We start from the raw sequence: 62,122 nt of genomic DNA, 5'->3' as shown, positions 1-62,122 counted from the left end.
GGAAAAAGGAATAACGAAAATACATTAGAATGATCGGTATATGTTGAGAGAGACGAGGGTGGTGTTGCCATTTATTATATATCAAAAAGAATATAGTCAACATGAAAAGTTAGTGGCAAGGTTAATAGTGACCAAATTCGTGACCAAGAGTGTGAGAGATTCGTTTATAATAATTGGGGTCGCTTATCGTACGCCAAAGTACAATAACATTCCTCATGTTCGATCGTTTTTAAAATCAACTCAGAAAATTCTAAAAAAAATTAACTAAAAAGTTTTTTTTTTTTTTCGATCATACGGTATTGGTGAAATATAAATATCGACTATAAGTTTCAAAGAAAAATAAAGTAAAGTTGCTAAGTTAAAGAGAAAAATTAAGCCTTATAAGCTGAAGCAAATAATTAAAGAATCGACAAAAAATGATTCGATAAATGGGGAAAAGGGGAACTATGCAATAATTGATCATATATATGTGAACTTTCCAACAGAACCACCTCGAGTTTTAGACGCAAGAAATGTGGCAGATCATAAGCTGCTCTCCGTCGAATTTGATTGGCCAAAAGTTGACTCTACAAATCTTTAAGAAGTATGAAATAATTAATTTTTTTTAGAAAGATATTTTTTACTTTTAAGGAGAATAGACAAACCTCTTCGGCTCATACGAATTCTACCGCGAGCAATTCATAATCTGTTATATTTTTTGTTTTTAAAGTTAATGTTTGTACATGAACTTTGATTTAGTGTTTTGTTTATAGTAGAAAATTAATTTTTGTTACCTTGGTCGACTCAGCCTTACAATGAGTAGGCTGAGGCAATACTAGGTGGATGAAGTTTAGTGCTAGCCGCATTACCTTTCTTGTCTACCGAACGGATCTGGTATAGCAAGTATATGGGTCGGACTGGGCCAGAGGGGCCCGGGTGGCATTGTCACTTTAAGGAATTTCCTCAAGCCTGGGATAAAGATAAATGGGAAACTATAGGTTGATAATATTAATTAATAATTTGCAATTATTTATATTAGAAGATAAATATAGTTCCAATCTCTTGAATTCTATGAAGCTAACCAATCCACAATTTTCATAATGAGAGTAAATGAAATCAATAAGTTGAACATTAAAGTTGCTATTTCTCTAGTAGATTCTTATCATTACGAAGGGACAGCAGCAGTATTCTTTCTTAATGATAAGAATCTACTCGGCGTCGCACGATGATAAATAAATTTATATTGTTTAAACTAATAGCGAGCAGTGGAAATTTTATTTCGAAATATTAAACTTAAAAACAGTGCATGTTTCTAAAAAAACAAAAATTTTTTTTTCGAGGAGTCATTAAACTTTAAAATATACGTAACGGTTTTTTTAATAAATTTCTGAACTAAAAGTGTTAATTAAAAAACTAATTTTAAACTAAAAAAACTAAAATTTCATTATAGAAAAATTGTTGTTAAAGTGCTAATTTAAAAACTGTCTAAGGGTTTCATTACTAGTAGTGACTATTTACCATTAGTATATATTAAATAGAATTCCATAACCAAGTGGGAAAAGAGGAGCCCACTTGACGTAATCTTGAGGTTTGCGCGCATTTAAGGCCCTTGCGCGAACCGACCAAAACGCGTTTTTTGGCTAAACCGTAAGAGAAAACTATGCGCACATAGCGGAAAAAGTGGCTTTGCCACCATTGCTGATAGCGATCTTCACATATATTGGGGTAAAAGCACTTTGGCCCTTTTGGCACTTACCACCCGAAATGTATGTTTCACCTGGTACGCTCGTACCCAATACTTTGGTGCGACAATCCTACTACACGATTGAAAATTATGGCAGCCAGATCAATGAATACGCTCTTTTACCGATCAAACTACTTTAGGATAGCACAGGAAAATTATATTCTATCTATAAGACGTAAAATATTCTCGATCTGTTATACATACATGGAAATTGGAAACTCCAGATAGCATGCTAAGGTGTAGGAACTTGACTGGTAGCCGTTCAAATACAAATATGACATGAAACTTTAACAATTTAATAAAATATAATATATGTAAAAGGTACCCGCGTGAAAGCTGTAAATGCTGTATGCGAGAGACTATTATAATCAATGTGTAAATATACTTAGTATATATTTACTTATTTTGTAGAACAGTAGAAATACTATATCACAAAACTCGCATAAAATGTATCAATTTGAGTTGATTTGTCAGCTAATACACAAATTTTAGCTGTTTTGTAATAAATTGCATTAAAATTTTGCAACGAAAAATTTCGATTTAGACATTATCATTTAAGTAGGCATCAAAACCTATATTCCAATTTCTTGAATTCTAAGATGCTAACCAATCCACATTTATTATAAAGAGAGTAACTGTAATCAATAATTCGATCGTTAAAGTTTCGTTAAAAATAAGGTAAATATCAGCTTTTTTGAATCTGTGTTTGCGATATACAATACAAATATGTACGATATATAATACAAATATGTACAATGAAATAATATTTCTATTTTGAGAGTATTATTTCAGTAGGTTTTAAAACCCGTAATTCAAAGCAACATGAATCGTCTAAAAATTGGGCATATAAACGCTAGATCGTGGCCTAAACATAAAAGGGAAATATCTGAATATATACATAACGAAAATTTCGATGTTTTCTGTATTAGCGAAACCTTTTTAAATAAATCAGTTAAATCTGAACTGTTTCTCGGTGAACTGTTAGGATACGAAATACATAGATGCGATCGGTATAATGGTTCAAAACGAGGTGGTGTTGCCATTATATTAAAAAGAATTATACAACATGAAGTAGTGGCAACTTATAGCGACCAATTCTCTGACCAACTATGGTTGAAAATTTCGAACGATGAAGATAGTTCGTCTATAATAATTGGGGTCGCTTATCGTACGTCAACAAACAATAACATTCCTCATGTTCGATCGTTTTTAAAATCAACTCAGAAAATTCTAAAAAAATTAACTAAAAAGTTCCAATGTGCAAAGATATTTCTTACGGGTGATATAAATATCGACTATAGTTCAAAGAAAAATAAAAGTAAAGTTTCTAAGTTAAAGAGAAAAATTAAGCCTTATAAGCTGAAGCAAATAATTAAAGAATCGACAAAAAATGATTCGATAAATGGGGAAAAGGGGAACTATGCAATAATTGATCATATATATGTGAACTTTCCAACAGAACCACCTCGAGTTTTAGACGCAAGAAATGTAGCAGATCATAAGCTGCTCTCCGTCGAATTTGATTGGCCAAAAGTTGACTCTACAAATCTTTAGAAGTATGAAATTTTAATTTTTTTAGAAAGATATTTTTTACTTTTAAGGAGAATAGACAAACCTCTTCGGCTCATACGAATTCTACCGCGAGCAATTCATAATCTGTTATATTTTTTGTTTTTAAAGTTAATGTTTGTACATGAACTTTGATTTAGTGTTTTGTTTGTAGTAGAAAATTAATTTTTGTTACCTTGGTCGACTCAGCCTTACAATGAGTAGGCTGAGGCAATACTAGGTGGATGAAGTTTAGTGCTAGCCGCATTACCTTTCTTGTCTACCGAACGGATCTGGTATAGCAAGTATATGGGTCGGACTGGGCCAGACGAGCCCGGGTGGCGTTATCACTTTAAGGAATTTCCTCAAGCCTGGGATAAAGATAAATGGGAAACTATGGGTTGATAATAATATTAATTAATAATTTGCAATTATTTATATTAGAAGATAAATATAGTTCCAATCTCTTGAATTCTATTAAGCTAATCAATCCACAATTTTCATAAAGAGAGTAAATGAAATCAATAAGTTGATCAATAAAGTTGATATTTCTCTAGTAGATTCTTATCATTCCAAAGGGGTAGCAGCAGTATTCCTTCTTAATGATAAGAATCTACTCGGCGTCGCACGGTGATAAATAAATTTATATTGCTTAAACTAATAGCGAGCGGTGGAAATTTTATTGTTAAATTTGATTTTGATGTCAATGTGACTCATATTTTTATGGGGCGCCACCTACATGTGTTTTACCTGTTTTGAAGAGTAATAACTTTTCGTCTGTACCTGTATAAAACTACTGTGAAAAATGCCACTTGGTAAAAATCGGTACGGGCAACCGTTCTCCAGATATTTCGAATGGAAATAGTCAATACATGTCATTATTGACAAAAAATAAACATGTTGAGTAGATAGTTTTGATTTTAGTCTAATAACTATTTAGTCGACATGTTTAATCTATGTCGATGACAGGTATTGGATAATTTCGATTCCAAATATCTTGAGAACCATAACTCGTAGCGAATTTTTCCAAGAGACATTTTTTTCACATGATTAACGTCATAAATGTATATTTTTTTACTTAGTAGTTTTATACAAATACGAACGAAAAGTTATTACTCTTCAAACCAATTAAAAAATATGTAGGTGGTGCTCTCTAGAAGTATTCTAGAGAATTCCATCATATTGACATCAAAATCAAATTTCTTATATCAAAAAACTCGTAGATACCAATTTTCATCCAAATGTTGACGGTACTTCAGAAATAATTTGGAAAAAATCGAAATAAAAATAAACTTCTACACCCTGTATCTCCGAAACTAAGCATTTGAGGACATACATTTATACGAACTTTTTCACTTATTTTTATAGTACTTCCGAAGTTTTAGGCCTGATATTTTATTTGAAACGTTTGGCGTAATTTTTACGTTCTCTGTTCAACAATCCTACTATCGTTTCACTGCTCTGTGGAGGCGCTGTCAACATCGCTCAGGGTGCAGCCACACTATCCTAAAAACGGCGTATCGGCGTAACGGCGTAACGACCTTGAATCGATTTCCAGTAATTCTATTGGCTGAAATTTTTGACAGATGAATTTGACAGATAAAATTTCTGACAGATGAATGTTTCAGCCAATAGAATTACTGGAAATCTATTCAAGGTCATTACGCCGTTACGCCGATACGCCGTTTTTAGGATAGTGTGGCTGCACCCTCAAAGCTCCAAGGTTTCGCTCTCTGCGTTTAACCTCACTTTTGGTTTTGGCCGGTTTGCGGCGTTTGCGACCGACTTTTAGAAATGGTAATTTAAATTTTGCTGCATAATTTGAATCAGCTGCCGTTTGGAAGCTACAGGTAAAGATGAGTTATTATCTTTTTTAGATTCGATATTATTATTGAGTATTTTTAGGGTAGAGTTTTGGATTGGCCCACCTTAACTCGTATTTGTATTTTGCTTATGAGGTATTTGCTGGAAGAAAGGACAGTGCCTTTGTTTGTTATAGAGCCCTCGGAAGTATTTCGAGGATCTTATGGACGGATATCCAAGTTACTGACATTTTCTTATGGATGGATGTCCAAGTTACGGACATTATCTTATGGTTGGATGTCCGAGATACGGACAGTATCTAAGGTAGGGTAGTGTCCCCATATTGCCACAGTATGGATGTAGCGTAAGCCCCATGCTGCTTCGTTCCCATTTGTAAGCCTAGTCAGTAGTTACGGCTGTATTGATTCATGGCGTCCTCATTCTGGCTCCTTTTGTTGTATTGGCCAACAGGATAGCCGAGAGAAAGTACAGAGATATGAGCCCACCTCACGCTGTTACTGTTTGAATCATGATTACATAAAGAACACAGCTAAGTGTAGATTTAAGTTCTAGTTTTACATTTTACATTTAAAACATTTTCAGTCTTAACATCATAACGTACATCTTAAATAATATCGTACAGACTATGTTTAGTGGTTAGATCGTTAAAAACATTCACGTCGATTCAGTATTTAAAATATGATTTAGATCTTAGGTTTCATTACATTACGTCTTGTAATAGTATTACTTTCATAGATATTATTATTGCGCTATTTTAACAGATGAATAACCAAACATAGATTCTAGAATCTACGGGTTGCAACATCTTCGATTTAACACATCATATAAAATATATCAAATTAATTAAAGTAATGCTACCTTTTATACATTTTCTATAGCTTTACATGTATGGTATTTTTTTATAGTCTTTTCATTGAATATATTTAATATTACTTCTAACATAGCTTTTTACTCGACATATAACCACTATAATATTTTTTTTTGTGGGGGAAAATCTGCAAACCAGAGACCGTAAATGGTACTGTCGGGGTGGTTGAGGTACCTTACTGACTAAAAAACCTCCACAAACCTGAGTATGATTTGAGTATCTCCCCAAGGAACTACCTTTTGGCATTACTTCTGGGGGAGGCAGTTTTATTGTGATGTTGCAGGTAATTGAGCACTTCAGTCAAAATTGGACACTAGCGAGTGTGGTAAGTACAAAGCAGTACTAGAGCAGTATGGTAAGTAAACTCAAATTATTCTTCTTTTTTCTTACTTTCCAAACCTTTTGGCTTCGTTTTCCTTTGCAGATATCAGCGCCTCCATATATTCCCGAACTGCTTTCCAGTTCTCATTTGACTTAAGCATCGTTGGAACCAAGTTAGTGTAAGTTAGTTTCTCTGTATTTAGACTCTCCATTAATTTATTTCTTTCAGAGGTTTACCTTTTGCACTCCAGGATTGTGTGCTCTGCTGTGTCGTTATCGTGGTCACAGAAGATGCGTTTTGGACTATCGGTAAGTTTCATTTTATATAAATAATTCTTGAAGCATCCGTGTCCTGATAAACATTGTGTCATAGCGTAGGTAACTTCTACATGGCTTCGATCTATCCAGTTTCTTATACCTTATGTGGTATAAGTTGTCTTGTCCACTGCGCTTTCCCGTCTATATTGTGTTTCCATTTGTCGCTCCATGTGTTCAGTATTTTTTCCCGGTTATACTCTCGCGATCTATCCGGACACGCCTTTCTCTGCATCCTCTCTAGTATTAGAAGATCTATCGGTATCATGCAACTAATTACTTCTGCCGCATCTGCTGATATAGTGCGGTACCCTTGATATATTTGCAGCGCCAATCGTCTTTGAACTGCCCTTAACCTTTCCCTATTCTTCTTCACTTTAACGGCCCTTCCCCAGACCTTTATGCATACAGAATGGTAGACATCTGAACGGCGGCCAACATTCTGCCAGTTAATAATTATTAAAATTGCCTATAATAATTATTAAAATTGTACAATGCTATTTACCATCAGAATACATCATGAATGAATATAGTCACTAGTTTTAAGTAATAAACAACTGTGTTTTCTTTCTCTGTTCATGCCTCGCGCCCAATATTTGTATTTTTGATTTATTATTATTAATTAATTTTCTTTCCAGTGAAATAAATACCTTATCTACGACTGCTCTCCGATGAAAAGCTGCCGTTCGCAGTGGTACTTGTTTAAAAAACGCTACAGAATGCTTGAAGTATATAGTAGTACGGTTTTGTAGCTCCATTAGATAAAGCATGGGGTTTTGCGGCAGAATTCTCTTTGCTTATCTACTACCGTCATTATACCGAAAATGCGCGTTATCTCACCAGGGATATCGAAATCGACAAACTATCAAGACACAACATTTCGATAATTTATAACAAAAGATATATATTTATATTAATAATTATATGACGATAATGACGTCAAGATTTGTTTTATCTAGGTATTAAGTAGGATTAAATAAAGCAAAATATATATCGACATAAATACAAAACATGATAGAAAAATTAACCAATGGCTTGAGGTCTGACAAGTTGAACAACCAATCAACAAGGGCGATTTCAGCGATGCTTTTTTAAGAAAACATGATAAGAGTAATCACTCATTATATTTTGGAACCACTTCCGCATAGACCACCATGTAGTTGCGCATCTGGCGCGGAACGGACACTATGTTTACAGAAATCAAAGAAATTTTGCTCACTCAGGACCTCCGCCACTGAAGTACGCTCATTATGCTTTCTAGTCCGGAACGGTACAGGTCGCGTCGCGTCCTCATGCCCGCCCATAGAGTGCGTACCCCAAAGCGGGAGAAATTAAAAGCAAAAATGTACAAATTCATGGAACTAGTGAATGATATATCAAGTAAGTACAAACATTCAAATTTATTTCTCCTTTAGGTAAGAAGCAAAAATGTCATTGAATTCAATCAAACATAAATAGTGAAATCAGATTATGTGCAATTCTACCGCACCAGAAAGTAACTAAGGGACACTATGTATAACTTTACCATACTAGTGTCTAGTTACGTACTAGCTACCTACGTAAAGATTGTGATTTAATTTGGCAATTATACGGCAAAAAATTTCATAATATTTCTTCAGGCTAATTGAATTTGTTTTTTAAAATTCTGCATCGAATCGAGTTCCGAACTTTTATCGGAGCGTTTTGAGCGTTTGAGCGTTTTTACCAACTGTTTACTTTTGGTCTGTTGCCGATGCAGCACCGATAGGAAAAACAATACCCATCGGGCTGTTTGAAGATAAATTATGAAGACTGCTAAAATTGTTATAATATAGGCAGTGGCGTTTCTATTAATTTTAATAGAATATTATTCTTCTAATATAAAGATATTTTTTAAATTTTATTTATTTATTTAGCTACAGTTTTACATTAATATCATTATAATACAAACAGAAATATCTTCTTCATAAGCTAAATATACGGTTAATATTATGTTAATTATACATATAATTCAGATTTGACTTTAAGCCTGAAGGTTATTTTATTTTTTCCCCTATCAGGTAGCGGTGAATCGTCTTCATCGTCTGCTAGTACGGAAGCTGGCCCATCACAGAAGCGTTCCAGATCGCTAGAAAGGAACCTACGTCCTAAACGTCGTCGTATATTATCATCTTCTTCCTCCTCCTGCAGCGAAGGAGCTGAGAGGGCTGGTATAAGGTCGCCAGATTCCGGCGGCGATCTTCCTATAGTAATTCAAAATCAAAATTTCCTTGGTGATGATCCTTCGGCCATAGTGGATCCTGGAGTTTCCTTAGAGGATGCCATAGTATCTCGGTGGTCCTCTTACCTAACAAAAGGCTTAGAAAGCAAACTTCGTGAAAAATTGATGGAAAAATGGACGATTCCAGCTAATTGTACAGGATTAAATCCTCCAAAATTAAATCCCGACCTTGTTGGCATGATATCAGCGAGTGGAATTAAGAAAGATAATTATCTGGGAAATGTTCAAGAAAAAATGGGGAAGGGTCTCAGTGCATTAGGGACGATCCTGAACGACCTAGTAGCTGACAAGTTTCCTGCAGACGTGAAGGAGAAGATTACACCGGCGTTGGCGGAAGCAGCGCAGTATTTTTGCGAGACTCATTTTTTACTTTCAAAACATCGCAAACATGAAATTTTGCCAAATTTCAATCCACTCGTAAGAAAAGTTGCTGAGGAGAGTACTCATGACTCTCTTCTGTTTGGTTCAGGTTTTACCGAACATTTTAAGGCTGCCCAAGCGGCAGAAAAATCGAGTAAACAAATGAAAGCTCCAACGAAGAACTTTAGGAAGGGTATCTTTGTGCTGAAAGAACCTCTTCCACCTAGCCATTATCCCAAAACCAAATGGAAGGACCACGCTCGAGGCCATCAAGCGACATACAGCAGGAGGTCTCAAGGATCAAGAGGGCAGCAGTCATCCAGGAGGAGATATTAGAGGTAAACGACATTCAATATGCTGGGAGGATAAAAAAGTTTTATAATCAATGGGCTGTTTTAACCCAAAATGAAACAGTTTTACAATGGGTTAAAGGATATTCAATTCCTTCCATGAAAAAAACCAAGGCAGGCTCATAATTATGATGAGCGTCAAAAATATTCTAATTGTATTTCACAGTAACAATCTATTGGGGCTGTCAAACAATGCAGACCACATAAAAATCAATTATTTGTCTCTTCCTACTTTTTAATTTTGAAACCGAATGGGAGTCATAGATTTGTTTTAAATTTGAAACAATTAAATAAGTTTGTGTATCCCATTTTAAAATAGAAAATTTTAAGTCGATCAAGAATATTATTTCAAGGGATGTTTATATGTGTTCTTTAGATTTACAGGAAGCATATTTTTTAATTCCAGTAATCAAGAAGCACAGAACGTATCTTAGATTTGTATTTGAGGGCCTCACATTTGAGTTTACTTGCTCCATTTGGTTTATGTTCTGCGCCTTATGTTTTTACGAAACTGTGTAAACCTATTTACTTATTATTAAATCATTTACGGTCGATAGGCATAGTTTTAGTGATGTATTTAGATGACTCGTTAATTATGAGCAAGTCAAATAAAACAATGTGTTTATGATACCAATATAGTTATTAAAACCTTTCAGGCCTTAGGCTTTTTGACAAAGTTTGGAAAAAGTATGCTAAATCCGGCACATTCATGTAAATTTCTAGGATTTCTATTCGATAGCAAAACATTTATGTTATTGTTGCCTAAAGATAAAGAAAAAATAACTATTCAAAAGATATTAAAGATTTTAGATGGTAAACATTGTACAATTCGTCAATTAGCTTAAGTTTTGGGATACCTCGTATCAATAAGCCCAACTTTTGTTTATGCTTGGTATGCTTGGTTATATACCAAATCTCTTTAAAGGTTGAAATATACTTCATTAAAAGATAATCAAAATAATTATAATAGTAGAATTTGATTTTTTCCGTCTGAAGTCCGTAATGATCTTCATTGGTTGCTCAATAATATCACAAAGTCGGGAGTAAATCTAGGTTCCCCCATCTTTGACTGTGAAATTTTTTTCAGATGCTTCTACTAAAGGTTGGGGAGCGGTTTGTGGTATAGAAAAATCGCATGGGTTCTGGACAGAAACTGAGGCTAATCATCATATTAACTATTTGGAACTCCTTGCAGTTTTTTTCGCATTAAAATGTTTCGCAAGAAACAAGAAAAATTGTAATATTTTGGTGCGGATTGATAATACAACTGCAGTTAGCTATATTAACAGAATGGGGGAGGTAATGTACAAAAAGCTACATAAGCTTTTAAAACAAATTTGGCAATGGTGCAAGAAAAAGAACCTGTGGATTTTCGCGTCATACGTCTCTTCAAAAGACAATGTAGAGGCGGATCTCGAATCACGTTCTTTAGCTATTGAAACAGAATATTCGTTACACTCTTCTAGTTTTCAACAAATAGTAGCTACCTTTGGCAAACCAGAAGTAGATTTATTCGTTTCTAAAGCGAATGCTAAGTGTAAAAAATATGTGTCGTGGAAAAAAGATCCAGATTCTATTTTTGTCTATGCATTTACTCAGAAGTGAACCTTTTTCTTTTATGCTTTTCCCCCAATTCCAATTATTTCTAAAATTCTCAATAAGATCATTACTGATAAGGCGCAAGGCATATTAGTAGTTCCTGATTGGCGTACTCAGCCCTGGTACCCAGTCTTTACAAGACTACTAATTACAGAACCTTTGTATTTTAACCCCAGTCCTAATTTAATTGTTTCTCCTTTTAGGGAGAGCCACCCCTTATGGGACAAGATTATCCTGGTAGTGGGGCTCTTATCAGGGAACAGTACCGGGTGTCCCACTATGAACAGCTCTCGGCTGTATCTCGGAAAGTTTTAGCCGTAGAGCTTACGAAAAAAAATATTTATAACTAAAGGGGCTACGAGAAATTGCTGGAAATTATTTTCAAGTTTGTAAAACGGCCGCTAGGGGGCGCAACTGCTATGGAAAATAAGAAAATAGAATTTTTACAGAATTTTGCCTAGATAATGGGTACTATAAATAATAGCTTCAGAATCTTCAGTAAATTTTGGATTTTCTTTGTTAGAACCATTTTCCCCTATCTGCTAAAATAAAGTGGTGGGGGAAGGTTAGATTTTTTTTTAGTTTTTATTTTGGTAGATAGGGGAAAATGGCTCTAAAAAAAATATTTAAAATTTAGTGAAGATTATGAAGCTATTACTTATAGTACACCTTATCTAAGCAAAGTTGTGTAAAAACTCCAGCGGTGGTTTTACAAACTTGAAAATAATTTCCAGTAATTTCTCATAGCTTCTTTAGTTATAAATATTTTTTCCGAGAGCCAGGAGCTATTCTTAGTGGGACACCCTGTACATCCAAAAACATGTCCCAGAAGCTGCAATTAAAATGCTAATAGCATCGTTAAGTCCTAGTTCGCTAAAACAATTTGATAGTTCTCTAAAGCGTTGGTGGAAATTTGTTAGTTCAAAAAATGTATCTTTAAGTAATCCTTCTATGCAGGATATAAGTAGTTTCTTTACTTTAGAATTTGAAAAAGGTAGTAGTTATTCAACACTCAATTCTCATCGTTTGGCGCTGAAGCTTTTGTACGAAAAATTTGAAGATGAAGGTGTTATTAGTAGATTTCTTAAAGATGTATTTAAATTAAAACCAGTTTTTTCCGAGATATTCCACTACTTGGGATCCAAGTATTGTTTTAAGATATCTATCTACTTTTTTCCCCTTAGAATCTTTATCACTAGAAAAGTTAACGTTAAAGTTGGCAGCTTTAATAGCTTTAGCTTCTTCTCAGAGGATGCAGACCTTGTCCACAATTAGCATTGCAAATGTATACAACTTAGATGACCGTATTGAAATTGAAATTACCGATTTGATTAAAACTTCGGGGCCTAATATAGTCCAGCCTATAATAAATTTACCCTTTTTTGAAAAACCTGAGCTATGCGTAGCTAACACTTTGCAAACCTATATTCGTAGGACTAAAGATATTAGGGAGAATATATCTTATCTTTTTCTTACGCATAAAAAGCCTTACCGTCGAGCTTCGGTTCAAACAATTTCTAGGTGGGTAAAGAAAGTTATGGCTGACAGTGGAATAGATACGAATAAATTTAAAGGACACAGTACCAGACATGCTTCCACTTCAGCTGCGGTTAGAGCGGGGGTAGATATAGAGACTATACGAAATGCAGCTGGTTGGTCAAAAAACTCCAACGTTTTTGCAAAATTCTACAAAAAACCTATTTTAAATTCTTCAGATTTTGCAGAAACCCTCCTTTCTCTAAAATAATACTGAACATTTTAGTTATACCCAATAATAAAATGGAGCTCTTGTTATTACATGGTTAAGTTGTTCAATTATTGTAATATACTTAAGTATTACCTATAGGTAGTTTATACAATGTTTGCTATAGTATTATATAGTATCTAATCGTTATTGTTGGAAATTTCAAACTTATATTATAGGAATTTCATATTATTATAAAATTTCACTATAATTAAATATATAAATTATAGTTGTTATGTATTTTTCTCTATTTTTTCTTTCTCCTTTTCTATGGTCTCGATCTAGATCGCAGTTAGTCTTTAAACATCTACATGGTGGTCTATAAGGAAGTGGTTCCGAAATATAATCGTAGATTAAACGACTTACCTGTAAGGAAGTTCGATCTTGATTATATGAGGAACCACTTCCGCATAGACCAAACCCATCCCTGCATTTTTTATATCATGTTGTCTATACCCACCCTATATATTCTGCGATCTAGGCACTAGAAACCATAATGAGCGTACTTCAGTGGCGGAGGTCCTGAGTGAGTAAAATTTCTTTGATTTCTGTAAACATAGTGTCCGTTCCGCGCCAGAGGCGTAACTACATGGTGGTCTATGCGGAAGTGGTTCCTCATATAATCAAGATCGAACTTCCTTACAGGTAAGTCGTTTAATCTATGATTATGTTCTATTATTACATTTTGGTATATTTTAGTATTTGTCTTTTTAAAATTAAATAATTATATTTACGCTCTCAATCCATTAGCAATTTTCTTTTTTTTTAATTGGTATTTGTCATGCCATTTAGTTTCTTTACACATATATGCATGAAATATTTGGCAACGTCGCTCCATCTATCGCTGTTTCCAGTAATTTACATCCTAAAATTGGGATGCGTAATTCGTACTCGTCGACTCCGTGTTTTAACACCTATGGCTGCCTAATTCAATTCGATGCCAGCCATATAATCGCTGTAATCCCATGCTCCGAAATCAGCCAAGAAGAAAAAGAATTGGCTATAACTTGTAATTTTTCGAAAAAAACATATTATACCTATATCGCTGAAAAGCTTAAAAAATGGCGCTTTTTATGAAGTCATGGCCAACTATGGTTTCCATTTAAAAAACATAATGTTTGTGTCATATGTCAAAAATGACAGGCTTTAGAAAAAAAACAGAAAACACAAACTTATTAGGTATGTGATTATCTACAACTTTTATCTGAAAACTTTTTGTCTAAAATACCGCATGATCGAATAAAAACGGCGTCAGCGATGGCTATGAAATGACGATCGATGATATTTCCCATATAATTTTACGTATAAAATGACAGCGGTCTTCATTTCATAGCCATCGTTGACGCCGTTTTTATTCGATCATACGGTAGATTATAATGGAATTAGAGACAAGTTTTAAAATACCCAAAATTTGTTTTTTTCGAAATATTTAGTAAGCCTTGAACTTCTCCGAAAAATCCGAAAGGCGCATATTTATGACCCCACAAAACTGCAATTCTTTTCCCATTTAACCGACCCTCTATCTCCAGTAGTTTCCGATATACCCATAGAGAACATCGTAGGAAACTCACCCTGTATAGTATTTAGAAACTAACTATTATTATTATTTGACTAGATTAATTTGATTAATAAGACTCGATTAATTTAATTTAAAATAAATTTGATCAGATTTTTTTTTCGAATATTCTACTACCAGAAAACCAAAATTATATGATAACGCACTTTTCAACGAATTTGAAGGAAGATATAGTGTATCTATCACAATACTTAATAGAAATACTACAATTAGAAGAAAAACAAAAAGAAAAGATACCCAAATACCTTCACCTACTACTAATCTACAAAATAAACTAATATAATCTCTTGTAAAAACACTACACAACTACTTCTTGTATTCTACACTGAAAAAATTATCAAACTTACTAATTAATCAAACAAAAAGAAAAAATAACAAAATTATCCCTTCACCTACTACTTAACTACAAAATAATAAACTATAAAAACACTACTAAACTATTTCTGGTATTAGTAGCATTATAATTAAACTGGTATTACACTGAACATTATAATTAAACTTAATAAAATTAATCTAATTTTACATTACAACCACTACAACTACAAAGAAATAAGAACATTTTTTAAAACTAGAAGAAACAGAACTTCGATACGTGCGACCAGTATAATAGATCAGGGGACAAAGAATATAAAATACTTTAAAAATGTGCATTCAGAAAGAAAAAATATCTCGAAAATGATCTAAAGAAACATGTTTTTTTCTTATCAGTGAAAAGCATCGGCCTCGTTGGTTGCGGAATTTGTCGGGTATTTACAATGGTCGAATTGTATAATTAGCAGCTTTTAATAGCATATCTAATAGACAAAAAGTATCTGGTCGATTAGTAACCAATTGGCACAGTCCGAAAAATATCGATTTTTATTTTCTCTGTTTTTATCGGTCGCTTCAAAATTCAGAGTAACAAAAAATATTTTTCCGTAGTAAAAGACCGTGAAATACGCCACGCCATCTGGTGCTTTACATCCATAAACCTCTTGAGCTACTTTAAAAATTCATATACAATGGTATTACATATAGGTAGTTTATACAATGTTTGCTATAGTATTATATAGAATCTAATCGTTATTGTTGAAAATTTCAAACTTATATTATAGGAATTTCATATTATTATAAAAATTCACTATAATTAAAGGTTATAGTTGTTATGTATTTTTCTCTATTTTTTCTTTTTCCTCTTCTATGGTCTCGATCTAGATCGCAGTTAGTCTTTAAACATCTACATGGTGGTCTATAAGGAAGTGGTTCCAAAATATAATCATAGATTAAAAGACTTACCTGTAAGGAAGTTCGATCTTGATTATATGAGGAACCACTTCCGCATAGACCAAACCCATCCCTGAACATAATATTATATCAGGTTGTCTATACCCACCCTATATGTTCTGCGATCTAGGCACTAGAAACCATAATGAGCGTACTTCAGTGGCGGAGGTCTCGAGTGAGAAAAATTTCTATGATTTCTGTAAACATAGTATCCGTTCTGCGCCAGAGGCGTAACTACATGGTGGTCTATGCGGAAGTGGTTCCTCATATAATCAAGATCGAACTTCCTTACAGGTAATCGTTTAATCTATGACTATTATTGCAACACAAACATATTAATATTGTGTAAGTGTCTTTTCGTGTTCTATTGGTAAGTATTCATGTCTCTTAATTGTTTAAATGTTAGCAACAAATCGATTTTCTAATAGAAAAAAGCATATCTTTAACCAGAGGTAGTTTATTCTATTTTCTTTTCTCCGTTATTAGTTTAAAAGATAAACCGTATTCGGAATACATAATCGTACATAAAAATAGTTACCTTAATGAATTAAATAAAACAACAACGTACGAAAATCCTTAGCCTCATCTTATTGCTTTATAATAGGTAAGTATTATTTATAGAACCTGATTCAGTTTGCTTTAATATTTTTAACCTGTTATCTCCTTAGATAATCTTTTATCTTAATTAATTACAAAAATATGAAATACTTATTCAGACATTAGCTTTATATCTCATAACTCATATAAAAAATAAATTTTACGATTTCTTTTGTATAATCGGTCTGAATTTGTATGTGTTTTGTAGCTTTTTTGACTGATGGTGGGGTACCTCGAAGCTAGTTGCATTTTAACAGTTGAAGATTTTAAAAGTTGGACTCCATCCTTAACCTGGAATGGGAATCCTCCAACGGTCTAAGACGAAAAAATTTCTTAGAACTTACGACCGAAAAGATTTAAGTAAGAACAAACTTCGGATTGTCACGGGGCTTCTAACAAGACACTGTCTCCTCAACGAACATCTCAACGGATTGAAGCTGAGAAACAACGGCGAATAGGTAAAATGGGGAAACACCAGAACACCTTATCACTGAGTGCGCCGAGACGACAACCGTTCGTACCATACACTTTGGTACGGCTGATGTCGAAGATGAAGGATGGAGAGCTGGCCTCTATGGAGCCGTCTTAGATACCTGCTATATATTATAGTTATAACCTGCTATAACTGAAGAAAGGGGAACACACAAAAGATTTGTAAGGTCGCGGTGATTAAGCCTCCTGCTAAACATTCTACATTCTACAGCAGTTGAAAATAAAACAAGTTTGTGAATTTAACAACTTTCTTAGTTGCTTTATTTAAAACGGATTTGGATTGAATTTACCATAGTTTCTTTGTTATATTATTGATTAAAGATACAATTATTCATGTTTGCATTATTTTTGGTTTAAGAGTTTATTTATTATACCATACGGCCGAAAAAAAAACGTCGGCTGGGGATAGTGCAATCTTTGATAATTTTGGCGAGGTCAGGCCTTAGACATTAATTACTTGGCTAATACTTTTGTGTTGTTTATAATTCGAGAAAAAATATTTTTTTAGAGATAGATTTGTGTGTCTGTAAACATTCTATCCTTTTTTACCTTTCTATAATTAGTGTTAATTTTTGACAAGTTTTATGTCAATTTTTTTTTAAATGACGTTCTAGAGATTGACCTCGCCAAAATTATCATTGATCGCCTTTCCAGCCGTCTTTGACGCCGTTTTTTTTTCGATCATACGGTATGTGACGATTGTTGTTTTCTTTTTCAATATTATTGGATAAAAACAAATAGTATTACTTCTTAAAGTTGTTTATTTCAATAAAAATAAAAAAGTATATTACATTTTCTTAATAATTAATTCTAATCGACCTAAATTTTTGCTTGAATACTAACTATAAAAGTGCGTATTTGCATTGGGTTCATAGTTACAATTAAGTTATCTAGGTCGTCATCACTAACAGGTTTTTGGCTTGTTTCTGGCTGATCGGTAGAGCTAAATTTCAGCCTGTCGTTTTCACTGAGTAGCTGATTGGCTCCTAGAGTCGTTTCTTCCAGAGATATAATGTCGAACGTTGTAAACAAATCCTGAAAAAATGAGCTTTTTAATGCTGAAATTAAATAAGTGCAAATATTTTCAGGGTTGGTAGATCTCGATAAAAGAAACATATTTTCTCTTTACCGTTTCTCAAATAAGTTCAAAATAACCGAGTTATTCAAGTTTGAAAATTGAAAAAATTATTTATTTTTAAAGAAATTTGAAAACCACCGAATTTTTTTTTTATTTGCATCAATTTTAGTGCTGTAATCATGGTAGTATTAGAGATTATTAATTTATTTTAACAGAACGTCAACGGTTTCTTGTAGACGTATTTGTTTTAAAAAAGTAAAGTGTTCTCGAATAGTTGAATTTAAATATTTTAAATACTTTTTTTCTTATTCTTTGTATTTTTTTTGCTTCCAACGACGGAAAGAGATAAATTTTCCGAAACGTTAAGCATTTTTTTCTTTGTTAGGAAAATTTATATAACTGTAAACATAACTTCTGACAAGCAGTGTCCGTTTAGGTTTAACGCAGAAGTGTTTACAAAAAGTAACTATTTTATTTTGTAGATTTTCTTGCAGTGCAGTGGCAAAATACCCATAAAGGATTTTTTTGGAGAGATGAATCCGCCACATAGGTATAGACATTTTTATAGAGATTTAGAAATTATGCATAAAATTATTATACTGTATACATAACTTCTGACAAGCAGTGTCCGTTTAGGTTTAACGCAGAAGTGTTTACAAAAAATAACTATTTTATTTTGTAGATTTTCTTGCAGTACAGTGGCGAAATGCCCATAAAGGATTTTTTTTTGGATATTTGAATAGATTAATACAAACCTTTAAATTGACTTCAACTGGTAGCGATAGAGTAGGGTCTTCGTTTTTTTCGAAAGTATGCTCTAATCTGAGTAAATAACTGGATTCTTTCCATGGTTCCAGGGTCATAATATGCACATTATCAGGCAATGAGTTTTGCAAACCTGAGAACTGAAACATAAATTCTTATTTAATCAGGTACTGATTATTTCATTTCACACAAACAAAATATAAAAAGCTTCTAAAAGTTTAGTTATATTTTAATAAAAGTTAGAATAAAAAAATCTTAAAAATAGTCTTATTGGTTTACAAAAATAAATGTGTGTTTTTTGTAAACACCATTGCATTGAACCCAAACAGAAACCAGTTTGTCAGAGGCTTTGTGCTAGTGAAATAAAGGGCTCAACTAAAAAAGGTTGTAAAGTTGTAATCAGTTATGTAAGAAACATTTCCTTATTTAGTATTTGAAAGTCTTTTCGAAAATTAAGTCACAAAAACGTTTCTGCGGAAATGCACCATTTTCAGTTTTTCAACCTAAGAATTGCTGAAATCAGGATTACTTTAGTTTAGCTGAATCAGTTATTTAAGAAATATTTGTTTATTTAGTATTTTTCGAAAAGCCTTTTCAAAAATTATGCCACAAAAATTTTTCTGGGAAAATGCATACTTTGTGAGTTTTTCAACTTGAGAATAGCTGAAATCAGGGCTACTTTCATTGAGCTGAAATCAGTTATGTAAAAAATATTTGTTTATTTAATATTTAGAAGCCTTTTTGAATAGTATGTCACAAATGTTTCTGCGGAAATGTATAATTTTCAATTTTTTAACTTACATGAAAACATGTTTCTGTTTTTCATTCCAAAAATTTTACTTAACATAAACACTCAAAAAACTTCCTGCGGAAGTGTACCATTTTCATTTATTGATGAAATATTGTAAAATATAGCAATATTTGAATTTGATTTTTTTGGTTTGGATGATGGAAGGAGATATTGCTCCTGAAACTTTAAATATTTATTGTGGATTATTTTTTTTTACTTTTAAATAGCCACCGACAAGCTGGTTTCCGTTTGGAGCCAATGTAGAGGTATTTACAAAAAACAACTGTTTTATATTGTAGATTTCTCTTCCAGGGGCAAAAAAAACTATTTAAAAAATAATATAACACAAAAATCAAGGTAAACGATATGGTGTATAGATATTCTTAGAAATTAATAACACGTCAAAGAACAGAGTTACACTTTAACAAAAAACTGTAAGTATTGGAACTCACACTGGGAATTTAACATTTTTTGAGGATATAATATATCACAGTTACTTCGTTATTTTCGTTTTCAGAAGAAGTGCTCTCAGATGGGAATACCTATTAATGACAACCTTCCTCTGTATACTCTCCATTTCGGCGATGACCAGATAGTAATGGCTCAAGACAAAGAAGACCTAGAATACATGACCAGAAAACTGAGAGAAGAGTACGAGAAATGGGGACTGGAGCTAAACAAGAAGAAGACAAGATATACATATGTGTGTTAGTGGCGAGTTGGAAGACGTATTAAATAACAATATAAAGATTGAAGCTTGCGAAAAATATATGTATTTAGGGGTAAAAATCGCAAGCAAAGGGAGATGCGAAAAGGTAATCGAAGAACGGATTAGTAAAGGCAGAAGGGAGATAGGAGCGCTGAACTCGGTGCTTTGGTCTAGGGATATCTCGGATCACAGAAAAAACTGATTTATAACGCGATTCTGAAAAGCGTAATGTTATATGATTCTGAGGTATGGCAGTTAAGCGAAAAACGTAAAAAGAAGTTGTTGTCGACCGAAATGGACTTCTGGCGAAGATCAGCCCGAATCTCCCGTTTAAACAGAATTAGGAACAAAAGAATACGTGAAAAAATTAAGGTGGAGGGTAACATTGTACAAGATATATAGTCTGTGAAACGAATAACTTTGAATTTGACAGTTCCCGCGGGTTTTTCTAGTGTTAATTTTATTAGGTTAGCAACTTGCGGCCATGCTGACGCAATGCCGTCTCTAATAGAACAGCCTCCGAGCGAGATTTATGACGTCACGCTAGTTAAAATACTACGGATTAATAAATATGTTGTGCAGAATACATGGAAAACAAATAATTCCTCGTATTTTTGGTTTGTATTTTAAAAATGATAGGGTTTACATGAAATATACATAATATACAGTTAATAAATATAATATATTAACCTATTTATAGTAATAAATACTTTCGCAAATAAACTATGAACCATACAAATGCAAATGTTTTACAATATACAAATAATAAATAGGTACATAAGATAATGGGTAAAATATAAAATATATTTTAAATTTTGGAGTTTGAAAATCGATCTAATTTAACAAACAACACATTCAATGTCTACTACTTACTATGATTGAAATCGTACTCCATAGTCAATGTAGATAGTTTTAGTGTTAAGAATAATAATTTAAAAAAATACGTGGTCATCTTTTGACAAGTTTATATTAGTTTATTAATTGCAGTAAACATTATATGGTGTGTGGTGATTTTATATGTAATTTTTTGGATTATATTCGATATTATTTTTTTTCATATGACAACACTGATAAGGCTATGATGTTTTTTTAAACCACGTTTTTTTTAAACCAAAAAAAATAATGAAAAAACAATTGAATATTTAATCAGCGTTTTTCCCGAACCTAAATCCCAAGAAAATCAAAAATTTTAGAATTATTTTACATATAAAATGACTGCGATCTTTATTTCATAGCCATCGCTGACGCCTTTTTTTCTATGATATTGTATTATTTGCAAATATAATATTTCGAACATTGATACTTGCAAAATATGCATATACATTTTGTGAATGCAAATAATAATACATCACTGTTAGTAGATATTGAATGTTTTTTTGTTAAATTAGATCGATTTTCAAAGCCTAAAATTTAAAATATATTTTACATTTTACCCATTATCTTATGTACCTATTCATTATTTGTATATTGTAAAACATTTGCTGCATTTGTATGGTTCATAGTTAATTTGCCAAAGTATTTATTACAATAAATAGGTATATATATATATTGTATTAATTAACTGTATATTATGTATATTTCATGTAAACTGTATCATTTTTAAAATACACAACAAAAACACGAGGAATTATTATGTTTTCCATGTATTCTACAACATATTTATTAATCCGTAGTATCTCACTAGCGTGACGTCATAAATCTCGCTCCGAGGCTGTTCTATTAGAGACGACATTGGTCTGATATTTCGAAATGTCAAAAGCTGATGACATTTTACTTTTGACAATTGTGTTGATTTTTGCAAGAAGAGGAAGAACTGTCACTTGTTTTATTATTTTCCTTTTCTATTTCACGAAAGTAAAAAGAGTTACCTATCTGATTCGTTCAGGCACTCAATTTAAAGAATATCAGTAACTTTTTTGATAGAGGGATTTTATATTTGCCCTGTTGGTAAAAAATAACGGTCAAAATTCAAAGTTATTCATTTTATAGACTATACAAGAAAAACAACTGCAGTGGTACGGCCGTAGCTCCAGCGTTAGTGTGTCGATCTGCGGAGCGGAAGGTACTGGGTTCCATCCCCAGCCAGTACGGTCGCTTTATTTATTTAAATAAAAATATTTATTTATCTAAATAGAGCGACCAACGTGCCGCCACCTCAAGGAAAGCAACGGCAAACCACCTTGAGGATATTTGCTTTGTACAGCCTCTCAAATATGCCTTTCGGATTCGGTAATAAACTGTAGGTCCCGTGTACTTTTGTGAAACACTGATGACACACATTACAAGTACATGCGAGAGGTAGCCGACGCTCTATATAGAGTATGGCACTGTAAGAAGTGGTACGGCCATGTACAACGAATGGCTGATGATAGAATACCAAAGCAAGTGTTGCAGTGGACACCTACAGACAGACGTAAACGAGGCCGACCTAAACTCTCCTGGAATCAAGGAATCGACAGAGCCATGTCGGAAAGGAACCTACTACTAGGAGACTGGGACAATAGACGGAAGTGGCGCATGGAGACCGGAAGGCGACGAAGGACGCTGTAAAACCGGACATACATACATACTTCGTTATTTACTTACTTCCATGTTGTGTTCTTTTTGGTATTCTTCGAATGACTTCTCTTTAGCTATCGAAATAAATACCCAAGAATCTAGAAGCTTTTCATCGGCAATTTTGTGTTCCAAGGCTGCTATTGTTTCCTCTGAAAATTTTGAAATTTAAGTGATTTAAGTGAAACTTTAAAAAGTCATAGAGTATACAAATTTTAGAAATTTTTCAAGAGCGATTGGGACATTTTTAAGTCATGTAATTCTGGATTAATTAACATATAATAAAAAACTCAAAAAATCTGTACGTATGTGTCAACCTCAATATATGTCAACTGCTATACGAGCCCTAACAACTATATGTTGGGACAAGGTCATATTTTGGAATTATTGCCCTGGTTTTTCAAAATGACTGAAAAATATATGTTTAATTTTTTAAATATAAACATAGCCATATATTCTAAACAACTTAACAATATTTTTATGAATTTGTAAATCAATCCATATTTACAGTAGCGGATTTTGTTCATGAAAGGACAAATTTGCTGACAACTAAATGTTGGGACAAGTATTTTTAAATAATTAATATCATAGGCGGCATTGCTATAAACGTCACAAATGTCGCAAACTGTTTACTTCAGCATTGACAGCTTGTAAGTGACTCGATACTTTGAGTAGTGAGATTTACTATAAGAAATTTTAATTTTTTTAATTTTCAATTTTGTTAATTTAATCCAAAGTAATGGTCCATGGAAAAGCTACAAATCAAAAACTACGCGAAATTATCAATCGTCAATACAGTACGGGAAAAACAATTCGAAAAATTTCTGATGATTTTAGTATTCCAAAAACCACGGTCTTTAATATAATAAAAAAATACGGCGAATCTGCCAATGTAGACGTTAGAGGTAAAAGTTCGGGAAGGCCAAAAGTTGTATCTCAGAGAGATTTACGAAATTTAGTTAAAATTTGCAAGTCTGTGAGAAGAAGTACTCTTCGCGAAGTAACAATTAAATTGAATACTGTAACTGGTTTAAATATATCAAGAGAATGTTGCTGAAAATGTATCCGTAAATGCGGTCTAAGGTTTTACAAGGTAAACTTTATTTTGTGTGGATAATCAATTATCTGAAGATTATTGATACAAATTCTTATTTAGGCCAAAGAAAAACCGACAGAAAACAATAAACCGAGAAAAAAACAGAAATTCAAAAGAAAAATCGGTACAATTGGGCAAAATCTAAATTATCGTGGATACACAATGATTGGAATAAGGTCATATTTAGCGATGAGTCTAAATTTGATGTTTGCGTTGGAGATCATCGAAAACGAATAATAAGAAATAAAGCAGAAGCCTTTCATAAAGATTGCTTAAAGAGGGTTGTTAAATTTCCTAAGGGGATTATGGTTTGGGATTGCATGTCAGCAAGAGGTTTGGGCAAAAAAAAATTATAGATGGCACTGTTAACGCCCAAAAATATCAACATATACTTGAGACCTTAGTTTTGCCTAGTGCTCAAGAATTGTTTCCAAACGAAGACTATATTTTCCAACAAGATGGAGCATCGTGCCATTCAGCAAAATCAACTAAAAATTGGTGCGGTAATAATAATATAAAAGTTCTACCCCATCCTGCAAGTAGTCCGGACCTCAATGTTATAGAAACTGTGTGGCATAAAATTATCAATATTTAAGAAACCACACTCAACGAACAATTTTTGATTTGCGGACAAAACTGCAGGAAATTTGGGATAATTTTTCTCCTCAAATGTGCCAATCTTTGGTAAATACAATGCCATTAGGAATTCAGGCAGTTGTTAAGGCGAAAGGTGATGTAACTCCGTATTAAACAAATTTCTTGTTGTGCTGTCCCAATATATAGTTGTCAGCAAATTTGGCTTGATTTTGGCAAAATAAGCTATTATCAAAAGTGATTTGTTTGCAAAGTTATAAAAATATAGTAAAATTGTCTAGATAATATAAATTAAAATAATATAATGTAATGTTTGAATTTAGAATAATAAACAAAATAAATTGAGTCGTTTTAACAAATTACTATTTTTATTGCAAAAAAGATCTTGTCCCAACATATAGTTGTTAGGGCTCGTATATGCGGTTTTTAGACAGTTTGAAGATACTTACCCGATTCAGAAGTGCCAGTAATTTTACCAGCAACGACATAATGCGATCCTCTAACCACAATCGGTCTGCTGTAGGCCAACTCGATTAAGGCTTCACCTACACCCAGACGGTCATCAGCTAGAGTATTTCTATGTACCTAAAAATAATAATAAATAATGAAATGTGAAATAAGGCAATTCAGAATCAAACATAATTTAATTGGTCTTGATCACCCATTTGTCTTTAAACATTTTATAGTATAGAATTCTTGTAACTTTGCCATAGATAAGTTTTGTTATGGTAATTCCGTAACGTTTAATATTGATATTAAATAGATCTTATGCTTGAAAAGAAAACGCCATCAAATTGTCTTGGAATTGACGATCGCACCATATGCGTATATATGCTATTCACCATACAATTTTACAGACAATTTTTACAAATATTTTCAGAGCTGGTAGGTCTCGATAAAGGAAACGATTTTATATGTATATTCAGTAGGTCTGAGAATAGGTTTATTTTTATTTTTTATGATGTGGCATTAAAAAATACATATAACACTAAATTTTCACCCCTCTACCATCAACCCCTATTTTTTAATAGCAATATTAGTAATTCAATAATTTCAATTTAACAACAAATTTTTTTAAAAAATTGTTAGAATACCTGAAATTAAATACGTGGGTATGATTGGGTATATACAAGGTATAATGTTATTTACCCAAATTCAATATACCATTTATTAACCCCTTGGGTATATTTGCACCATAACCGGGTGCAAAAACTTGAGTATTTACCCAAATTTCAATATACCGGGTACTTGCCCATCACTGACCTCAGCCACAGCAACGCGTGGCCGGGTCTGCTAATTTTGTATAAAAAGAGATACACACATATGGCCAAAATTATTGCATATATCGTTTAAAAATATACGGAAAGGAATTTAAAGAATTTTTTTGATACATAGCTTTGATAAATAATCTGTAATAAACATTTTTTTGTTAAAATGGATATGCTAAACAACGTTTATCGTTCAGACCCAATATTATTACAAATTCTTGCACGTTTCGATTTGTGGTCTCTTGGGTTTCAGAAGAAATTTGACTATTGTTTTGGCCTTAAAATGCCTAGAAACATTATTTCACAGCTTAATAGAATAGTAACACTGTCTTAACAGGGCTACCGGTAAGTTGCAATAGCTGAAATTGTAGAAGTTAACCAAAGCGATGTTTCGCGAATATTAAAAAAAATCAGGGAGACAAACGATGTTACAGACCTGCTTGGAAGAGGTAGAAAGAGAGTTACTACTGCTGTGCAACACAATATCCCTAATTGCACGACGCAATCCCCTGCTTTCTAGTACTGCTATCAAAATTGAGTTAGCTCGCCTTGAAGGAGTAAATGTTTCAAGAAAGACCATAGCAAAAAGACTCCATGACAGAGGATTACATTTAAGCAGGCCTCAATGTGTTCCGAAGCTTAATTTACAGCATAAAATGACGCGACTACAATGGGCTGAGGAGATGAGAGCAAATGGACCTAATTGGAATTTCGTCATGTTTAGTGATGAAACAAGAATAGGCCTAGTGTCAGACTCGCGACGAACTTTGATCTGGAGAGCATCTGGAAGAGGAGCACGCTTGAATGCAGCTCAACCCCGTGTCCCGTTTCAAGGGGGAAGCATTATGATATGGGCAGGTATAATGCACGGAGCTCGAACTCCTCTTGTTTTTATTGATGGCATAATGACAGGTGCCTCATATCTTAGAGACGTTTTAGAGCCTATTGTGCGTCCATTTCGAGGGACAGTGGGGGATGAATTTGTTTACATGGACGATAATGCTCCTCCCCATCACACTTTAGCGGTTCGAGAATTTTGTGAGGATAAGGTATAAGGGGAAAACTGTGGTGGCAACCGATGTCTCCAGATATGAATGTGATCAAGCATGCTTGGGACATGCTAAAACGCCATAGTGCCAAAAGGAATGATCCCCCCCTTAAATGAATTGAAAATTGCTGCGCGCGAAACATGGGAAGCCATTCCTCAACATCTTCTGGACAACTTAATTGCGAGCATGCCACGTTGGCGTCGTCTCACAGCTTGCACTGAGGCTCAAGGAGGCAATACAGACTATAAGTTGCGAGAAATAATTAAAATTGTTTTCAATGTTTTCTGTTTAAAATGAAATTTGTTTTTATTGATTTTCACTAATTACATATATATGAAATAAAATTATAATCCAAACCAAACAGCCTAGTTGCACTTAGATTTGTAATTTTATATTAGTTAGTCGTGTAGTAAGCCAATATGTGCAAAAATATAAAAAGAATCATATTAGGTCCAAAATAAAATAAAAATATCATTATATGCAATAATTTTGGCTATGTGTGTATGTTTAAAAACTAAAATATAGTTTTCTGTTTTTATATACGTAGCCAATTTTTTTGAAGACGCTCTATATTTACCATCAGTTCGATGTCTCCATCTTTCAAGCTTGATCCTCCTTCAGCCCTGTCAGTTAAAACCGTAAAACCAACATTTCTTTTCTCATCTCGAATAGATATTTTCGATGTTATGGGGTAATAGTTTGATGATTCTTTCTCCGTAACATTTATATTCCAGGTGGGTCTAAAGTTGCGTATTCTCTTTAAGTATTCGCGTCCATTAGAGTCTGTATAAAAAGTTTTTTCAGATTCAAGGTCGGTCGAATATCTGGTGATGATTTCTTTTCCATGTATACTGTGAAAAAATAAATAAAACGAATTAGAGAAAAAGGTTTATATGAAGTTTCCGGTTTTCACGAAAGGTTTTCACGAAAACGTAGAGTTGCTGTACGATCACAAAATTTATATATTTTTTTTGTAATTTACTATTTTTTGTAAATTTACACTTTTTCTGTCATTTTTGTCCGAATTTAAAGGTTTACACAATTTTGCCAACAAAAAAAAGCCAGTGGCGCACATATTTTTTTTAGAATAATATTCCTGTGATAACCTATATGCTATACATATTATACCCACACATGCTATACCCATATACTATATATGTTTTTTGAAACACCCTGTATTGTTGAAAAAGAGAAAAACGATTGAGAAACCTGCCATTTCTGGATGTTTTTGTAAGTAGAAAACGGTGGATCCATTAGAAGTGTTACCACTAAGGTAGAAGTTAACAAAAAAGTGTAAATTTTATTGGAAATAATTTGACAATGTTGCATGGCCGCGCTACGATTTGAGAGGTTTGAGATTTTCATTCAAATCTTTTTATAAAATATGTGGGCATTGGTCAAGGACTGTATATATTCTAAAGTACTGTTCGATCGCGTCAAATAGTCGCCGTGGATGCTTAAGTCACGCAGGGACCAGCGCTCCACAGTGCGGATGGTTATTCTAGCGGGACAAAATCTCAGGAGCGATGTTTAGCACTTAAAATCTAAGAACGTAGCAAATGGTCTAAAGCCGCGTCCAAGCTACCCGAACAAAATGTTCGCGAACATATATAATTAAACAGATACTAAGTGAAAATTGTGAGATAGGTAGATTTATAAATAATAAAGCCAACAAGTACAGCTAGCCTAGGCCTATTAAGGAGCGCGGAGCGCCGAACGGCTAGCTTGTACGCCAGAGCGTGCGTCTGCCTATGCTAGAGCGCGCGCGTTCTTTTTCCGACGGGTGTCGGTAAATCAAAAGGAGCGAACGGCGTGCATTTCGGCGGACATTGTACCGGACACTTGGAAAGGTCTCATTTAATTTCGGGCGTCCATCTGTGATTTTTATTTTTTATCGAGTATTCGACAATGGGAGACGCAGTTATTGACTGGGATCGTGAAAAACATTTACAACTAATTTGTTTACACAAAGAAAAGATTTTATAATTTTAATTTTATTGTGGCTTGAGTGTGAATAGCTAAGTAGCTAGACTTCGTCCATATAATTTCATTTTTGTTAATAAAGACCTTTATGATTATTTTTATTAAAAACCGGAATTATTATGGGAGTCTGAAATTAAAAATTACTACTTAATAAAGTTTGACACCGGAAATGAAATTTTACCATTATCTACATTTTTAGAAATAAATATACCGGGTGTTTCTGAAAAGTGGTTCACTTCTATAACTTTTTTAATTTTTTAGATAAAAAACGAGATTTGGTATGTTAGTATAGGACATATAAATCAGAATTGATTGACGTTTTCATTTATTTTCGGTCACTACCTATTTCACCGGAAATGACAACAACTTTTGATTTAAATCGTACCCTCCGTATTTTTTTACCGTATATGATGAAAATTACATTCTAAATAGAATGATATATTATATGTCAACTTTTGACATTTTCAATTTAAAAATGGCTATAAATAAACGTAATGACAATTTTACTCCATATACCAAGTATGTGGTACCAAATTATTCGTAAAAAATGCTTTTTCCAAATATGCTGAGCCAGCCTCGTACCATTTGAAAAAATTGAGTTATCATTAAAAATACGATTTGGGCATCTTTTAAGCGGCCATGAAAGGATATACGAAAAAAAAAATTACACGGTCAAATATATGTTTCGAAAGTTCGTTGATTACAAATTAATAGTGTTAACTCAGTCTTGGCACTCTAGATTGAAATTTAAAATGCTATTTTTATTTAATTGGAATTGTCTAAAATTGACGTATGGTATGTCATTCTATTCAGAATGTCGAATGTATCAAATAAAGTAAAAAAGTACTTAGGATACAATCTAAAAATACAAAGTTGTAGTCATTTCCGGTGAAACAGGAAGCGACCGAAGGTAATTGAATACGTCAATCAATCCCGATTTATGCCTTATACTAACAAACCAAATTTCGTTGTATTATTTGAAAAAATAAAAAAGGGAGCCCCTTTTGAGAAACACCTGGTAGAATCGGCTGAAAATGAATACATGTCTTAAAAATACACTATAACGAATAATCTACCAAAAGACCCCTGTGACCCTCCGCCTGCTAAATATTGATTTTGCAACGACAAAAGTTTTTAAACTGTTTACCGGTTAATTTATTTAATAAAATGCTTGCACTCGAAATCCGGGCACTCGAAAAAACAGCGACTACTTAAACGCATCCTAGGTCTAGAGAGCAAACTGGTTGTCGCATTCTTCCCCGCACCTCAGTCCTCGGGACCGATGCGATGGGCTATGCCGTCGTTTACGACCTTAGTTTACGACCTGCTGCTACGAGTATATAGTGTGAATCATATATGTTCGCGAACATTTTGTTCGAGTAGCTTGGACGCGGCTTAATATACAGAGTCCGGCAATAGTGCGTCGGGCATCTGTAGCTCCTAGAATACAAGACTAGGGAATTTTGTTCAAGTGCAGACCTAAACTATGAACTAGGATGTATTTCAGGAAAATATTTTAATTTCTATAGGGTGGCTCAAAAAAGTGTGAGTGGATTGGGACGATTTTTTTTATATGGAACACCCTTTATATTATTGCATTTTTGGCTTCCTTTCAAATCACTTTATATAATCCTAAGATATGAATAATTATGTTTCGATAGTTTCAGAGATATTAATAAATAAATAAAAAAATTATATTTTTCAACCTTCATTAAAAAAAATATTACACATACAAGAACTGTATTGAAATAAAAACTATATTAGGTATTTACTTTAGATGGTCTTTACTTAACTTTGTTATAAATATCGTAATCTTAAATCATACAGGATGTTCAAAATTCTACGCCAAACTTTCTAAAATATAAAATAATTTTTCTTTTTTTTTAAACGGAACACCCTGTATATTATTTTTTTATTAGATGTAGAATTAGAAAATAAACATTTTTTGTATTTAGAGTATTTCAAAACTTTTAATGGTTTCGCAGATACAAGCAGTATTATTTCATATGGCTCTCTCAACGGTAAAATACGAGAGAAAAATCATTGGGTGGCTTTGATAAAAATTTATTATGGAAAATGCCATATGAAATATAAAACCGCGAATATCTGAAAAACCGTTAAAAATTTTGAAATGTAAATGTACAATGTACGTTTCTGAATTCTCCATCTATTAAAAAAATAATATACAGGGTGTTCTATTTAAAAAACGAAGAAAAATTATTTTATATTTTTAAAGGTTTGGCGTAATATTTTAAACATCCTGTATGATATACGATTACCATATTTATAGCAAAGTAAGTACAGACCATCTAAAGTAAATATCTAATATACTTTTGATTTCAGGACAGTTCTTGTATTTTTAATAGTTTTTTTAGGAAAGGCTAAAAAATATATATTTTTTATTTATTTATTAATATCTCTGAAACTATCGAAATATATTTACTAATATCTTAGGATTATGTAAAGTGATCTGAAAAGAAGCCAAAAATGCAATAATATACAGGGTGTTCCATTTAAAAAAATTCATCCCGTTCCACTCACACTTTTTTGAGCCACCCTATAGAAGTTAAAATATTTTCCTGTAATACACCCTAAAACATACTTTAGATCTGCACTTAAACAAAATTCTAAAGTTTTTTATTCTAGAAGCTACAGACGCCCGACGCACTATTGCCGGACCCTGTATAGCAACCATATGGTTAAATTTATTTATTTATTAACAACTTAATTTATTAATAAATAAATAAATACAAGATAATGAAATTATATCATTCGTACACAACACACAAAAACCGTACTGTAAACTATTGCCAAATAAATAAAATTATCGTATCTGGTGAAATACTTACAAAAAAACCCTTTAGCAGTTATTTTTTAATTACTTTGTAATCTTGTGACACCCTGTATATTTTATTTTATTTTATTTTTAAAATAAATAAGATAGATATTTTAATTTTAACTTTAACACTCGGTAATTGTAAATTCATATATAGTATCTACGACAATTTCTTAAACTTTTATTAAAACTAGTAATAATCATTTAGTTTTATTATAAATTATCAGAAAGTAAAAAAAGGTCATTGCCGTCCATATTTAATTGTAAATAAAAAATTTTTCTTCTTTTCGATAAAAGACAAAATAAACGATTTTGCCTGGGACAAAAATGTTTTTGACTAAAAGCTCTTTCTGTGTTTGTCCAGCCTTAGACAGTATCATCTTACCCTTTCATTTCCACTGGTCCAATAACCCAATCAAATTCCAAGTATTTTTCTTCTTCGTATATTCTGATTATTTGACTGACGCACTCGTTGAACCTCTGATGAACTTCGGTGGCTACTTTTCCTCTGTAGATTTCAAACGTTGCCGTATCCGACACTTTGTTGATTGTATAATTAACCTCAGGTCTAAAATCAGACATTTTATAGTAGTAAGGCATGCGTATATAATAAAACAATGAGAAAATGTTCTTTGTTTAAGGATTTATATATTTTTGGTATTTACTATTTAATTAAGCGCTGCACAAAATACAAATATTTGGGTATGCAAATCACAACTGTTGGATACAGCAATTAAAGAACGAAACCAACTTGGAAGGAATGCTATCACGGTATTGAATGGGATACTAAGAGACAGAAGCATAAGCAACAAGTACAAAACTCTAATATATAATACCATCATCAAGAGTATAACCACGTACAGCTGTGAAGTGTGGCCAATTAAGGAAACAACAAAACGAATGCTGGAAGCTACAGGGATGGATTTTTGGAAAAGATCAGCAGGCAAATCAAAACTCGAGCGAATAACTAATGAACGCATAAGAGAGATTATGGAAGTTAAACATACAATAGTGGACGACATAAAGAACAGTCAACTCATATGGTACGGGCATGTCCAAAGAATGGCAGAAATAAGAATCCCAAAGCAAATTATAAACTGGAAACCTGCAGGAAGAAGAAAACCGGGTAGACCGAGAAGAAGTTGGCAGGAAGGGATTGACACGTTTATGGAGGAAAGATCTCTCGGAGACGGTGCATGGAGAGACAGACAGGCATGGAGAGATGGCATCGGAAGACGTAGAACGTTTTAAACCGATTAATATATATATGGTATTTACAAGAGACAATTTTTTAGAAAACTGATTGTTGAAAAAACCTAATATAAAAATAACGGAAAAACGATTTGACTCCAAAACATATTGATCATATTTTATGTTATCACGCACCTGAAAATATATGCTCCGGAAGGTCGTACATTGTAAGTGCTCAAAGTGTTGGTACCATTATAAAACCAGAAGGATTGGTTTAAATTTAACTTGACTCCGTTAATTTCGCAATTTTCTATCAGTCCTGTAGATGGGTCAATATCAAATCTAACACCCTGAAAATAAAACAAATATTATTATAAAACAATAAATTTATATCGAATACTTAATATTATTTCATATACAGGGTGAGTTTCCTACGATGATCTCTCTATGGGAAACTACTGGAGATAGAGAGTCGGTTAAATGGGAAAATAATTGCAGTTTTGTGGGTCATAAATATGCGCCTTTGAGATTTTTGAAAAAGTTCATGGCTTACTAGATATTTCGAAAATAATAAATTTTGACTATTTTAAAAATTGTCCCAAATTCCATTATAATCTATTTTAGAAAAAAAGTTTTGAGATAAAAGTTGTAGATAATCACATCCCTAATAAGTTTGTGTTCTCCGATTTTTTTTCTAAAGCCTGTCATTTTTGACATATGTCAAAAACATATGTTTTTTGTAAATGAAAACCATAGTTGGCCATGACTTCGTAAAAAGCCATTTTTTAAGCTTTTCAGCGATATAAGCTATAATAAGTTTTTTTTCAAAAAATTACCGAGTTATAGTCAATTCTTATCTTTCTTGACTAATTTCACTTAGTTGGAATGGTGTTCTTATTTTGTTATGATTTATAACTTATAAAAAGACAAAATATATTATTAAACGGCTCTTTACAATTTACATTACACAAACTAAAACTTAAAAAAATAATATCATTACATACACTTTAAGTTATTTTAGAAAATGTTTAACCATTTAACCAACTCTCTATCTCCAGTAGTTTCGGAGATACCCATAGAGAACACAGTAGGAAACTCACCCTGTATACAGGGTGGTTCGAACTATATTCCGGAAACTTCGGCAGCATATTCTGCAGATAAAAATAAATAAAAAAGTTTATATAAATGTATGTTCTAAAATGGCTTAGTTTTGGAGATACAGAGTGTAGAAGTTTCATGTTTATTTCGATTTTTTCCAAATAATTTCTGAAGTAACGCCAATATTTCGACGAAATTTGGTGTCTGGGAGTTTTTTGACATGAGAAATTTGATTTTGATGTCGATATGACTCCTATTAGTAGGGGGCGCCACCTGCATGTATTTTAACTGTTTTGAAGAGTAATAACTTTTCGTCCGTACCTGTATAAAACTACTGAGTGAAAAAATATATATTTCCGTGATTTTTTACGTAAAAAATGTCTCTTGGTAAAAATCGCTATGAGTTACAACAAAGATATTTAGAATGGGAACAGTCAATACATGTCATTATTGACAAAAAGTAAACAAGTTGAGTAGATAGTTGTTTGACTAAAATGAATAATTTGGCAACTTTTTATTTTTCTAAATTAATAATAAATTTTTCTTCGAAAAAATGTTGATAAAACAGTTTTTGTTGAACTTTTGGCACAAAAATATTTAAAATTTATGATTTCAGTCTAATAACTATTTAGTCAACATGTTTAATTTATGTCAATGATGACAGGTATTGATAATTTCGATTCCAAATATCTCGAAAATCATTACTCGTAGCGATTTTTACCAAGAGACTCTTTACGTAAAAAACGTCGTAAATGAATATTTTTTTACTCAGTAGTTTTATACAGGTACGGACGAAAATTTATTACTCTTCAAACCAGTTAAAAATATGTAAGTGGCGCCCTCTACAAGGAGTCATAATGAGATCGAAATCAAATATCCCATGTCAAAAAACTCCCAGACTTCTCATCCAAATATTGACGTTACTTCAGAAATTATTTGAAAAAAATCGTAATAAAAATGAAACTTCAATACCCTGTATCTCCGAAACTAAGCATTCTATAGCATATATTTTTTATACGAACTTTTTTACTTATTTTTATCTGCAGAATATGCTGCCGAAGTTTCCGGAATACAGTTCGGACTACCCTGTATATTTAGATTACCAAACCAAACCAAATTTGTAGTAATGAACTAAAAATATAAAATAATTGGATATTTTAGACCCGGTTGTATGTACATACTCGGTTCCGGGTGAGTTCAGGTTTAAGCCATAGATAAAAGCAAACAACCTTCTTTGTTTAAACCAAGTTCAAAATTTTAATAGATTTCAATACGACTTTTTATACTTTGTTCAAAAATTAGGTACTAACTTATGCTGTCCTAACCTAACCTAACCTTGAAAAATGTAAACTTTAATCTCAAATCTTCCTTCACAATGCGGGTTGAATTGATAATCTTTTGAATATAAAATGTTTTGTACCCTACGGGCGGTACATTCTTGGCAATAAAAACTAATTCTAAAGCTGCTTCACTTGTTCTTCCAATGATTTTTTGAACTCCTGAAGATATTGGGAATATATCACTTGTAACAATACCACCTAAAATATTTTTATTCTATTATTTAGCATTAAAAAAAAAAGAAAAAAGTTTGTAAAAATACCATCAGGTCCAGTTACAACGTAAGATGTTCCTAATACGGGCAATCGAACGACTTTGTTGACAGATCTGCTTAGTGGATTGTATACAGTAACTACAAATTTATCAGACTCCTCAGATATACTGCATTGACTGATGTTAGTCAATAAACAGCTTCTAAATTCTGCGTTATTCACATTTGCCAGTTTTCTAAAATTAGAGAAAAAGTATTTGTCTTCATAAAATTAATTGAAAGCATAATTTTACCCTTCATGATTCTCACTTTCTTATACAGTTATTAGATGCAAAAAACGCCACAGAGAAATTTTTGGTCAAATTTTTTTAAAGTGTTATATTTTTGTTATTTTTAGCCCTATTTTCATGAATTTTTAGCAGGCTGTATATAATTATATTAACTTGAATGTGTATACTCAGTTTTTTATAAACTTTAGTATTTGGCATATTATACAGGGTTAATCAACCTCAAACCTCTAAAACATTTTACTTTGAATACTGAATGCATATTTTGCTAACTAATGATTATATTATAGGGTTCGGCAATAGTGCGTCGGGCATCTGTAGCTCCTAGAATAAAAAACTTGAGAATTTTCCTTAAGTGCAAACCTAAAGTATATATTATGTACTAGGATGGTATTTCAGGAAAATTTGTATTTTAACTTCTATAAAGTGGTTCAAAAAAGTGTGAGTGTTGAGTTATGTAAAGTGATTTGAAAGAAAGAAAAAATACAATAATATACAGGGTGTTCCATTTAAAAAAAATCATCCCGATCCACTCACACTTTTTTGAGTCACTCTACAGAAGTTAAAATATTTTCCTGAAGTACATCCTAGTACATGTTTTAGGTTTGCACTTAAACAAAGTTTTGTATTCTAGGAGTTACAGATGCCCGACGCACTATTGCAGGACCCTGTAAGTTAAATATTATTTATAAACTGAGTGTTTTAGTTATTTTTTATACAAACGATAAAATGGTATTTTATAGCGATGGAATGGTATTTGGAATGGTATTTTTACTCGCGATTTCATCGCTCGTGAATTAATTTAGGGATACGATAATGCAATTTTATCGTCGTGTATAAAACAATTTTTTTTTTCCATAGCGAGTTACGTTTTAAAAAATATTCAGAAATTATTTCAAGGAATTTATTACGAGTAGAAACAATATTGTGCTGTGTTGGCGTTGGTTTCTATGTAATTTGACAAATAAATAAAGCTGTCTCTTTAGTTGTCAGTTTTGAGTCAATATTTTTTAATTCTCTTTCATGTCGATTGCCGATTGAATTTGGAGCCAGAAAAACAAAACGAAATAAGTAAATTACCAACAGATATTCAGGCTGAGGCGACAAAGGCCATATCCAAACTACTTCCATTTAAATCCCGAATAACTTATGAAAGGAATACAAAAATTTTCAAAATGGAAGCAATTAAAAAACGTGCCAGAAGAAATAAAGTTTTAACCTATCCTCGCTGTTAGTAACATTTTCTGTAAAAGTAACAGTCTTTTCGGTAAATCGCAGAATTTTCACTGTTAATTTAAGTTCTGCCAAATTTCCATCAAATTTACTACCTTTAATACAACTATCAGTAGTAGAATAAACAATAAATAACATAAAATAAGCTCCGTAAGACAGCAAATTCACGAAATTTCAAATCAAATTCAAATATGTCAAATGAATCGTCAAACAGAACTGTCAAGGATCCCCACCCTAGAGTTCTTTTTCCGCCCACCATGCATGAATACATGGATAGTATTATGCTCCTTCCTTAGTCTTCTTATTCAAAGATCGTAATAGACGTTTATAAAAATGCTACACTCTTACTGTATAGCTTGGTTGGTGATTTCACCACAATCTTCAATTGCATTGTACAAGATCCTGGAATAATCGTATGCGACATTTTCCTTCTCGGTACCAGTGACTGCGTCATGGTGTTGCATAACTCCCATAGCTTCTCTAAGACTGTCCAATTTCGGTTCTTCAACGCTGGATATATTTGCCAAAGCATATAACTGCTTACATATCTGTAAGTAAGATATAATACATATAATGTAAATAACGAAAGCAATCAGTGTAATGTTAATTCACGATCATAATCAATTAACCTATTATACAGTAAATTTATATATTTTAGCCACCTAACGATTTTTAATGATATGTCAAAAAGAAATGTTTTATGTTAATATAGAATACTCCAAATATTCAAACCAAATTCAAACAGTTAAAAACAACAACCTTAATACAAAAAATGTTCATTTCTGCATCTAATTACAATAGACATTAGTGATGATGCTTTGGAATAGGATCTGTTATTTTCGAAACAGGTTTGTTTTGGAACTGGCTTGGAACAGGTTCATGTGCTATCCTGTACCAGTTCCAGTTCCAACTGTTCCAGCTGTTTCAAAACATTGCGACACATATAAGCATAGAAGAATAAATATACCTAAAGGCGAGTGTAACTGGAACTTGGAACTGTTTTATTCGTGTGGAACAGTTTGGGGCTTGGAACAGTTTAGGACTTAGGTCGTATCTAGCTAGCTATTATCTGTTATTGGGATAGAGAAGAGAGACCGAAAAAGCAAGTGTGACGGTGTAGTATCCTGCTATTTAATATATTTAATTAAATAAAAAAAAAAAAAATTTTTTATTATAAATTTTAAATGGAAGAGTTTTTAATGTAAACAGAATAGGTGAAGAATTTTTTCCGTAATAAAAAAAGTGCTAGCGATCTTGCCAAATGCAATAGTTTTTTGAATAATACAGTATAGTTAATAACAGAACAGTTGGTTATTGTATTTTATAATAAATATAATAGATATAATTTCAACAAACACTTCCAGAATGCATTTTAGTATATAACAGAATTTATAAATCTATATTTATTCATATACAGAGTGTGAGTCTCAAATAAATTTTATATTTTTTTAGAATTGGTATATTTCAATTATAAACTGAGTTTATTCGCGAAAAAAATGTTTTTAGAAAAGTTTATATTTTCGAAAATTTGTTAGGATGTTTTTTAATTTTTAGTTAAAACATTATATTTAGTAATATATTTTTATTTTATATTTGTATTAGATTAAATTTACGAAAAAATAACGAAAACAAAGAAAACATCCAATATCTAGTTCTCATTATTTAAGAAAAAAAAAATGTTTTTTTTTATATATACATTTAAACAAGAAATATTTTTTTTTTGTTTATTTGAATTTATTTGAAAAACAGTAAAGAGAAAATATTGTTTCCTTTATCGAGGTCTACCACCAGCCCTGAAAATATATGTGCACTTATTTAAGAAAACTCTACTGCTACTGAAATAGGGAGAACCGAAACAGAATGATACCAGTACGGTATTAATTTACGTTTTGGAACAGTTTGGAACTGGAACAGGTTTCTTGGAACAGGTTGTACCTGTTATTAAAAAAACGCTGTTCCGGCCATGAGTAATAGACATTCGCCAAGTCGGTAGGCAATTGACAATGATATGGCCGAGGATCTCGGTTCGGATTTCGCGTAAACAAAGTAAATCCCCATCAGATTAGTATTAGTAGCAAAAAAGAGATGTCAACTTAAAAATACATTTCTAAAATACGGTAAAACGGCTGGCATAGAGATTGAATCGAAAAACTACCTTGAATTTTTCTCAGTTATTTGAAATAAAATACTGCTTTTCATATCATAAACGAACACAATTTTTGCTTACTTGTAAGAAGTTGTTACCCATCCGCTCAAAGCGCTTTAAAGTCGGCCTTGAGGTGTAGTATCCAGTCCAGTATCCACTAATTTCAGAAGCATATGGAAAGAAGTCGTCTGTTTTGAGTTTTGAAGTTAAAACTCCTTGAGTTTCTTGGTGTACCGCGGCAGCATAGCATGAAGGAGTTGAGTACATTATATTATATTTCGTACCATTAATTTCTTCTTTGTTATTGATATACCTGTACAGAATAAAATTAGATTATATATCTTTAAATATTACCGTGTAAATGTATACTTAATTAATTTGTCCATGCTGTTGTACCATATTTCTGCGTTTTGGTATGCAAAATCTCGCCCCATAGGAATGAGCACATTGCTCGACTGGAAGCTTTTCAGCATAGGTTTGATGTGTCTTTGTATGAACTCCCGTTTCCCAAAGAAATATTGAATTAACAAATTTTTTTTTTTAACTAAAATCATTAATCTAGTTTCTTTTTTCATTATACATATTTTAAGGAAAAATATAAAATTTCCCATATAAATTTACGTAAGTTCATTTAATGAAGTTCTTGATAATAGAGGTGGGTAAAGATTGAACGAGATGTTCATTTGAACAAGATTTAAAAATGAATCATGAGATTCAATTCACCATTTAGTATATGGTTCGTTCAATTGAACCGTAGCCAGAGCACAGATCCATAAAATTTGAACGAACGAGTCATAAAAGAGTCGTAAAAAATTGAATCGGATTACAATGCGACTCGTTCGTTCCTACGGATCGTTCGTTCAAAGAATCGCGAGAACTGATTTACTGCCTATAATACGATTCGTTTAAGTGAATCATGTCCAGTACAGATCTATAAAAATATGAACAATCAGAGTCGTAAAAGAGTCGTAAAAATTGAATCGGATCACAATGCAATTCGTTCGTTCCTACGACTCGTTCGTTCTACGAATCGTGAGAATTTATTCATTACTTATAATACGGTGCGTTCAATTGAATCATGTCCAATTGAATCGGATCCATAAAATATGAACGAACAAGTCGTAAGAATTAAATCGGATCATAATGCGATTCTTCGTTCCTACGGATCGTTCGTTCATAGATCGTTGCTTACAATTCGGTTTGACCGTTCGTTCAGTTGAATCATGTCCAGCACGAATCCATAAAATATGAACGAACGAGTGGTAAAAAAGAGTCGCAAGAATTGAATCGGATCCTAACGCGATCGTTCTTTTCTATGGCCGTTCGTTCAAAGAATAGTGAGAATTGATTTATTGCGTACAATACGGTGCATTCAATTGAATCATGTCCAGCACGAATCCGCAAAATACAGACAGACAAGTCGTAAAAGAGAGTCGTAGGAATTCGTTGCTACGGCTTGTTCGTTCTAAGAATCGTGAGAATTTATTCATTACTTACAATACGGTGCGTTCAATTGAATCGGTTTGGCTCGGATCCATAAATTATGAACGAACAAGTCGTAAAAAAAGTCGTAGGAATTGAATCGGATCACAATGCGACTCGTTCGTTCCTACGGCTCGTACGTTCAAGGAATCGTGACAGTTGATTCTTTGCTTACAACGCACAGTTTTGTTTAAAAAGTAATTTTGAGTTTTTGTACCCAAAAAGTATAATATAGCAATGATATAAATATAGATAAGTAATTATGAAAAACATGCTATTAGGGCATCAATAGACTAGAACAAAAGCCCTAACAAATTTTATGAATATATAATGTAAACGATGTGAGAGTTATTTACAAATATCTATTTATACTCTGATGCGCAAAATGTGTTGTATAGTTTGTTCAAAGAACGAATCGTAAGAGTCAATTCAATATGAGAAGTTGAATCGTGTGATTTGAAATTGAACCGTGTTTCACTAAAAAGAATCGTGATACATATCACTACTTGATAGTGATATGGCACTGATAGTCAACTGTGTTATCCAATTCGTTTTTATTTTTCTCGACGTAATAACTCGCACATTGTCCAGCTTTATCTATTAGACGAAGAAGCTCAGACTCAATTTTATCATTTCTATGCTTATTGTGACGTTGTTTTTATTCCGATAGATATAAAATCTATAATATTAGTAACCATTTATAATGAATATCTAAAATGTCAGCCTTATCTTATCATAACAATGCGTTTTATATACATGGTGGTCCGACCTGATAAAAATTAGTTAAAAAGTTCTAAAATGCTTAGTTTATGAGATATTAGAGTGTAGAAATTTCATTTTTATTTCAATTTTTGCAAATAATTTCTGAACTAACTGATAATTGGATGAAAATTGGTGTCTGGAAGTTTTTTCGTCTGGTCTGGATTGTAGAGGGCGCCACCTACAAATTTTTTAACCTGTTGGAAGAGTAATAACTTTTCGTCAAAACTTATATAAAACTACTGAGTAAAAATATATGCATTTGCGACGTTGTTTACGTATAAAAGGTCTCTTGGTAAAAAATCGCTAGGAGTAATGGCTCGAGATATTTGGAACCGAAATTATCAATACCTGTAGTCATTAACGCGATTAAACATGTTGAATCGTTAAGTTATTAGACTGAAATCATAAATTTGAAATGTTTTTTCTGCCAAAAGTTCAAACAAGAAACTGTTTTATCATCATTTTCGAAGAAAAATAAAAAAAAAAAAAAAAATGTTTTTATTGTCCATAATGACATGTATTGACTATTTCCATTCAAAATGTCTTGAGAACGTTGCTCGTAGCAATTTTTACCAATTTTTTTATTTTTTTACGTAAAATTACGGAAATTTATATTTCATTACATTTTATTATACATTTTTTCACTCATTAGTTTTATACACGTACGGACGAAAAGTTGTTTACGGAAACGGAAAAATCCGAAATAATGAAACTTCTACACCCTATCTCGAAATGACATTTTAGGACATATAATAATAGGAACTTTTTACTTATTTTATCTGCAGAATTTGCTACCAGAAGTTTTCAGCATACAATTCGGACCACCCTGTATATTCCAATCAAAGTTTTTCTCCAAGTGTTACAGCTACACCAAAATGCAGTCTTAATCCCTTCGAAGTTTGAATGCGCAGTATTTTAATAAAGGTCGTATTATCTTTGAGGATACAAACTAAAATATTTTTTTTTTATCAATTTCTTCGTTAATAAAGTCTAACTATAATATATTATCTCTATTAGATATTCCAAATAGTTAATCATGATTGCACGAACAATAAAGAATTCTTACCTAGATTCGATATTGTATTCAGGACTGCTGATGTCGTCAACCAGAGGATAATCTCCACACAATAAGTCGAAACAAAAGCCAGTTGGAGCATCGTAGTGATTATACAATACGCTGGTAAAAATGTCAGTTGGACTGCCTAAAAATATTTGAGAACAGATAATATTAATGATATTTTATTACGCTAGCAAAATATTCGAGAATAAATCGAAATTGAGTTCACACTGTTTGAATAATGCGAAAATGAAAAAAAAAACATTTTGATGCTACATTGTGCTGAGATATTTGGTCACAACATAGAATAAGTTTATGTTGAGATTCTCAAAACATATTGGATTTGATAAAAGTTTCTGCCTTTTAGTTACCAGCTAATATACATATGGTAGTCGAAAGAACTATGTTGTTTGATATACAACCAAAGGGTAAACTACAGTGTGACTCAGCCAATCGGTTAAATATTATTTTATGTTCATACATTAAACGCTTTAGTACAGAGAACATATAATCTGTAAGTTATGTTATCTGTGGCTGTAGTTGTTTTATATCTTAGAAACCTATAACTCAGTATTCTATTTTTATTTTCGATAAGATAATAAATAAGATATAGAGATATGCATAATTTTACCAATATATTTTTTTCGTCAATACAAATATTGATAAAATTTATATGTGTACAGTATGTATAGTGGACAACTTAAGAGTTCATTTCACTAGTCCGAAAAAAAGCAGCATAATAAGCGTTCGGCATTTAACGTTTTAAAACCATTAGGTATTTTTACACAGTGAAGAAGGAAATTAAAGATAAAGGATTATACTAAATCCGTTTTGTAACACATTTTTAGACAACTTTTTTTTTTTTATTAATGTTTATTATTAAGTAGTTTATAAAAATATTCCTTTTTATGTTTGACTAAATTTTCTCGAAAATAAAAAGACATAATTTTAAATTCCGTTACAAAATACGGAAATAGGATTGAAGTTTTATGATTACAGTGATATATAATTTATATGGTTTTGTAACAAATTGCTCGCTATTTTATGGCAAATGATGAAGCTCTGCAAACCTTTAATCAAAGCACGTGTGTTTGAATTTTGGGTGTGGCTTAACACGACAGGATCGGGCTAAGCCTTAGCCTTAGGCAGATTTCTAAACACACCTTCGGCCACACACCAGCTTTACCCGACCCTGAGAGCGACCCGAACAGTACAGCGTAATAGATTCTTAACAACGTCTCAATAATATTGTAAAAACCCAGGAAAATAATGGCTCAAAATCATAAAATATCGTAATTTTCGTAAAGTTCATCAAGTGTTCTTTGGAAAAACACTGAAATTACACACACACAATAATTATTAATTATTAAGTATCGCTAATTACAATAATTAGGAATCACCCTGATTCAATATAGTCATTTATTTTAACAACTACGACTGTGTTTTTTTGGATCTTGCCTGGCGGGCAATACTTTAGTTTTTTAAATAGTTTTGTTTTAGTGTAATTTGCTTTCCTTCAGTAAAATACAAACGAACCCATGACTTCTCTATTGATGAAAAGCTGCCGTACGTAAGGGACAATATAGCTTTTGAGATAATAATTTTTCTTAAGGGCTCGAACACACTGACGACCAGGTCACACCAGCCAGGCTGCTACCTCTAAAACCGTTAAATCAAATGATATAGCAGACACTAACGTCCTGGCCGTCCATTGGTCGTTGCGACCAGAATCTGCACTGGAAATATTATTATTTTCTGACACTTGTTGCCGGTTTTCTTCCAAATTAATAATTTTTCAGATGAAATCCTCAAATTCCTCATAATAATATTTTATTTTCTATAAGATATAGTGTTTTTAGTGTAGTTTTTGTGAATACGTGCAGAAAAATCCAAAGAAATAGTATACAGATTGGATCAAAGGTAAACTTAAATTTAATCCCTTTTTTATCAAGGGTCGATTCTAGTAAAACCTCAAAAACATTTTTATATGACATACCTACTCTATTTATGGTTGGTGTGATACCTGTTATTATACCTTTGAATTTCGATATTAAAAAATAAAAAATAATATTTAAGTTTTTCTACAACCACTTGTTTTTTTTTATTAAATCCGCTTTTTAGTTGTATTGTAGTCATGTACAAGGAGGACAACTGTATTTCAAATATTATATTTAATTTAACGTTTTTCAAACAGGGTTCATTAGACTATATTTCTACTAGGTACATTATTTTGAAAAAAAAATTAAGAAAGTAACTTAAACATTCATAAAAATATTATAATTACGGTTGTAGATTCTTCGTTATATTGTAAACATTGAAATAACTGGAAGCTAAACTTTCTACCTGCTTATATTTAGAGCCAGTGTCTGACTATCTTTTTTTACGATGGCCCTATATGTTTACTTCTGAAGTCGATAAGGGCGCCATATCAGTAGAAAAAAGAAACAGAATATCTCCCTTTTTGTCGGTCGCGCGTACACAATGCTTTTTGTTTGTTGTCTTCAACTTCGTTTTTTAGTTAACTCGGATATTTTAACATTTCTGAAACAATATTTTCTAATTGGTAAAACGTAAAAACTCTGTTAGAACTGGTCGTTCATCTGGCCGCAGTTAAAAACGCAATACATCCGGCCAGCTGACGGCCAGGTCGTTGCGACCTGGTCGTTAGTGAGTTCGAGCCCTAATAACTGAATCTGCTACACGTTCAATAACTTTCAAACGAGTCAATTAAATGAAAAATCATATCAGATATTTTTTGAAGATCGTTCAATTTCCTAAAAGAATATGTATCGATGTTTACGACAATCTAGAAAGACATTATGTCAAAACTTGAATTATAGTGAGATTGTTGTGCATCTTAACAAAGGTCTTCAAGTATACTTATTACAGGTTCTTGTACAATATGAGAGATCTTTCCTAGGTAGGGTTTCCATAAAGGCTTTTGGAAATTCCGTGCAAATGAACTTAGAAATCCGGACAAAATCCGGACGTCCGTCGCAAAAATGAAACTATAAATTTATTTATGAACTTTTATAGGAGCCCTGGGATCAACAAAATATAAACTAAAAAAAAACATTCACTTTCCAGGAGTGCACTAAAAGCAAAAAAATTTGAGCGCCAAATTATAGAAATAGGTACTTTCGAACTGACTGGAACGGTGAAACATAAACAACCGACAGTAATAAAGGATAAAAATGGTACTTTAATCATTGATATTAAACAACAGCTGCTTCGTTGGTCTGAATATATAAAAGACCTTTTTTACGATAATCGTCCGGACATGGTGCCCAGTTTCTCAGAAGCCACAGGTCCTACCACTTTGCGAGAAGAAGTATTACACGCAATTAAACAGATCAAGAGTGGTAAAGCGAATGGTCCTGATGAACTTCCAATCGAGCTTCTCAAACTTGTAGATGATGAAGCCATTGAAGTTTGTTATATACACTACGGACATTATACCAAAGGATTGGTTAATGTCTAGTTTTGTACCGTTGCCCAAGAAACCCAATGCCAAAGAATGTTCCGACCATCGAACAATTGCCCTGATGAGTCACACACTGAAAGTGTTTTTGAGAATTATTTATAATAGAATTTTTGCTAAGGTGGACTCAGAAATCAGTGATAACCAAGTAGGGTTTAGAAGAGACATGGGTACGAGAGAGGCTCTGTTTAGCATAAATGTGTTAGCACAGGTGTATTGATATGAATCAGGACCTGTATGTCTGTTTTATAGATTTTGAGAAGGCTTTCGATAAAGTTCAACATCATAGACTAATTGAAATACAGGCATGAATATCGATAGTCGATATATCAGGATAATAGCAAATCTTTATTGGGGGCAAACAGCGAAGGTTATAGTGGACGACCAACTTTCTGATAAAGTAAAGATTCTGAACGGCGTTCGTCAAGGATGTATACTTTCTCCGCTATTGTTTAATATATATAGCGAATCAATTTTTCGGGAGGCCTTGACTAGTAGAAAGGAGGGCATCACTATTAATGGGCAGGTCTTAAATAATATGCGGTTCGCGGACGATACTGTCCTTATAGCAGACAACGTGGAGGGTCTGCAAACACTACTACAAAGACTAAACAACATGTGTAGAGTCTACGGCCTGAAAATGAACCCTAAAAAACTAAATTTATGATCATCACTAAGAGAGAAGATGTCCAAGCCAATGTTTTAATAGATGATACACCCATGGAGAGAGTACAAAATATAAATATCTAGGCAGTTGGTTGACCGAAAACTTAGATCAATCAGCAGAAATAAAAGCTCGAACAGAAATAGCCAGAGCAGCCTTTGTAAAACTCAAAAATTGTTTCTGCAGTGGAGACATCAACTTAAAGCTTAGATTAAGAATACTAAGAGGTTACATATTTGCAACTCTACTCTATGGTTCAGAGGCTTGGACACTTAAAAGGCCGAAATGGAGAAGCTTGAGGCATTTGAAAGATGGTGTTATCGGCTGAGGATTGCATGGACTGACAAGGTTACAAATGTAGAACTGCGACGCAGAATTCAGAAGGATGAAGAAGTGATTAACACTTTAAAAAAGAAAACTTGAGTACTTTGGACACTTAATGAGAGGACCTAAATATGCCCTACTGCAGAACATAATAGAAGGAAAGATAAAGGGCAGAAGGAGCCAAGGAAGAAGAAGAACATCATGGCTCAAGAATTTGAGAGAATGGTTTGGAATGACTTCAAACCAGTTAATCAGAGCAGCCGTTAACAAAGTTAGAATTGCCATGATGATTTCCAACCTCCATTAGGAGATGGAACCCGAAGAAGAAGACTTTCGAACATGAGTTGGTTAAGTAGAGCTGTAGCATCGTAGAAACTAAAATATTCATCAAAGTAACTGAGAAATGAATTCAACTGTAACTGTAAAATATTTTGCAGTTTTGTTAAGTTAAATTGTTTTTGCGGTCAGGTATCCCGGACGCTTTTCCAAATCCGGGCCAGACAGTCCCGGACACTTTAAAAATCCGTACATGTCCGGGTAAATCCGGACGTATGGAAACCTAGGCTAACATTTGTCGTAACGTTCTGCGATTTAAAACCAAATAATTAAATCATTTTACTGTAAAGTAACATCTCTCAATATTTTTCTGTAATATTTATTTCCTTATGAAATATGTGTGATTTGAAGTGTTTAATGTTTTCTAAATTAAGTACGTACCTAGAATAAGTATTTATTAAAGCATATAACATACTCGATGTACCTGAATTATTTTTTAAATTTTTATGAGTTTTTTTCCTCTCAATTCAAGCAACTTAAGTGTGAACCATTTTTATCAGTTTAAAAACAAAACACTTAAATAATTTTTTTTATATTTTAAAATTCGAAATAAATATTTTTTCTGCGTATTCATTGTACTTAAATTTGATGATAATATTTGTCCATCTTTTTTTATTTCTTCTTTATCCAACGAGTACTAAAGTCAAGTTTATAACAAACCCAGCTGCTAAATGCGAATTGGGAATTTAAGTTTTAAACGTCATTTGATTCTCCAATAACAACTGTGAAATATTTGATTAATGTTGAATTCTATAATGCTTCATTCATAAACTCGCAATTTGGTGGAATAAATTAATTTAATTACACTTTATACTTTCTAGTTTATGATCATTCACAACGTTTAAAAAAGCACAATTAAAATTAATCGAATATCCTAACAGTTTGCGTTAGTCAGCTGTATCCATAGAGAAAAGCCAAATATTCAGCTTATAAACAATCAACTTTTGATTTCAACAACAATTTTCTTGACGGAAGATAATGAAAGGCCAAAATTACATTTCTCGCAAATTTTGAAGTATAATGAGTGGAAAAGTTTGATAATTTTTTCTACTACTGGAAAATTTCTACCACGAAATTTGACGTTCTGAATGCTACATTGGAAATTAAAGGAACAAACTTACGCTAATTAAAACCACTCAATTTATTCCACTAATTGCGAAGTTCGACGAAGAAGTTTCATTCAGATCCTTCAAATCGCTAACAATTCCATTATGCGAGGTTCTGAATGAAGCATAAAGCAGTTAAAATGTTTTAAATATATTTATTTACCCAATGAATTGCTTCCTCTCCATACCATCTCCATGGATTTATTTGCCAGTCTTACTTTTTGGTCCTCGAAATCTATTCTACCCAGAATGACGCCATCGTAGCCAAGTTGAGCGAAAATGGAAGCCATTTCGCTACTGTGACCGAAGGGATCAATTTGCCAGCCAATTTTTGGACGACCACATTCGCCAAAGCAGTCATTCAATTTCCTATAATGATCAAATTTATTGCAATATCTTAGGAATATTAAAAGTTACTAGCTCTAGCTAATAGACATAATAACTACAGCGTGTCCAGCAAAAGAATATATCACGGAGACAGTTGATTTATGTCATTAATAATGATACATACCAACTGTTATTATGACTCATTATAATTTAACTGTCATCTGTCGAATATATTCTTTTAGTGGACATACTATACGTACCTAATAATATGGAATGAATTAAATGTAATGTCAAGGTCAAGGTGTATTACTGGTTGCATAACTGTATTACTGCTACATAACCGCAACGTGCATTGAGGAACCTGGCGCATTCGCCAGAAAGTAAAAGAAATTCTACAGAATACTAGAATAGAATTTTCCGGAAGATCCACAGCTAATATAAAAGGGCGCGCTATCGGCTGTGGGGACAGTTGAAGTCTGAAGACAGTCTGAAGTTTGATTGGAAGATTCTTAGACCGAATCAGAGTATTTTTATGGTTGGTACAAGGGATCAATCGAAGAAAATGGAAGAAGTAAGCAAATTATTGGGCGATTTTATGGAGAATATGAGAAGAGAGAAGGCAGAAGAACAAGAAAGACTACGTAAAGAACGCCAAAAAGAACAAGAGAGGCTGCGAAAAGAAAAAGAAGAAGATCAAGAAAGACTCCGTAAAGAACGAGAAGAAGAGCGAGCCCGACTAGAAAAAGAGAAAGCAGAAGAACAAGACCGCTTACTGAAAATTCTAGAAAATCAAGACAAAATTTTCGAAGATTTGAAAATCCAACGACAAGACAAACAAGAAGAACAGGACCAGCTTGAGAAAATTTTCAAAGATTTGAAAGTTCAACGACAGCAAGACAAACAAGAAGAACAGGACCGGCTTCAGAAAATCTTAGAAAATCAGGAAATTCGACTTCAGAAAAGCTTCGGGGACATGGAAAAAAAGCAACAAGAAATGTTGGAAATGCGTTGCCAGGAACAGCAGAACCACTTCCAAGAAGCCGTAGATGGAGGAACGCCTTCAGCAGAAAATGGAAAAATTAGAGATGGACCTACAGAAGACCAAGGTACAAGTAAGGACACCTGGCATTCATGGAACTGCGAACCTCAAGGCCCCGATCTACGATGGACAGAACACCTGGACGATGTACCACCGCCAGTTTGAAGCAGCCGCCGCGGCCGCTGCCAACGGATGGTCCGACTAGGAGAAAGCAGCGGCACTTGTCATCGCGCTGCGTGGCCCTGCCCTGGAACTGCTGCAAACTATTCCTGCAGCTTAACAGCAGGAGTACGAAACCTTGGTTGCTGAATTGGACCGAAGATATGGCGACCGATATCGACGTCAACTTTACCAGGCCCAGATCAAGACACGCATGCAGAGGTCCCGAGAGAGTCTGCAGGAATTTGAAGCAGACTTACGTCGGCTGGTACACCTAGCATATCCAGAAGCACCGGAAGGGTTTAGGGAGGAACTCGCTGCCCAGTGTTTTATCAGCGGACTGAGGGACAACGAATTACAGAGGGCGTTGCAAATATCCCGTTTTTCTACCAGCAGCGAAGTACTCGTCAGGGCGCTGGAAATTGAAGCTGCTTTTAGCGCCATCCCTAGACCGAAGAGAAGATCGGTAACGGTCGAGGAACAGCCCGAAAGTACTCATAGAGGTATGGAGGAGATGTATCAGAAATTCGATAAACTATGTGAGTTACTAATGAACAAGGTAGCCAGCAACACCCGAAGATTCCAGGATATTAGGTGCTATGGATGTGGCAGGAATGGCCACATCAAACGGGATTGTCGCATCCAAATGCGATCCCATTCACCATCCAGAGAAAATAGGCACATCGGAAGATCCCAGGATATAAGTTGCTATAGATGTGGCAGGAAAGGCCACATCAAACGGGATTGCCGCGTCCAAATGCGATTCCGTTTACCATCCAGAGAACATAAGCACCAGGAAATCAATACTAATGAGCGAGTATTGGCTGAAGAAAAGAGAGGCCCTAGGATGTTTTCCATTAGGAGTCTAGGAAAAACCGCTGACAGTTTGGTGATCAACGGGAAGATCAATGGTAGAAGAATTCGAATGACTGTGAACAAAGCCGCTATGGTATCGTAGATGCGGACTAACTCAGTGCAAGGATTAAAAATGATGCCTCTTAGAAGAAGAGTGTATTTACGTACAGTTACGGGGGAAATGGCCGTTGTACGGGGAGAGGCTTTCATGGAACTGGAGTTAGGGAATTTGAAGTTTCGGCATAGCGTTTTAGTGGCAGACATTGAAGATGATTTTATCATGGATATGGATGTGATCAGTCAACATAGTTTTCGTTCGATCACCATAGAAACATCCTGAAAATCGGAAATGAGGAATTTTCTGTATCTAAAGAGAAGAGACCAGGAAATATGGAAGCAAGATCAGCGGAAATTGTGATGATACCTGGTGATGCCAAGAAGACTGTGTTCGGGAAAATGGAGAAAACCCCTGAGTGCCGTGTAGGACGGTACAAATTATCGACAACGAGCCAGATCGACGACGAGCTACCTTGGGCAAGAAAATGAAACATCGCGAAAGCACTATCAGAGTAAGGAATTTTAAACTGAGAACTGACGAACAATGGACGATGATACAGTTGAGGAAAGATCAAATGGAAGATCCAGACATCGGAGCAATACTACGACTCAAGGAAGATAACGGCGAGAAACCACCGTGGCAGGATATTGCGGACAGAGGGCTGGTTTTCAAAGCTCTCTGGGCTCAGTGGAATTCACTGGTTATTGAGAATGGATTGTTAAAGCGCACGTGGGAAAGTGCGGATGGCAAGACAGTAACAACTTAGTTACTGATACCAAGGAAGAAAGTCACCCAGGTATTGGAAGAAATTCATGGTGGTAAAACTGCAGCCCATCTTGGAGTAAACAAGACCTTGAGCAAGCTGAGAGACCGTTTTTACTGGGTGGATTATTGCGAAGATGTCAAGAAATGGTGTCAACGTTGTAAGATTTGCGCAGCTAGACAAGGACCAAATACTCGATCTGGGGAAGAAATGGAACAGGGTAGCGTTGGACAGTCGTTCGAAAGAATCGCTAGGAAGGAAGATTATTGGACATTCATAAGGCCGTTAGAAGTAAGATTGCGCTAGCCAGTGACCGGATGAGAGCTCGTTACGACCTCAGAGCTAATTCTACGGGATTTCAACAGGATGATATGGTATACCCACAGCGCAAGAAAGGAAGGTCTCCAACGTTAACTACAGCATGGGATGGTCCTTATACAGTCATCAAGAGGGTAAATGATGTTGTGTACCGGATTCAACGCAGCCCTAGAGGTAAGATGAAAGTAGTACATCTGGATCGATTGAAGAGATACCGGACAGGAAACCTTGATCGGGACGATCAAATTTGAGAAGGGGGCAATGTCAAGGTCAAGGTGTATTACTGGTTGCATAACTGTATTACTGCTACATAACCGCAACGTGCATTGAGGAACCTGACGCATTCGCCAGAAAGTAAAAGAAATTCTACAGAATACTAGAATAGAATTTTCCGGAAGATCCCCAGCTATATAAAAGGGCGCGCTATCGGCTGTGGGGACAGTTGAAGTCTGAAGACAGTCTGAAGTTTGATAATACCGCGTTTTAAATTGTGAATTAATTGGCGAAGGTGCCAGTATCGTTAGAGTAATAGTAGTTGCATAAATTGTGTTGTAAATAGTATAAGTTGTGTGTACAGAGTGAGACAAATAAAATAGTTAAGTATTTTATCGTGAGTTTAAATTAGTGGACCCACGGAATCCGTAACAGTAATATTCAATATTCAGTCTACGAGAGTGTTGTTTGTTATTTAGATTCTCCTTATGATAAAACAGAAACAAAAAAATCCTTTTTTTGTACTTGTATACAGGGTCCGGCAATAGTGCGTCGGGCATCTCTCTAGCTTCTAGAATAAAAAAATTGAGAATTTTGTTTAAGTGCAAACCTAAAGTATGTACGAGGATGTATTTCAGGAAAATATTTTAACTTTTATAGGGTGACTCGGTGAAAAGTGTAAGTGGATCGGGACGACTTTCTTAATTGGAACACCCTCTATATTATTGCATTTTTGGCTTCACTTCAGATCACTTTACATAATCCTAAGATAAATGAGTAAATATATTTCGATAATTTCAGAGATATTATTAAATAAATAAAAAATATATATTTTGTAACCTTCTTTAAAAAAATTATTACAAATACAAGAACCTGTCATGAAATCAAAATATATTAGGTATTTACTTTAGTTGGTCTATACTTACTTTGATATTAATATCGTAATCGTAAATCATACAGGGTGTTCAAAATTCTACGCCAAGCTTTCTAAAATGTAAAATATATTTTCTCTATTTTTTTGAATTGGACACATTGTATATAATTTTTTTTATTAGATGGAGAGTTAAAAAATGAACATTTTTTGTAGTTTAAGTATTTCAAAGTTATTAATGGTTTCGCAGATACACGCAGTATTATTTCATATGGCTCTTTCCACGGTAAAATACGAGAGAAAAATCATTAGGTGGTTTTGATAAAAATTTACTGTAGAAAATGCCATATAAAATATAAAACCGCTAATATTTGCGAAACCTTTAAAAATGTTGTAATACTCTAAATACAAAAAATATTCATTTTTTAATTCCCCATCTATTGAAAAAAATAATATACCTACAGGGTTGTTCCCTTTAAAAAAAACGAAAAAAAAAATATATTTCATATTTTAGAAAGTTTGGCGTGGAATTTTGAACATCCTGTATGATTTACGATTACCATATTGATAGTAGAATAAATATAGACCATCTAAAGTAAATACCTATTATAGTTTTGATTTCAGGACAGGTTCTTGTATTTTTAATATTTTTTTTAAGAAAGGCTGAAAAATATATTTTTTTTTATTAATATCTCTGAAACTGTCAAAATATATTTATTTATATCTTAGGATTATGTAAAGTGATTTTGAAAGGAAGCCAAAAATACAATAATATACAGGGTGTTCGATAAAAAAAATCATCCAGATCCACTCACGCATATTTTTGAGCGATCCTATAAAAGTTAAAATATTTTTCTGAAATACATCCTCGTATATACTTTGGGTTTGCACTTAAACAAAATGTTCAAGTTAGGTTAGGTTAGGTTATTATACCAGGAGCTGCAGACGCCCGACGCACTTTTGCCGGACCTTGTATAGATGTCTTTAATGTGTAATTTAAAAAAAAATGTAATTAAATTAATAAGTAATTTTTCTATCGATAATATTATATTATTTATTATTTTTTAGACACTGAGATTAACTACTTTGTCTATATTTATAATAAAGACTAATAAGAGGTTTAGTTTTCAGCCAAGCACATCTGCACGCGATTTGTAGGTAGTACTTATAATATTTCCTGTATCTATATATCAAAACAGTTTTATATCTAACCAAATTAATGTTAAATGTATTATAATATGTAATAAATATGTGTAATAAATGTATAATATATTTAAATATCCTTAAAATGATTTTTTTTTAAATTGGTTATTCTTTATTCTACTATGTTTTACATAGAAAAATTAAATTGTTACTATCTCTGAAACTTGTTTATTTTTAATTCAGGTAATGATGTAAACTTAAAAAATATATTCAAAATTTAATATTTTACATATTTTTTTTAGTTGTTTCGCTTGTAATAAACTTGTTATTGATTTGTATAATTTTAACTTTCAAGTAGTATAAACTTGATGAGAACTTTGGGTTGATATATAAATCTTTCAAGAGATATATGTATGTATAATCTTAAGTACCATTTAAATCTATCTATAAATAGCAGTGAAAAGCTTAAATATGTATTATATTCTCTTGGAATTATAGAAAAGTTGATTTATTATTCGTTAAATATTTAGTAAACCATTTTTTTATATAAAAGTTTAATATTTATTTTATCTTAAAACAAAATATAAGATTATATTGTTTTAGCTGTAATAAATAATTTAATTTCAATGATTTTTTGTATTCAACCTTGCAAATATACATAGTTAAATGTAACTGTTAATATGAATATGTAAATGTACCTATAAAAAATAGAATCATGAACTTTGAGACTCAATTTAACTCATTATTCTGTGAAATGGAAAAACTCGATTACAGATTACAGACACACTGGAATTTTAAATCTCCTGAAAAGCATTGAAAAATAATTGCTATTTAAATATCTAATAAAAGTAATTTAGACTACAGAGAAGTGTGATTAAAAGTTGCAGTTGTTACTGTATAGATACACATAATATTTAAAATTGTACTTTTTAAAAATTAGTGATTTATGGTATACACTTTGTTCAAGGAGAGGATATGGAGAGGATTTAAAAATGACAGTTGTCTGACACTTTATTAATTCAAAATTTGATTATTTTTTAGCCGTAATTTTGGTTATTTATTGGGTAAAACTATAATATGTGCAAAATTTAGGAGGTAATTTCTTTTTTAAAAATATGGGAAATTTTATAAGGGCATTTTCAATTTTTCGATTTAGCGGCAAGGTTAATAAATCTCCAAACGTCATTTCGCTAAAGGTGCGTCCAGACCTGACGAGACGAGAGCGAGACGAGAGCGAAGCAAGAGCGAGACAAGAGCAAGACTAGAGAGGGACGAGAGCGAGACATCTTCTATCCATTTTTTGAGGCAAGCCTGCCACGAGACAAGCGAGTTGGATCATAGGGTGAGGAACCCAAACACATATTAAATTGTAATTAAATATAACAAACGATGGTCAAATAATAGCGCATACAGTAATAAATTTTTATATTTTTAACATGGTATTTGGTACGTCCTATTTTATTCATCGTCGGTTTTTTCCCTTTTGGTTGTTTTCCCCTTTAACCCTTCATTTGTTTCTAGACAAAACTTTTTTGTCTTTTACAAAATACGTTTTTAGAACAAAATGTTAAATTGAAAAGTTATAGGGAAGATTAAGAAACATTTTTAAAATTACTGTAGAGCATACAGGGTACTTCAAAAAAGTGTAGCGGATATAACATATATTTTTTAATGAGAATACCTTATTTTTTATTTTATAATTAAATTCTATGTATGTACAGTTCGGTAACTTTTTTTGCATGTAATATTATACAGGGTGAGTTTCCTACAATGTTCTCTATGGGTATCTCGGAAATTACTGGAGATAGAGAGTCGGTTAAATGGGGAAAGAATTGCAGTTTTCTGGGGTCATAAATATGCGCCTTTCAGATTTTTGAAAAAGTTCATGGTTTACTAGATATTTCGAAAAAAACAAATTTCGGCTATTTTAAAAATTGTCCGTAATTCCATTATAAGCTATTTTAGACAAAAAATTTTCAGAAAAAAGTTGTAGATAATCACATCCTTAATGAGACTGTGTCCTCCGTTTTTTTTTCTAAAGCCTGTCATTTTTGACATATGACACAAACATAGTTTTTTTTAAATGGAAACCATAGTTGGCCATGACTTCATAAAAAGCGCCATTTTTTAAGCTTTTTAGTGATGTAAGCTATAATATCTTTTCTTCAAAAAATTACTGAGTTATAGCCAATCATTTTTAAACAATTTCACTTAGTTAGCCATGAAACAAGTTCAATCGCCGTTGCTCTCAGAAATGTGAAGCTGTCACATCCAAACTTTGTAAATTAAAATAAACAAAAATTGTAAATATGAATTTTTCAAATGAAGAAAAGCGTGTAGATACTCGCGTATCAATAGAGTGGTTCCAACATGACTTTCATTATGACACACCACCTCCCACCCCCCCATAATGAAAAAAAAATGTTAAAAATTATTTATATCATAATTATACAAACGCAGGGATAGGAAGAGGTGGACTAATTGTATGGGCCTCCCCGATGACCTGACCTATCCATTTTAGATTTTTTATGCGGTATAGTTAACAATAATGTTTACAAAAGAACTTATGAATTAAGAGAGGCCCTCGAAGTGGTGGTATGAGAAAAGTTTAATTAAATGGACCGGTCCTTCTGTGAGAATAGGTAGTAATTCAGTTTTAAAAAGATGCAACTCAAAATAATGGCGGATTTTTTGAACATTTTCTAAAATAACTTAAAGTGTATGTGTTATATTATTTTTTTAAGTTTTAGTTTGTGTAATGTAAATTGTAAAGAACCGTTTAGTAATATATTCTCACTTTTTATAAGTTATAAATTATAACAGAATAAGAATAAAATGCAATCTAAGTGAAATTAGTCAAGAAAGATAAAAATTGGCTATAACTAAATTTAACTTTTCTAACATGTCTTAAAAACCGTTCTCTAAAAAACGTAACATTCACCGGTCAACGTATCTTCGAAAATAAATGTATGGTCAAGAAAAGTTGAAGCAATAATCGTACACGCTTTTCTTCATTTGAAAAATTCATATTTACAATTTTTGTTTATTTTAATTTACAAAGTTTGGATGTGACAGCTTCACATTTATGAGAGCAAAGACGATTAAACTTGTTTCCATGGCTAACTAAGTGAAATTGTTTAAAAATGATGAGAATTGGCTATAACTCAGTAATTTTTCGAAGAAAACATATATTATATCTTATATCGCTGAAAAGCTTAAAAAATGGCGCTTTTTATGAAGTCATGACCAACTATGGTTTCCATTTAAGAAAAAACATATGTTTTTGTCATATGTCAAAAATGACAGGCTTTAGAAAAAAAAACGGAGGACACAGTCTCATTAATCTGATTAATCTAATTTTATCTGAAAACTTTTTGTCTAAAATAGCTTATAATGGAATTAGGGACAATTTTTAAAATAGCCGAAATTTGTTTTTTTCGAAATATCTAGTAAGCCATGAACTTTTTTAAAAATGAGAAAGGCGCATATTTATGACCCCACAAAACTGCAATTCTTTCCCCATTTAACCGACTCTCTGTCTCCAGTAGTTTCCGAGATACCCATAGAGAACATCGTAGGAAACTCACCCTGTATATCTAAAATTAATAGATTTTGTAATAATTCAATTTGTTTAAAGAAATGTTAGATTTCGATAGGTACGGTAAAATTACCGAATATTTAATTAAATAATATAATTAATCTTAGTAGATACTATCAGTGACGCAAAATTTGTAAATTCTATCAGAAAAAAATGATAATAGATACGGTGTACCATTTACCATTTAAAAATTTGAGATTATTTAACTTTAAATAGTCGAAATTTATAAATCAGAGCTAATATCTCGCAGCCGAGCGAGCCTACCAAAAACGGACTGTGCCGCGAGAATTCTTTGATCGGCCGTCGCAAAACCGACAGTGGACGGATAGCAATGAGGCTCCGTAGCCGTGGGTTGTCTCGCGAGGCTCTTGCGAGACCCGTCCACACTTAGCGAATTTGGAATGTATCGCGCTCGTCTCGTCAGATCTGGACGCACCTTAAGAGATAGGAGGCAATGAAAAAGCAAACGATCTAGCTAAAAAAGGAGCGAACACTCCACTAACTGGACCAGAACCGTTCTGCTTCCCAGATGGAAACATACTTAAAGCAGAACTCAAGAACCTGGAAGACTCAATTCATAACCTGGAATGGAAATTCTTCAAAGGTCTAAGACACTCGAAGAAAGACTTACGACCGAGAAAAATCAAAGATTATCCTTGATTGAAGTAAGCACAATCTTCGGATTATCACGGAGTTTTTAACAAGACACTGTCTCCTCTGTGAACACTTCAGTAGATTGAAGCTAAGAAACAACGGCGTATGAAGATTCTGTAGGGAAAATAAAGAAACAGCAGAACTCCTCATCACTGAGTGTACCGAACAACAACCATTCGTATCATAAACTTTGGTACGAATGATATCGGAGATGGAGAACTAACCCCTGTAAAACGTTTCAGATACTGGCTTTTGTCAAAGCCCTGAAACTGTAGCCCTGACAACGGACAACAATAGATCTATAAGATCGCGGTACGTAACTTACCCCCTCCCATACAATCTACAATTATTTACCTTAGTCCCCATGTCATCTGATCCACTATAGATTGGTAATTGGTTACCGCCTCGTCGTTCATAGACCAACCACCCCCTATGAATTCTATCTGTCCATTATTAACCAACTCCTTCAGTATATTTCTCTCTCGTTCTTCTTGTTCTTGCCACCATTTCCAGAAAAAGGCGGTTTCAACATAAATGAATCTAGAAATATTACTTGCTTAAATTTTGAAAAAACTTCAGTAATTTTTATACAGGATGTCCAGAAGTAAGTGCAAGTATTTTAAAGGGTGGTAGATCTCGATAAAAGAAACATATTTTCTCTTCATCGTTTTTCAAATAAGTCCAAAATAACGGAGTTATTTTACTTTGAAAATTTCCAAAAAAAATGATATTTTGCTAAAATGTTGAGAACCACTGGATCTTTACTGGATTTTCTTTCTTGTAAATTTAATCTAATACCTATGTTGTCATATTATCAAGAAATTATGGTTTTTAACTAAAAACTAAAAAATTTCCAAAACATTTTTCAAAAAATCTCGAATTTTCAAAAGTTTTTTTTTTCGCAAAAAAACCTCATAAGATTTTCTGGGGTTGAACTATACTACCAGTTAAAATACTTGCACTAATTTCTGGAACACCCTGTATAGCAATTAACACATTAAAACTACTTATTTGATCTTTCACCTGCCTATTTAAAAAATTGATAAGTAAATATAGTATGATAATTATTTTTATTCAAACACACAATTCTTTTGTGTCGTTTATCGAATTTATAGTTGGTCTACTGAATAAACCTGTATGTCCCCGGATTGTCTTTTATAAGAGCTCGAACACACTGACGACCAGGTCGCACCGGCCAGGCCGCAGCTACCTCTAAAACCATTAAATCAAATGAAATAGCGCACTAACGTCCTGGCCGTCCGTTTGTCGTTGCGACCAGAAGACTGCACGGAAATATTATTATTTTCTGCTGCTTGTTGCCGGTTTTCTTCCAAATTAATATTTTTTCAGATGAAATCCCTCAAATTCAACGCACAATATTTTATTTTCTATAAGATATAGTGTTTTAGTGTAGTTTTTGCACACGTGCAGAAAATCCAAAGAAATAGTATACAGACTGGATCAAAGGCAAACTTAAATCTAATCCCTTTTTTTTATCAAGGGTCGATTCTAGTAAAGACTCAAAACATTTTTATATGACATACCTCCTCTATTTATGGTTGGTATGATACCTGTTATTATACCTTTGAGTTTCGATGTTTTTCTACAACCACTTGTTTTTTTTATTAAATTAGTTTTTAGTTGTATTGTAGTCATGTACAAGGAGGACAACTGTATTTTAAATATTATATTTAATTTAACGTTTTTCAAACAGGTTTCATTAGACTATATTTCTACTAGGTACATTATTTTGAAAAAAAAATTAAGAAAGTAACTTAAACATTCATAAAAATAGAAGTAATTACTGTTGTAGATTCTTCGTTATATTGTAAACATTGAAATAACTGGAAGCTAAACTTTCTACCTGCTTATATTTAGAGCTAGTGTCTGACGATCTTTTTTTACGATGGCCCTAATATGTTTACTTCTAAAGTCGATAAGGGCGCCATATCAGTAGAAAAAAGAAACAGAATATCTCCCTTTTTGTCGGTCGCGCGTACACAATGCTTTTTGTTTCTTGTGAATAGCAACTTCGCTTTTTAGTTAACTCGGATATTTTAACATTTCTGAAACAATATTTTCTAATTGGTAAAACGTAAAAACTCGTTAGATTTGACAACTCTGTTGAAACTGGTCGTTCGCCGCAGCTAAAAACGCAATACATCCGGCCAGCCGACGACCAGGTCGTTGCGACCTGGTCGTCAGTGAGTTCGAGCCCTAAGAGGAAAAGCCTTTTTTAGTATTGGCATTTTGAGAAAAATGCTTTCTTCATAAAAATATTTTGCTTGTTCTAAATTGGTTATCACGTTTATACTTTTTTAGAAAAAAGTATAAAGAAAGTTAGAGAATTTTTTTTTAGAAAAAATTAAGAAAAACATGGTGAAATTTTTATTATTCAGAAACGCCTTTTAATTCTTAGGACTTCCCGGTGAAAAAAATTCCACCATATTTTCATGTTTTTATTAATTCTCTCTAAAACGGTCTGGAAATTTGGAAAAGTATAAACGGGATTAACCATTTTAAAACAAGCAAAAATGTTTATGAAGAATGTCTTTTTCTCAAAATGTCAACAATAAAAAAGTTTTTCCTCTAGTAAAGACAATTCGGGAGCATACTGTATATAAATTATCGTATGATCGAAAAAATTGCGTTAAGTCACTTTAGAACTGGGGATCGATAACATTTACGAAATAAATTTACATAAATGTCATCGACTGCCATTTCTAAGTTAAATTGACAGCACTTTCTTTTCGATAATTTGGTATATTATTTGTTTGTAATATATATACTTTAACAGAATTTTTTAGCAAAGCAATAAATTTTGTCTATTGCTTTTTTATATTGTATTTTACTTTTGAAAGAACCATTTAATATAATACCACAGATAACACATGTGTTATCTGTGATAATACCGTGCGAAAAAATCTGTGATAAATATCTGCGAAACCTTAAAAATTTGAAAAAAACTACAGTGTTTTTAAATTCTACATCTAAAGAAATTGTTATTTTAGGAGTGTTCCATTTAAAAAGTCAACAAAATTAATTTTATATTTTAATAATTTGACATTAAATTTTTCACTCCCTGTACAATTTACGATTACCAAATTAATAATAAAGTAAGTACAGTCATTAGTGTAGTAAAAATCTATTATGATATGGTTTTGGTTTCGAGTATTAATTTGTATTTTTTCTCCAGTGATAACCCATATGCACGTCACTGGTGTATACATATTATGCCGACACTTTTTTTAGCTTTAATATATGTCGCTTTTATACCTAGTAATTTTTACCCCCAAAATTTAATTCGAAACGCTAAAAGGACTTGGTTGAACTTGGAAGAAAATTATAATAAATCGAAAAAAATATTAAGATTTTAACACCCTGTAGCTACGAAAGAAATTAGAATCGGACATATGTTGATATGAAAAATAAATCTTATTTTTACGTGTGGAATATCTCCACGAGAGATGGCACATGTTTTATGAAACACCCTGTATATGTATAGTTATTATATTTAAAAAATATATTACTTTCTATCTGGCCTTTTCTGGACAGACTTCAGCACACTATCGTAAATAAACTGAACTCCTGCTGTGTAGACATCAGATTTAGCTGAAAAATAGCGTTTCTAATATTTACATTCAAACATATTGTAGTCCTAATCTCTTACTTCCGTAATAAAACTGGTCTACTGTTTTGACCCATCCTACGTCATCGTGACTATGAGGCACCAAATGAACATTCACATATCCCTCCTTAATTGGAACACATGACTGAATCCCAACAAAAATTGACTTAATTTTTTAAATTTATTTCTAAATCGTTACTTACACTGTAGCCGCAT

The 62,122-nt window shown here is 32.8% G+C and overlaps 1 protein-coding gene and 1 pseudogene across 1 annotated transcript; one reads left to right on the top strand and one right to left on the bottom strand.

The window, feature by feature from the left end:
• The first annotated feature begins 7,748 nt into the window (after positions 1-7,748).
• Positions 7,749-11,484, top strand: LOC115880642. Its single transcript, XM_030897917.1, has 3 exons — positions 7,749-7,979; positions 8,639-9,557; positions 10,657-11,484. The coding sequence occupies exons 1-2, from the start codon at positions 7,850-7,852 to the stop codon at positions 9,553-9,555; spliced, it is 1,047 nt and encodes a 348-aa protein (XP_030753777.1). The 5' UTR covers positions 7,749-7,849; the 3' UTR covers positions 9,556-9,557; positions 10,657-11,484.
• A 6,119-nt stretch (positions 11,485-17,603) lies between these two features.
• On the bottom strand, positions 17,604-62,118 carry LOC115880651 (annotated as a pseudogene).
• Between the last annotated feature and the right edge of the window lie 4 nt (positions 62,119-62,122).

This window comes from Sitophilus oryzae, unplaced genomic scaffold (assembly GCF_002938485.1).
Source record: "Sitophilus oryzae breed Bouriz unplaced genomic scaffold, Soryzae_2.0 scaffold_1639_pilon_pilon, whole genome shotgun sequence".
NCBI classification, from domain to species: Eukaryota; Metazoa; Arthropoda; class Insecta; order Coleoptera; family Curculionidae; genus Sitophilus; species Sitophilus oryzae.
The sequence above is the reverse complement of the archived record's forward strand: the minus strand, read 5'-3'. Positions and strand labels throughout refer to the sequence as shown.

Coding starts and splice junctions, on each gene's coding strand:
- LOC115880642 (XM_030897917.1), top strand. CDS start 7,850: ATGCTTTCTAGTCCGGAACGGTACAGGTCGCGTCGCGTCCTCATGCCC. Junction 7,980..8,638: donor ACTAGTGAATGATATATCAA/GTAAGTACAAAC, acceptor TTCCCCTATCAG/GTAGCGGTGAATCGTCTTCA.